This window comes from Xenopus laevis, chromosome 1S, assembly GCF_017654675.1.
Source record: "Xenopus laevis strain J_2021 chromosome 1S, Xenopus_laevis_v10.1, whole genome shotgun sequence".
In the NCBI taxonomy this organism is placed as follows: Eukaryota; Metazoa; Chordata; class Amphibia; order Anura; family Pipidae; genus Xenopus; species Xenopus laevis.
In genome coordinates this window covers 172,099,144-172,171,232 of record NC_054372.1, presented here as the reverse complement: position 1 = coordinate 172,171,232, position 72,089 = coordinate 172,099,144, and the positions used below count along the sequence as shown (strand labels likewise).

General features: G+C 40.4%; 2 protein-coding genes across 2 annotated transcripts; both read left to right on the top strand.

Moving 5' to 3' along the window:
* Positions 1–23,783: 23,783 nt before the first annotated feature.
* On the top strand, positions 23,784–39,819 carry enc1.S (ectodermal-neural cortex 1 (with BTB domain) S homeolog). Its single transcript, XM_018244426.2, has 3 exons — positions 23,784–24,118; positions 34,623–36,419; positions 39,152–39,819. Exon 2 carries the CDS (start codon positions 34,633–34,635, stop codon positions 36,400–36,402), a length of 1,770 nt encoding a protein of 589 aa, XP_018099915.1. The 5' UTR covers positions 23,784–24,118; positions 34,623–34,632; the 3' UTR covers positions 36,403–36,419; positions 39,152–39,819.
* On the top strand, positions 31,110–34,602 carry LOC121399512 (ectoderm-neural cortex protein 1-like). Its single transcript, XM_041580501.1, has one exon. It carries the CDS (start codon positions 31,568–31,570, stop codon positions 32,336–32,338), a length of 771 nt encoding a protein of 256 aa, XP_041436435.1. The 5' UTR covers positions 31,110–31,567; the 3' UTR covers positions 32,339–34,602.
* Positions 39,820–72,089: the final 32,270 nt, after the last annotated feature.

Here is a 72,089-nt window from a genome sequence, read left to right as displayed (position 1 = left end):
AAAAAAAACACAAATAAAATTAGTTTCCAGCTGCCAATAGAGAAGTCGATTCCAATCAGCATTACTTTTACTATGGAAAAACTGCAGTGGTGAAACTCTGTGATTCACTTCATATTGTGAGGAATAGTTGCAGTGATTGAAACACTATGGGGAAAAATGTGAGATTAGAGCTCACCACAGGGGAAAAAAATTGCTTATTAATCAAATCGTGAAATCCCATAGGAATGAATAGAAAGTGGGTGACTTTTTCTGTGGTGAGCTCTAATCTCACATTTTGATACATTTGCCCCATAGTGTGCTGTATCCCATAACTTCTGAATCAAAATATACATAAAGAACAATGTAGTGCATGTATATATTTATAATTTCATAAAGAGGTGTTTAATGGAATCCAGGCTGTAATGTGAAGTTGGCCATGTAGTTAACCATTTTAGATGGTAGTAATGTGTTGCACTGTGCTAGCCATTGAAAAATTATGAGGTTAGGTGATACCTTTTATTGTCTGAGTACTGTATGTAAAAAATGAAAGCTTTCGAAATGATAGTATTACATCCATCCTTTAGATTAAGGATGTTACATTGTACGAAACTGTACTGGAAGACATATACAGTGTCAGACTGGCCCACCGGTATACCAGGAAAACTCCCAGTGGGCCCAGGTGTCAGTGGACCCTGCTTCTTCTAAACATTTGGCCTATTTCATGGCCATTCCCTATTTCTATTTGAACAAAGAGGCTAAATAGATAGAATAATAGATTATAGTATGTAAACAAAACAGACTGGGAGAATCAGCACCTTCTAATATTGTCAGGTATCAGGGCGAGTCTGAAGGTATAAGCCTCCCCCACGCTTCCCACTGAGCTGCGCCCTGAGGGTTGGTACAGGACGGTCCCAGATAAGGAATAGCAGGAGTGCCGATTGAGCACGCAGAAATAAGTTTGTGAATAAGGACTCAGCACTTATCTGCAAATGAAGAGACAAAGTCAGGAACAAGCGGGTCATACACGGAAGACAATCAGGAAGCTGGAGCCGATTTGGGAATAGACGAGCAGAGTAGTCAGGAGAAGCCAAGTATCAATCACGAAGATCCAGGGATAATCAGAAGAATAGTCAGGAACAAGCTGTAGTCGTAATCAGAAGAATCATCAAAGTCAAAACGCTTAGTGTCAGTAGAGACTATCACCTCACATTGAGCCTAGGCCTGAGCGTCCTTTTAACCTCAGGACGCATGCTTGCATCAGGACGCGCGCCTGCGTCATGGCGCGCGCCTGCGTCAGAACGCGCGCATCAGAACACGCAGGCGCAGAGACACCGGCCGATTCGCGTTGTGACGTCAGCTCAACCCGGAGCTGTTCTGCTGAGCCCTGACAAATATAGTAACGTGTAGAATAGAAACATTCTACTATGTTACTACTGACGCAGGGGCTTGCACCAAAATATTACATCGCTTGCGCTAAATAAATATGCAAGGTTCATCCCTCTCGTAATAGCCTCATTGTGCCGACTTCCATTCTACACGTTGTACATGTACAGACCATTGGCTCTGCTTATACATATGTGTGTGGTTCCTAGTCTGAGATAAAAAAGATTTGCTTCAAACTTTTTTAAGAAACATGAGACTGTCCCTTCACCATTTCCAATGTAGATTATCACAAATTCAGTTTAGAAAAATTATAAACTGTTATAAATATATCACCTGTGAACTGCATTTTGGTTGATCAACTTGTGTCTTAGAAGTGTGCTTTGGTAGTACAGCCGCCAGAGGGCAACCTTAGCTCATGGACCAGACATCATTTTCAGAGTTCTCACTGAATATGCTATACTTGTGTATACGTATATATGTAATTAGCTAGTGCTACTTGTAGCAGAACAATACATTAATAGAACAAACAGGAACCCATCTAATAAGGAGATAAAAGACAACCTCAAAATATAGCATCATTCAGGTGATATTCCTATTGGTACAGCTCTTCTAAGATACCTACAGTAATTAGGTTAGAAAACACAGGCCTTTGCGTTAGGGTCTCCAGTATTTTTAATGGGAGACATGGAAAATGTACAGTATTTCGTTGACAGATAACAATTGCTGGAACACTTAAGTGTACCTGCTAAATTGACATCACACCTGGAGGCCCCATATTCACTAGTGAAGTTTTCTGACTGATCTGCACCAGCACCCATAAGTGATTTTCTGTAAATATGCTCTCACCACTTTTGAAGGGGGTAGAGATTGTCCTACATAGTATACATGCATTATACATTATTGTTGGTATATAATCACAAAACCCTTCAAAGGAGAAGAAAAGTTAGGAACCCCCTAGTGATTGCATTTACTTACCTGACACCCGTTGCTTCTATCAGCAGAAACCTGCACCGGCCTGGGGTTATTCCAGTGAGCACCACGAAGCAATCCTCTTCCTGCTTTTTCTGTCTTCTCGCAACTGTGCATACGGAGTTGGGTGAAAGGCCGAACTTTAATGAAAAAACAGGTATTTCTTTCTACTGAGCACGAGTCTGCCCCGGGAAAATCAAAAGAGAAGAAGTTGTTGATCATTCCGTAGTGCTTGATGGCATAACCCCCGGGCCGGTGCAGTTTTCTGCTGATAGGAGCAGTGGCCTTTGCATTTATATTATTTCTGCCAAAGTGCATAACTATATTCAACATTGAACCTCATTTTCCATTTTGCTGCCCTGTTTTCCAATGTAGTCAAGTCACTTTGCAAAGTGGCAGCATCCTGCATAGAACTTATAGTTCTGCACAATTTAGTATCCTCAGCAAAAACAGAATGCAAAGTCTATGTAGATTACATCCACTGCCATCACCTTCTCATAAAAAGAAATTAAATTAGTCTGGCAAGATCTATACTCGTAAAACAATTCTGGCACAAACTCATAGTATTATTATTTGTGTTGAAGTCTAGTATGTTATCCCTTAATACCCCTTCAATAAGCTTTCTGTAAGTGGTGCAGCGGGGATGCCTGCCGCAATATTGACAGGGACGCCCGCCACGCCGCACCTCTTCAGCCGCCATCTTGGGTTCGTAGGGCAAAATGCGCACAATGGCGTGAAAATGGAACACTATAAAAGACCCATTTGGGCTTTCAGACCTTGCCCATTATAGGTTTTACCTGTGGTGTTTTGAGCTTATTCTGATCCTGTTCCTAATTCTGATTCTCTGTTGTGACCCTGCCTGGCTTTTGATGATTCTACCTTCTGTATCCTGACCCTTGCCTGATAACCGACTTCGATTCTGCTTAACCCTTCTGATTGACTTCCTGGTTTGACCCTTGCCTGCCTGACTACGTTTATTCTCTGCCTGCCCAGACCCGGCCTGATCGGACTACTCTATTACCCAACGCCCTGTACCACAACCTTCTGCCAAATGACTTTGCCTACTGTTGTGCCCCTCTGCCTGTCTAGAACCCGTCACCTTGCACCTCTCGTTTTAAGACCTGGCGGCATCTGAGTAGCTGAGAGCTCCTACCAAGGCCAAAGATGGCTGCTACAGGCAGAAGCACGATCCGAGACCAGGGTGCTTGGCATCGATTCTAGATTTAGGGCGCCATCGGTTACACTTTCATACCACTGAAGTCAGACTAACCGGCCTATAGTTCTGAGGCTGAGAACGGGATCCCTTTTTGAATAGCTACACCACATTAGCAATTCACCAGTTTCTCTGCAACATGCCAGACCTCAGTGAATTGTGAATTTTTAAAAAAAGAGGTTTGACAATCATAAAGCCAAGCTTGTTTAGTACCCTGAAATAAATACCATCCAGTGCTGAACCTTTGTTTATCTTAACATGTTCAAGCCCCTTTTGATTTCCTCTTGTGCAAACCATGAATCATTTGTTGTATTACTAGAACTGGGATTAATAACAAGGAAACCTTCAGTAGCTGGTTCCTCGTTCATGGAAACAGACGAAAGATAACAGAATCAGAAACAGAGATCAGAATCTCTGCTTTTTCTTTGTACTCATCAACCAGCTGACCCTCCTCTGATGTTAAGGGTCCCACTCCTTCCTGCTTCATTTTTTTTTACTATTAACATTTAAAAATAGTAAAATTTAAAAATAAATTTGGATTATTTTTATTGCTTGCTGCAATACCCTTTTCCATCTTATTTTTAACTTGTCTGATAGCTTTTTGGCATGACGTATTATCCTCGTTATACATGACATTTTGGCTGTCCCAGCTAATTTAAAAGCCTTAAAAGCACATCTTTTCTTACCCACTCAACACAAACATTTTTATCAAACCACAAAGGTTTTGTTTTGCGATTATGTTCCTTTCTCACAAGGGGAATATACTGACATGTATATATATTAAAGGGCATGTAAAGTCTAAAATGGAATAAGACTAGAAATGCTGTATTTTGTATACTAAATATAAACATGAACTTACTGCACCACAATCCTAATCAAACATAATTTTTGCTTTCAAAGTTGGCTACAAGGCTGCTTCTGTTTGTAAAAGTAGCTGGTCTTCATTCTCATCATCACTTACACAAGGTGACTTTTAGCATACACCAATAATAATTTGGTTGTCATGCCAATGAACATCAACAATTTAATTTAGTAGAAAAGTCACTTTTTGCTTTATACCAAAAAGCCCACAATATACTGTACCAGCAGCCACCAGCACTGCTTTTTGTATAATGGACATTATTTGCAGAAAGTATTCATTGAAATTCTCATGACCACGCCTGCTCCATTGCTGACCATGCCCATTCCCATGTAGTGCAAGATGGCGACTCTGTGTGTTTATGATTCTCCCACCCACTGACAATGGGCTTTATTAAGACATATACTTTGTGTATTTTTAGTGATTATTTTGGAGACTGCAAATATCATCAGCTCTAAATTAAGTAAATGTGAAAGAATGTACTGGTGCCCAGAGCTATAGGGCTGTAAGAAACTTTAATTCTGATGATCCAGTGCTAGGGTAAATGAACTTCCGACAAAAATTCAAAGCATCCATCAGTCAGCAACACACTGAGTGCCAAAAACCCTAAGGTGCATTCTGTTCCTTCTGCCAATCTGGATGATTTACCGTCTGATGTATATTTTCTGCTTGTATAACTCAGTTTTATCCTCATCCTTGTCTGCCTCTGGCTCTGCTGTTGGGTTAATGCTCAGTTGAGACAAACAGTCTTCAACTTTTGGCTGCCACCTCAGGGGCCCCCGCCCCAGTCGTGGGCTCCACCAGACACCATTCTTGCAACTGCAACCCTCATCCCCGCTGCAGGTACCCTTTGCTTCCTTATTTTGCGGTCGTGATTGGAGGAGTTCAGGGGGAGTGCCCAGAGTTCCCAACAGGGAGTAGGTCTGGGTCAGTAGGGCCGACGCGGGTTTTTGTTGGTGTCCCATCGGCCCAGCCTGACCCTGCTTTTGTTAATGCCCTTTCCATATCCTTTCAATGTTGTAGTCCCTGACCCTTCAATCAGTTCTACAGAAGACTCAAGACTCAAACAGCAATACACACCTGAATCATGGGTCCAGTAAGTAGGACAGGGGTCCCCAACCTTTTTTTACCCAACAGCCACTTTCAAATATAAAGAGAGTTGGGGAGCAACACAAGCATGAAAACAGTTCCTGAGGTGCCAAATAAGGGCTGTGACTGACTATTTGGTAGCCCCTATGTGGACTGACAGACTACAGGAGGCTCTGTTTAGCAGTACACCTAATTTTTATGCAACTAAAAAAATGCCTCCATACAAGGAATTAAAGCATCTGGTTTGAAGCCACTGGGAGCAATGTCCAAGTAGTTAGTGAGCAACATGTTGCACGTGAGCTTGTGGTTGGAGATCACTTAAGTAGGGTGTATGTTGCACATATATTCTTCATGTGGTTTCAGTCTATGGTTCTTCCTAGTGTTGTACCAAACTTGCAGAACAACAACAACTACAGTGCCTCCTGCTGTTCATTTCAGACATTGTATACCTCCCAACTGTCCAGTTTTCTGCAGGACAGTCGCGACTTGTACAGCTCAGCTCACAGATTTTTATTAAAAAGTTCAGAGTTTCTCTTTCATCTCCGGCACTAACTCCAGAAAAAGATGTTCATACTTTCACAACCTACCAAATTTTGTAAAATATTCATGGTAATTAGGAGCTATGGTCAGAAAACGGGCATGGTCAGATCTTTTTATCCCTCTTACCATTTTTCAAGTGTTGGGAGGTATGCCATCTGGACACAGGCAGGTAGAAGTTACATAAAAAAGGAAAGTGTTGTAATGTTGCTATTCTCAGAAAATTAAGTTAGTGAGCAGAGAAGAGTTATCAGAGGTTTCTCTGGACAGATTTAAGCAGAGTAACATTGTTTATCGTTAATTTATATTGTACTGAGGGGTTTCAGTCTGCCAAAACAGCATGTGGCACTGTTTCCATCATTGAATTAGTAGTGTAAAAAGTGCTCATACCTTAAAAACTAGAAATAATAATGAATGTAAACTGTAAAAATGGTAAAGCTTAATTATGTGACCTCAAATTATGTATTTGGATGAAGCTAACTCATCAGAGCAATTATGGCTTCACCCACTAATATTAATAAGCACAAACAGGCAGAAAAATAAGGCAATATGCTTAATTATTCTTAGCCCTTCTTAACAACTTAATATGCTTAACTGATCATGCCCTACTTATAAAAAGGTCAATATTGTCGTTTGTAGTGAATTGTTTGACACATAAGAATATGTAGCATGTAAAGGTTTATATTATATAGGGGTGGCATATTTCATCTATTTGTTGAAAGCTAAACAGTTGTTGCCATCAGGTTAAGGTTGGGTCCTCTAGATCATTTTTAAAGGAACGCTAAGTGGCATGAGATGGCATCTGCCAAACCCATTGTGCACTGTAGTGACTGACTGGTGGTGTTAGGAGGGGTGGTGGTTTTGTTCTTCTTTAATATAGCAAAAATTACCTTTAATAAAGAAAGAAAAGAGACAGAATATATTTAGAAAAATCACAAAAGAAGAAAAAGTGTCCTAAAAACCAGTGATGGGAAATAATATGGGACTAACTCGGATAAAACCAAATCCTGGAAAAAGCTAAGAGCAGCATATTGGAAGTTGAAATAGTACATAGTGTGGGGAGAATTTAATATATCAACTAAATCAAAAGTCAAGACCTGGAGCAATTATTTTAAAACTGCTGAACTATACGGGAAAAAATAAAACTCTTTCAAGCTCACAGAAAGCTGAGTACACAAAACTGCTCTGCTTCATTCCAACAGTTATCTACAATGGAGAAATATGGACAAGGTATAAAACTGTTTGATTCAACCATCCAGAGTAATGACTGAATATTGTATAGTGAACAGTGAGATAGAGTTGCAACCCTTATCACTACCACTTCTGTTTCTGTCTCTGCTCACTGCTAAGATGAGGCCTCAACTGATGAAGTAGCGGATGAAGTAGCCATGCACAGATCTTTATGCAGTCTGATTTGGCCATACTCGTTGGCATTGCCTTTATGACTGGAGGAGACATTAACCTAGAACCTAAAATGGCTAATAACTAGAAGCTTGTGCTCATGTAGAAAAAGTACAAGATATTCTGGGTTCTGTTTGGCAAAATCTTGGTTTCTTGGCAACATTCTTGGTTTAAACCTTATCATGGCAACAAACAATAAATAGCTGCAGAGCAGTTTCCCATCATTCCATTAATCATTTGAAGCCTCTGGAACCAAATACAGATGGGTCCTTATGGTGGTGATTCCTGTGGCTGATCTTGCTTCATTCAGTCTGCAAACTGAATCACGGTATCTGATCTGACTTTTATCAAAAGACTGCTGGCTACTTTGTGTACCTATATCATTCTGGCTGCATGGTGTCTGGTAAAAACTGGTTTAAATGTATTTACATTCATTTCATTGCTATTTTAGTGAAAAGGTACATATATGTAATAATTACAAACCATGTTGGACTCAAACAGTAGGAGAACCCCACGACCTGCAAAAACTGCAAATACCAATGGCAACATTCTTTTTAAAAAGTAAAAAAGGAGCGTGATAAGAGTATCCATTTAAATGCACTACATCTTAACAGTTTGGGCCCTGGTACAGCCCCAAAAAGGCAGGCAGAGAGGCAAAATGTTGAGGTTTTCCTGCTCATGTCACTAAATGAAAGAGAAGCAGTGTGTAAAAACTGCTAAAAAATATAAATAAAGTCCTACATAGCAAGGTACAGAGCAGTGCAGATTATTCTGCACTGAAATCTGTTTTTTCAAAAGAGTAAACAGATTTTTTTTTATATATTTAATTTTGAAATTTGACATGGGGCTATGCATATTGTCAGTTGCCCAGGTGCCCCCAGTCATGTGACAGTCACACTTTACTGCTGCACTGCAAGTTGGCGTGATGTCACCCCCCCCAGCAGCCTAACAATAGAACATTGGGAAGGTAACCAGATAACAGCTCCCAGCTACCTGTTATCCCATTCTTCTTTATCTTCTCTGTTCATGTTCAAGTTCTGGGTGTTATAGGTCCACACTGTGGACATCGCTGATAATTATTGATATTGGCATTTTCTCCAAAGAAGGGTGCAAATGATTGAAGGATATGCACTGATACTAAGATAAAGGAGATTTCACCATCAACATGGGGGTTTGGGTAATGTAAGGATACTACCGAGGAAAGCAGACCCCTGCCGGAACCCCTGTACCCCCCCCAGCTTCCTCAGTAGTTACGCTACTGCCTGGAAATCAATGCATCCCCCTATTTAACATCTCTGGAGCATAAGTAGCATGCAATGTGGGAATCTAGGGAAATCTGTCAGCCACCCAGGCTGTGCTTCTGTACTCATTAGTCCATCTCATTTCACACTTACAATAACTCATAATTACAGTAGCTGTGAAAGTGAGTTTGGGGTGAATAAGTCACTATGTTCTCATAAGCTGGTGCAATGGGACGAGGCTTCACTAAATGTAATTTGTACTTCAAACATGGAAACATTAATATTGGATATGTTCTGGCTTTGACCCAGTACACCCAGTTATCTGTTTTCACTTGCCCACTTGGTAGCATTGAACTGGTTTATTCATGAAGGAGCCCAGATCATGGGAGAAATGTTGTTTTCCCATAAGCCAATTTTTTAGTACTGGAAATGGTAAGTATTTATAAAGATACTCTTGATATTATAATTAACATGTATTTATATAGCGCCAACATAATTTGCAGCGCTGTAGGCAGGTATCACAACATATTAGTTTATTTTAAATTTACCCAGGTTAGGGCTGCTAATTTCCCTTTGTTGTTCAGCTCAGTTGGTAATTTTCTGTCCGTCTCCTGAACCTTTACATGTTATTGTATAGTACTGGATCAATAAATAAATAAATATATGATGATGATGATGATGGCTGTCTAAAAAGAAGAGAGTGTGAGATAAAAAAAGATTTTTTTCTAGACAAATATTTATATAAAATAATATTTAATTATATATATATATATTTAAAGTTTAAGGGACACATTTACTAAGGGTAAATTTGATACTTCGATAGTCAAAGTATTTTTTCGATAGAAAATGACCGTTTTCAATCGGAGTAAAAATCGTTCGATAACGATTTTACAAAAAAATATTCTAACTACTTAAAACTTAGCCAAACACAAGGTTATAGGAGGTCCCCCATAGGCTAAACAGCAATTCGTCAGGTTTAAGATGGCGAAGTGTCAAATTCAACGTTTTTTTAAAGAGACAGAAAACGGTAGTTTTCGATCGAAAAAATTCTTTGACTATTGAAGTATCAAATTCGACAGTCGAATTTCGAATTTTTTTAACTTCGAAATTCGACCCTTAGTAAATGTGCCCCCAAGTGTGCTACATAAATCTTTGCACTCACCACCTTGAGCTTTCATAACTGACCACTAGAGGGCATCAGGTGCCTTCTCCAGTGACAATTCCATCATGTTTCTAGGTTTCCTGTTCTGGATGTAAGGTCCTCCTGAAGTTAGCAATGCTATATGCAATGTATGTGTGTATGTATATATACATATATTATATATATTATATATATTTATTTATTTTATATATATATATATATATATATATATATATATATATATATATATATATATATATATATATATATATATATAATTCAGTGAATGGACCCGCACTCATTCTTAAAGGTGAAATAAATGTGCTTTTATTCACAGGTTCATTTGTGAATAAAAGCACATTTATTTCACCTTTAAGAATGAGTGCGGGTCCATTCACTGAATTGTAACATGAAATTTTGACCAACGCACCACCATCAACAGAATTTGAACCGGGAGGAGTGCGTTCACTGTACAAACTTTGTATATATATATATATATATATATATTCTTCCATGGTTTTTCCATTTAAATGTAGTTTTGTACAGTATGGGGCAGATTTATAAAAATCTATATTTATTCCTAAAGAATTTTTTGAGACGTTTTTCTAAATGGGGGAAAGTTAGGATTCACCATTTGGTCAATACGCTTCTAAAAATTCTATAGTAATAAATAGAAAGTGGGTTTATCCTGTGGAGAGCTCTAATTTCACACGTCTATAAATCTGCCCCTAAATTTCCATGCAGGGTGCACTAGGCCCCTGTGTAATTGGAATGCCACGGCCTGTGTTGAATCCTAATCTAGATTTGCTTGTGTGGATTAAATCCAGCAATCACAATAGCCCATGTTCTGGTTGGTGGGACATCTCAAAGACTAAAGCAAATCATGGCCAGCTCTACTTTGTTTTTAGTTTATGGGTCCCCTTGTTTCCCAGGCTGTGGAAATGTTTCCAGATGTTAGTAGAGAATGCAGAAGAGACAGTACATTTAATATAAAACAGTGCGAGTTTGGACACACAAAATATTGCTGCCATTGGTATTGAGAATGAAATCCATACATATTTGCTCAGTGGGGAATAATTGCATGCTGAAAATATTACTCCCAGTAGGCTCTCATTTGTGAATCAATAGGAGGTCATTCCAAGACCTCAGTGCTAAGTAGTCTTCATTGCAGAAAAATGGCATTTAAATGAGCTTCGATTGCCACGGAAATGACCGTGAGGTTTCCGGCCTCTTATCCAGGAGCTAAATGGTACTTGGCTCTGCCGCCATTACCTGATACTGTATCATCGGGGGCCACGCTCCTCTGAGACCATAAACAGAGTTGCTATATGTGCAGTGGAAAGCACCCACGCCATTCAGAAGCATGAGGGTGTAAGGGACACCTTAAACTGAAACCTCTGGAGGCTGCTTTGGTGTTCGCATTAAACATGTCCCAACATGCCCGGTGGATAGATCTTTCCCTTACACAGACTGTACAGAGAAAGTTCTCATTATTTAAAAGGAACATGAAAAAGCCTTTTATTCTGCCTTAAATATACTGTAAGTAAAGCTGGTCAGACATGCTCACGTGTGGCCAATATTGACCATCCTGCAGACCTATTGGACTATAGGGGGCATGTCCAACCCAAATTTTGCCGGTGCACCTTGTTGATGTGCATATCAGTCAATAGAATGGTGGGGCAACTCTTCACTTCCTGCCAGGGGCGTAACTACAGAGGAAGCAGACCCTGCGGCTGCAGGGGGGCCCAGGAGGTACAGGGGGCCCCATGAGGCTCTCATTGATGAGCAATTTGAACATATATTGGTAAAACAGGACAAACACTGGATATGTTGGGGGCCCTAAAATTAATTTGCTGTGGGGCCCAGCAACATCTAGTTATGCCACTGCTTCCTGCAGTTCCGACTGCTTAAAATAACTGAACAATAGATTATGTGCCTATGAATGTATATGGTAAAATCATACAGTATCTGTTTGTTAATCTCACAGGACAATGGGTCAGAAACCGAGGAAGGTTGGCTATTGTATGGTCACCTTGAGACATGTCAGGACTCATTTATTTAATCTAACCACAAGTGCAGATGTCAGGGCTGGATTTCGAGTGCAAAAATGACGGCAACCGGACTTAGAGAGTTTGTGCTGCAACTGGGGGCCTACTGTCTGAAGTGTCTAGAGATGGCCCACGGGTTGACTATCAGTTGGGCAGGTTGGAAATTGGCCAAGCATTGTGGGTCAGACTGGGGAAGTACAGTCCTCCACTGCTCCCAAAGATTCCCTTTCTTAGAACCAGAGACACGCACAGGGACAATATATAGTGAATAAAGTACCCCCTAAAATATAAGGATATTATAGGTCACTGAGGAGTTCCATGACCATATAAAAGTATGAGGCTAAAGGCCGAGTGTTTTTATACAGGGCATGGAACTCCGAAGTTACTTCTAATATCCTCATATATTCCAACAAGGGGTACTTTATTTATTATACTGTAATACACAAATTTTAGTGAGTCATGTGACAAAAATAACATCACTACTCGCCGTTTATAACTGATTACAACACTAGTCACCGTTTATATAGTGAATAAAGTACACCCTCTTGTAAAATATGAGGATATTATAAGTTACTGAGGAGTTTCTGATGTCATTTCTGTCACATGACTCACTGAAACTTGTGTATTATAATTAATAAAGTACCCCCAGTTGTAAATTATGAGGATATTAGAAGTTACCTTGGAGTTCCATGACCTCGTGTTTTTATATGGTAATGAAACTCCTCGGTAACTTATAATATCCTTATTATTATTCCTTTATTCATTATATAATTTACAAGATATTCATGGCTTTTGTGTATTATAAGGATATCATTTACAAATCTTGTAAATTATAGGTTAGAAGTAACCATAGGTCATGGAACTCCTCTGTGACTTATAATATAGTGAATAAAGTACCCCCTCTTGTAAAATATAAGGATATTATAAGTTACCGAGGAGTTTCATGACCATATAAAAACACGAGGCCGAAGGCCGAGTGTTTTTATACAGGTCATGGAACTCCGAGGTAACTTATAATATCCTCATATTTTTCAACTGGGGGTACTTTATTAATTATAATACACAAATTTTAGTGAGTCATGTGACAGAAATTACATCACTACTCACCGTTTATAACTGATGACATCACTACTCACCGTTTATAAGGATATAATTTACAATGGCTTTTGTGTATTATATGCTTATATTTTACAATAGGGGTACTTTATTCACTATATATATTATGCATTTGCTTTGCAATTAGAGGATACTCTTTATAAACAAGGTGAAGCTTGTCTTTGTACCCCAGGAAGGGATCAGCACTGGGCAAGTGGGAAGAGTATTCTTTCTTTGGGCAAGTGGGCAGAGTATTCGTTCTTTGGGCAAGTGGGCAGAGTATTGTTTCTTTGGCAAGTGGGCAGAGTATTGTTTATTTGGGCAAGTGGGCAGAGTATTGTTTCTTTGGCAAGTGGGGAGAGTATTGTTTTTTTGGCAAGTGGGGAGAGTATTGTTTATTTGGGCAAGTGGGTAGAGTATTCGTTCTTTGGGCAAGTGGGCAGAGTATTCTTTCTTTGGGCAAGTGGGCAGAGTATTCTTTCTTTGGGCAAGTGGGCAGAGTATTCATTCTTTGGGCAAGTGGGCAGAGTATTCTTTCTTTGTGCAAGTGGGCAGAGTATTCATTCTTTGGGCAAGTGGACAGAGTATTTTTTCTTTGGGCAAGTGGGCAGAGTACTCTTTCTTTGGGCAAGTGGGCAGAGTTTTCATTCTTTGGGCAAGTGGACGGAGTATCCTTTCTTTGGGCAAGTGGACAGAGTATTCTTTCTTTGGGCAAGTGGGCAGAGTATTGTTTCTTTGGGCAAGTGGGCAGAGTATTGTTTCTTTGGCAAGTGGGCAAAGTATTCTTTCTTTGGGTAAGTGGGCAGAGTATTCTTTCTTTGGGCAAGTGAGCAGAGTATTCTTTCTTTGGGCAAGTGAGCAGACTATTCATTCTTTGGCCAAGTGGACAGAGTATCCTTTCTTTGGGCAAGTGGACAGAGTATTCTTTCTTTGGGCAAGTGGACAGAGTATTCTTTCTTTGGGCAAGTGGGCAGAGTATTCTTTCTTTGGGCAAGCGGGCAGAGTATTCTTTCTTTGGGCAAGTGGGCAGAGTATTCATTCTTGGGCAAGTGGACAGAGTATTCTTTCTTTTGGCAAGTGGACAGAGTATTCTTTCTTTGGGCAAGTGGGCAGAGTATTCTTTCTTTTGGCAAGTGGACAGAGTATTCTTTCTTTGGGCAAGTGGACAGAGTATTCTTTCTTTGGGCAAGTGGGCAGAGTATTCATTCTTGGGCAAGTGGACAGAGTATCCTTTCTTTTGGCAAGTGGACAGAGTATTCTTTCTTTGGGCAAGTGGGCAGAGTATTCTTTCTTTGGAAGACAAAACGAAAAGGCACTAAGACTGCCATAGATAAGGGATCCGTAAGCAAGAAAATATTAAAAAATGTAAATTTTATTCAAAATGTTGCATTAAAAACATAGTGCAAACAAAAATAGATTGCAGGCAGGGTGAGAGCATGGCTCGACGCGTTTCGTGACTCAAAACTGGTCACTTCCTCAAGAAGCCAATGCGCCTTCTGCCAAATACCCATATATGTAGCTGCCCCCCCTATTGTTCAATTAGGGAACTGATGTTAAGTAACATAAGTAATATAAAAGTGATGTAAACATATAATTAAAGTTAAACGCTACATATAGAAGTACTAAGAAAAGTACTTAAAATCACAGTCACTACTTTCGCTCATAACGAATAAGTATATAAATTAATAAATGTGAATATAAACAACCAGACCTTACAATCAGAGAATATTCTGAACTTTTAGAAACTCATAAACATTTGAAAATATTATTTGAAAAGTAAGGACCCTATATATGCAAAAAATTGCTAGTACGTGCTGTTATATAGTATAGTACAGTATGGCATAGAGCAGTATTAGTAGAGATAGTAATGGTGTGGAAGAACGTTGTCAAAACAATCAAATATGTAAATAAACAATTGATAATAATTATAAAAGAAAACTGTATAGAGTTATAATAATATGAGCAATACACTTCCACACAAAATACGATCTCAAGGAGAGAGGAAGAGAGGAAGAAAGTGATTAATAGGGGGAGGAAAAAAGGATATGGATACACCTTCATGGGAAATAGCTATACTATAGTTCAATCTACAAAGAGGCTGACTTCCCACTCTCTGTTCAGGCCGTTTGGCATGATTGTATCTAAAGTGTAGATCCAAAATGCCTCTCTCTTGAGAAGTCGTTTTTCCATATCCCCCTTTCTGACACCCGGGTTCACTAGATCAATTATTTGGAATGAAATACATGTATTTCCCTCGTGTTTCTCCAAAAGATGCTTCGCCACTGCTGAGCTCTTATCGCTTTTGGAAACACATCGTATATGTTCAGAGATTCGTTTCCTAACAGGTCTAATAGTCTTACCAACATATTGTACACCACATTTACATGTGATGAGATATATCACAATCATGTGATTAGAGGGATACCCACTGGGCAGTTTCTGCGTCTGAGACGTATTTGTACTACATGGGACTCCTTTAACAAGGAGGCTATGTCCCTCTGGGATCGTTTCCTGGAGAGGGGTTATGCCCAGGTCAATATTAAAAAAGCGTACGATAGAGCTGTAGGTGCGAACCGTGTGGACCTTTTGAATAGCAAACCCAGACGTGCCAGCTCATATACCAAAACGGGACAGCGTACAGCTACCCATGATAGATTTAAATACCCTCGTGTGATTACAACCTTCTCATCTGATACCCCACGCTTCCAGAAAATTATACGTAAATATTGGCGTGTCTTGAAACAAGATCCAGTTTTGAAAAAAACCCTACCTGCCCAACCAGGCTTTATATTTAGAAAAGGCAATAGTCTAGGCTCACAACTGTCGCCTAGTCTATTTGTGGAGTCAAAGGACACTGCCAATTCTAATTGGCTTAGTGTCAAAGGATGCTATAGGTGCGGTAGACCAAGATGTAACTCATGTGGCTTCATGAAACCCTCTAAGGAATTTACCTCCAGGACAGGCACCCGACCTTACAAATTAAATTTTTTTGCAAATTGCGGTTCCAAATTTGTGATTTATCTCATCACATGTAAATGTGGTGTACAATATGTTGGTAAGACTATTAGACCTGTTAGGAAACGAATCTCTGAACATATACGATGTGTTTCCAAAAGCGATAAGAGCTCAGCAGTGGCGAAGCATCTTTTGGAGAAACACGAGGGAAATACATGTATTTCATTCCAAATAATTGATCTAGTGAACCCGGGTGTCAGAAAGGGGGATATGGAAAAACGACTTCTCAAGAGAGAGGCATTTTGGATCTACACTTTAGATACAATCATGCCAAACGGCCTGAACAGAGAGTGGGAAGTCAGCCTCTTTGTAGATTGAACTATAGTATAGCTATTTCCCATGAAGGTGTATCCATATCCTTTTTTCCTCCCCCTATTAATCACTTTCTTCCTCTCTTCCTCTCTCCTTGAGATCGTATTTTGTGTGGAAGTGTATTGCTCATATTATTATAACTCTATACAGTTTTCTTTTATAATTATTATCAATTGTTTATTTACATATTTGATTGTTTTGACAACGTTCTTCCACACCATTACTATCTCTACTAATACTGCTCTATGCCATACTGTACTATACTATATAACAGCACGTACTAGCAATTTTTTGCATATATAGGGTCCTTACTTTTCAAATAATATTTTCAAATGTTTATGAGTTTCTAAAAGTTCAGAATATTCTCTGATTGTAAGGTCTGGTTGTTTATATTCACATTTATTAATTTATATACTTATTCGTTATGAGCGAAAGTAGTGACTGTGATTTTAAGTACTTTTCTTAGTACTTCTATATGTAGCGTTTAACTTTAATTATATGTTTACATCACTTTTATATTACTTATGTTACTTAACATCAGTTCCCTAATTGAACAATAGGGGGGGCAGCTACATATATGGGTATTTGGCAGAAGGCGCATTGGCTTCTTGAGGAAGTGACCAGTTTTGAGTCACGAAACGCGTCGAGCCATGCTCTCACCCTGCCTGCAATCTATTTTTGTTTGCACTATGTTTTTAATGCAACATTTTGAATAAAATTTACATTTTTTAATATTTTCTTGCTTACGGATCCCTTATCTATGGCAGTCTTAGTGCCTTTTCGTTTTGTCTTCTGGAACACCACGTGACTGGAGTGGAATGGCTGCCTAATAGATGCAACAGGATCACCGCTCTACTTTCCCGAGATCGTCCCTTTCGGCGCATTTTCCTTGTATACGGCACAACTTCCGGTCTTACTGCACCGAGGACTCGCGGGGTATGGTGAGTGGAACTACGGCATTCTGTGTCTATCCGCACCGGCATGTACGGGTTTATGCTTTCTAAGCGAGCGGAACTGTGTTTGTAACGCTTGGATACTGTTTGACACTAACCGGCTACTATTGCAACATTTTGTTGCGCTTCGCTGAAGGAACTTGTTACGAAAATATACAGCGCATACGCGCCGACTGTGAGTACTTTTCATTTAATCGTTTGTTCCTGAGTTTTGAATATGCCATAAGTTTGCCTTCATTTACCGGATTGTTAGTGTCCTTTTCCTCGCGGCTTTACACATATGTCTACATATATTGTCCTTTTACGGCTGTGATCACTAGAGTGCCTACATAATTGGATTTATATAATGGAGGACAATGCTTTACTTATACAGGCAGGCAGGGTTGATTGCATGAGCGCTGAATTAAGCAGTATGGATTTGAGAGAGAGGCAGGCTGCTGACATATTTTCGGACACGAATGAGGGTATTTTTCCATGTTTTTTGACATCTGAGGACCCACTAGATTTATGTAAACAGCTTGAACGCAACATGATCAAGGAGATGCGTCTGTGGTGGGATATTTCCACATTAGAAAACTACATAAAAGTTGGCCGCATACCCAGGGGCCTCCGTATTAAGAAATTTCCAGCGTTTTCTGATGTATCACGCCAGTTTGTTGACTCATGGAATGATGTTTTATCCTCATGTTCCTATAAATTGATGGAACTAATCATTGATTTCCACTCTAAACAACACAAGTTGGTCCAATCTAACATTAAAGATATACAATCGAATCTTCTCCAACGGGAAGCTAATGTTGAAACAGCGGGCCGCTTGGAGAGTATCACTAAACATGTCAACAAACTAGAAACAGAGTTAAAACACATCAAGAGAGAGAAGTTCCTTCGAGATAAGAAGGATTATGAGCTCAATCGCATATATGATTGGAACTATCGCAATCCCTACCAGTCTTCCTTTAACAAATATCGCCCAAGGAATGCTAACCGCAACAATAAGAAAATGGAGAAGAAAGTTCGTTTTAAGGATGCTGATCCCCAAACATCGGATAGCGAGGCATCATCCTCGTCTTTTTTATACACAGAGGGGGACTCTTCCCAGGGCGACATGGAGGGGGCCACGGGGGGGAAAACCCAGAAACGGTCCCAATTCAACAGAGAACGGGTAAAAACGAGGAGCCAACTGGACGTCGACGACTCACGGGATGTGGAGTGGATACGAAAAGAAAATGCGAACAAGGAAAACACCAGACGGGTTTAGTCCACAAGGGAGCAGGGGTGGCTGCGAGTGAGGGTTCCATGCATGGGAATAATGTTATTAATTTGTCTAGTTACGAACTTACAGAGACTGAACTAAGAGTATTGAATCTTGGCTTGAATTTTGTTCCTGACAGAGGCATGCAAATATTTGACACCATCATTGATATTAACAAATTTATTCGTAAACTTACCCTTATGAGACATTTTGAATCTCAGCCCCATGAGACGGACATGGCAGTAGACATGGATGGTAGTCATGAAGCCACAGATTCACATAGTGAACATGACTCTAATATCACTGAATCTGAGGAAGGGTGTCCTTTATCTTCTATGTATGATGTATCTATGTTTACTTTTGAGGACATATGTGCCATCACTATGTTACAAGATTTACAGGAAGAACACTTCAGTGGGGGGGAATTGTTTCAGCCTATTAAACATACAGGTCTCAAGGACAAATCGGATTTTTATCCCATAGAGAGCAGGGGTCCCCATCTAGATCTATTCCAAAAATTGGTTACCGCAGACATATGTAGGTTAAAAACCACTGATCAGAGTGATAGGGCCAAGAATAATCTTAATAAACAGGAACGACAGGCATTGCTTGATTTGGCCGCTAACAAGTCCATAGTCATTAAAAATGCGGACAAGGGGGGCTCGGTGGTAGTATTGGACGCTGACTATTATTTGTCAGAATCCCTACGACAACTACGTGATGACACAACCTATCGTGTTCTGGATCGTGATCCCACTAGGGAATTTCAGAACTTACTTACCAATTTATTGGATTGGGCTAGGTTTCATCACATCATTGATGAGAACGAGTTTACATACTTAAACAGATTGAGTCCCCGCATACCCATTTTTCATTGGCTACCTAAAGTCCATAAGAGCTTAGTGGATGTACGGGGCAGACCAATTGTATCAGGTATTGGTTCTCTCAATGAACCCCTCTCTGAATATGTGGACCGTCTGTTACTACCCATTGTTACCTCATTACCCAGTTATCTGAGAGACAGCACAGACTGTATCAACAAGATACAAGGGATAACTTGGCTTAACACCTTTATTTGGGTTACCTTAGATGTGACCGCGTTATATTCTTCTATTGATCATGATAAGGGGATGTCGGCCATCATGTTTTGGCTTAAGCAATCCCGTCTTTATGGTGACCTGCAGAATGAGTTTTTGATTCAAGCATTGGAATATTTGCTCAATACCAATTACTTCATGTTCAATTCCACTTTTCATCTACAGAAGCGGGGGGCGGCTATGGGGGCGCGGTTTGCACCCTCATATGCCAACCTCTTTATGGGCTTATGGGAACGCATGCATATATATGATGTCAAAAATCCTTTTCGCATGCATATTGTCAAATATTTCAGGTATATTGACGATCTCATCCTGGTGTGGGATGGAGATCCCAGTACCGTGCAGGACTTTGTCGTCTACTGTAATGACACAGGCTGGGGTATCAAATTCACAATGGAGATGGATCCACTATCGATCCCCTACCTGGATATCATTTTTACGGCCAAAAGCAATAACGTATACACTGAGTTATACCGCAAACCCATTACTAGGAACACCCTCCTTCATGCAAACAGTAGTCACCCCAATCATGTGATTAGAGGGATACCCACTGGGCAGTTTCTGCGTCTGAGACGTATTTGTACTACATGGGACTCCTTTAACAAGGAGGCTATGTCCCTCTGGGATCGTTTCCTGGAGAGGGGTTATGCCCAGGTCAATATTAAAAAAGCGTACGATAGAGCTGTAGGTGCGAACCGTGTGGACCTTTTGAATAGCAAACCCAGACGTGCCAGCTCATATACCAAAACGGGACAGCGTACAGCTACCCATGATAGATTTAAATACCCTCGTGTGATTACAACCTTCTCATCTGATACCCCACGCTTCCAGAAAATTATACGTAAATATTGGCGTGTCTTGAAACAAGATCCAGTTTTGAAAAAAACCCTACCTGCCCAACCAGGCTTTATATTTAGAAAAGGCAATAGTCTAGGCTCACAACTGTCGCCTAGTCTATTTGTGGAGTCAAAGGACACTGCCAATTCTAATTGGCTTAGTGTCAAAGGATGCTATAGGTGCGGTAGACCAAGATGTAACTCATGTGGCTTCATGAAACCCTCTAAGGAATTTACCTCCAGGACAGGCACCCGACCTTACAAATTAAATTTTTTTGCAAATTGCGGTTCCAAATTTGTGATTTATCTCATCACATGTAAATGTGGTGTACAATATGTTGGTAAGACTATTAGACCTGTTAGGAAACGAATCTCTGAACATATACGATGTGTTTCCAAAAGCGATAAGAGCTCAGCAGTGGCGAAGCATCTTTTGGAGAAACACGAGGGAAATACATGTATTTCATTCCAAATAATTGATCTAGTGAACCCGGGTGTCAGAAAGGGGGATATGGAAAAACGACTTCTCAAGAGAGAGGCATTTTGGATCTACACTTTAGATACAATCATGCCAAACGGCCTGAACAGAGAGTGGGAAGTCAGCCTCTTTGTAGATTGAACTATAGTATAGCTATTTCCCATGAAGGTGTATCCATATCCTTTTTTCCTCCCCCTATTAATCACTTTCTTCCTCTCTTCCTCTCTCCTTGAGATCGTATTTTGTGTGGAAGTGTATTGCTCATATTATTATAACTCTATACAGTTTTCTTTTATAATTATTATCAATTGTTTATTTACATATTTGATTGTTTTGACAACGTTCTTCCACACCATTACTATCTCTACTAATACTGCTCTATGCCATACTGTACTATACTATATAACAGCACGTACTAGCAATTTTTTGCATATATAGGGTCCTTACTTTTCAAATAATATTTTCAAATGTTTATGAGTTTCTAAAAGTTCAGAATATTCTCTGATTGTAAGGTCTGGTTGTTTATATTCACATTTATTAATTTATATACTTATTCGTTATGAGCGAAAGTAGTGACTGTGATTTTAAGTACTTTTCTTAGTACTTCTATATGTAGCGTTTAACTTTAATTATATGTTTACATCACTTTTATATTACTTATGTTACTTAACATCAGTTCCCTAATTGAACAATAGGGGGGGCAGCTACATATATGGGTATTTGGCAGAAGGCGCATTGGCTTCTTGAGGAAGTGACCAGTTTTGAGTCACGAAACGCGTCGAGCCATGCTCTCACCCTGCCTGCAATCTATTTTTGTTTGCACTATGTTTTTAATGCAACATTTTGAATAAAATTTACATTTTTTAATATTTTCTTGCTTACGGATCCCTTATCTATGGCAGTCTTAGTGCCTTTTCGTTTTGTCTTCTGGAACACCACGTGACTGGAGTGGAATGGCTGCCTAATAGATGCAACAGGATCACCGCTCTACTTTCCCGAGATCGTCCCTTTCGGCGCATTTTCCTTGTATTCTTTCTTTGGGCAAGTGGGCAGAGTATTCATTCTTTGGGCAAGTGGATAGAGTATTCTTTCTTTGGGCAAGTGGGCAGAGTACTCTCTCTTTGGGCAAGTGGGCAGAGTTTTCATTCTTTGGGCAAGTGGATAGAGTATTGTTTCTTTGGACAAGTGGGCAGAGTATTGTTTCTTTGGCAAGTGGGCAAAGTATTGTTTATTTGGGCAAGTGGGCAGAGTATTCATTCTTTGGGCAAGTGGGCAGAGTATTCTTTCTTTGGGCATGTGGGCAGAGTACTCTTTCTTTGGGCAAGTGGGCAGAGTATTCATTTTATGGGCAAGTGGGCAGAGTATTCTTTCTTTGGGCAAGTGGGCAGAGTATTCTTTCTTTGGGCAAGTGGGCAGAGTATTCTTTTTTTGGGCAAGTGGGCAGAGTATTCTTTCTTTGGGCAAGTGGGCAGAGTATTCATTCTTTGGGCAAGTGAGCAGAGTATTCATTTTATGGGCAAGTGGGCAGAGTATTCTTTCTTTGGGCAAGTGGGCAGAGTATTCTTTCTTTGGGCAAGTGGGCAGAGTATTCTTTCTTTGGGCAAGTGGGCAGAGTACTCTTTCTTTGGGCAAGTGGGCAGAGTATTCATTTTATGGGCAAGTGGGCAGAGTATTCTTTCTTTGGGCAAGTGGGCAGAGTATTCTTTCTTTGGGCAAGTGGGCAGAGTATTCTTTCTTTGGGCAAGTGGGCAGAGTATTCATTCTTTGGGCAAGTGGGCAGAGTATTCATTTTATGGGCAAGTGGGCAGAGTATTCTTTCTTTGGGCAAGTCGGCAGAGTATTCTTTCTTTGGGCAAGTGGGCAGAGTATTCTTTCTTTGGGCAAGTGGGCAGAGTACTCTTTCTTTGGGCAAGTGGGCAGAGTATTCATTTTATGGGCAAGTGGGCAGAGTATTCTTTCTTTGGGCAAGTGGGCAGAGTATTCTTTCTTTGGGCAAGTGGGCAGAGTATTCTTTCTTTGGGCAAGTGGGCAGAGTATTCATTCTTTGGGCAAGTGGCACAGACCTAGCACTAGGTGTCGCTGTTGAGCTGGAGAGTGAGCCGTGTAAGTATCACTAGTGATTGCTAAAGAGCAGGGAGCGCAGACGAAAAGGCTCATTTAGTGAAGACAAAAGCTAAACACCGTTACATTCAGGAGAGTCTGAGTTTCGTTCGTATCAGGCCTCTCTCTCCATCCCCAGGTCCGTTTTAGAGTGAAAGCTCTGTGGCACACGAATTCCCTGGATCTGTGCGTTTTCTGCACAAGGATAATGATGGGGGTCAGTGTTTGGCACATCCCACGTTTCACTTCGTACAGGGCCAACTCGTTATTAGTCAAATAAAGAGAAATCGCCCCAATAATCCTGAGTATATTTATACAGAGAGAAGCGCTGCCATTTGTTTTGGCCTAACCGAATCCTATAGCAATAATCAATCATAAATAATCAATCATAAATAATCAATCACAGGGTTCCACACAGTTCTTCAGCTGAGCTTCAAATGAGCCGCCCGCTATTGGCTGAGCTCACCTATTACCTGTGTGTGGGCAGCTGCAAGTCACGTGCTTATCAATGGACTGTACTAATGAGAGGGGTTGGGGGGCAGGCTGGGAATGAAGCTCTAGAGAAGCAAATGAACGGCTCTGTGTGAGTAATATCGGCATATAGAGCCCAGGCGCAATTATCTTTGCAAGGGATCTTATCTCCATCCCCTCCCCCACCCACATAGTGCAAGTAACACTTACATATTTACATATCCCCGCCCCCTGGGAGCAGAACACAGAGGCCTCAGTGATTTAGTTACGGGAGTGAGGAAGGTTTGTATCCACTGAAGCTCTGCCCCTCCCCCTCCCTCAGCCCCGCCCCGTTCCTCTCTCTCACACCTCCGTGTGAATGAAGCTACTGAGCTGCACTGAGCTACAGACTCTCACACTCAGCGCTGCTCGCTCTCCGTGTGTATGGCAACTCCTCCTCCCGCAGCCCATGTGTCCTCCTGGAGCCTGAGCAAAACCTGCCGACCCTCAGTCTGACATTACAGCGCAGCAGCTGCCTCCCCTCCCTGTGCAGATCCCCGGGTGACCTCACAACAGTTAGGCGATTGTTCCCAGGATCTGCTGCAGCCTGAGACGCTAGCGAGGACTGTCGTGCGCTTCTTCCACTGTGATGCTTCCCAGTGAGCTGGAGGTGAGTCTTGCGCGACTTTGCGCCGTGTTTCTTTCTGATCGGACAGGGGGACAGCTTTCCTAAAGTGCTCTCTCTAGTCTACTCTCCGGGATACACTGTGATACTTGACTGTGATAGCAACTTCCACCTCTGCAAGAAGAAGAAGAAGCCGGGAGCTCTCTAGTTGTAGCAGTGTCCCTTTAATTCCGCACAGCATATTAACTAAACTCTATGTAGCATGGCATATGCCAATAACTAGACTCTATGTAGCATGGCATGTGCTAATAACTAGTCTCTATATAGCATGGCATGTGCTAATATCTAGACTGTGTAGCATGGCATGTGCCAATAACTAGACTCTATGTAGCATGGCATGTGCTAATAACTAGTCTCTTTGTAGCATGGCATGTGCTAATAACTAGACTCTATGTAGCATGGCATGTGCCAATAACTAGACTTTATGTAGCATGTCATGTGCCAATAACTAAACTCTATGTAGCATGGCATGTGCCAATAACTAAACTCTATGTAGCATGGCATGTGCCAATAACTAAACTCTATGTAGCATGGCATGTGCCAATAACTAGACTGTGTAGCATGGCATGTGCTAATAACTAGACTGTGTAGCATGGCATGTGCTAATAACTAGTCTCTATATAGCATGGCATGTGCTAATAACTAGATTCTATGTAGCATGGCATGTGCCAGTTACTAGATTCTATGTAGCATGGCATGTGCCAATAACTAGACTCTGTGTAGCATGGCATGTGCCAGTAACTAGACTCTGTGTAGCATGGCATGTGCCAGTAACTAGACTCCGTGTAGCATGGCATGTGCCAATAACTGGACTCCGTGTAGCATGGCATGTGCCAGTAACAAGAATCTGTGTAGCATGGCATGTGCCAATAACTAGAATCTGTGTAGCATGGCATGTGCCAATATCTAGACTCTGTGTAGCATGGCATGTGCCAGTAACTAGATTCTGTATGGCATGTGCCAATAACTAGACTCTGTGTAGCATGGCATGTGCCAGTAACTAGACTCTGTGTAGCATGGCATGTGCCAATAACTAGACTCTGTGTAGCATGGCATGTGCCAGTAACTAGACTCTGTATGGCATGTGCCAGTAACTAGACTCTGTGTAGCATGGTATGTGCCAATAACTAGACTCCGTGTAGCATGGCATGTGCCAATAACTAGACTCCGTGTAGCATGGCATGTGCCAGTAACTAGACTCTGTATGGCATGTGCCAATAACTAGTCTCCGTGTAGCATGGCATGTGCCATTAACTAGACTCTGTGTAGCATGGCATGTGCCAAAGTTGTGACTGTAGCTGTAATGGGAACCGAATGTGATTGGATGAACTGATCATGCTGGGTATCTGTGTATGCTATATGCACATAGCTTGCATGTTGTGCTGCCCCTGTGGCTGTAATTTTTCTTTAATACTGTGTCTCCTGGTTTCAGTAGAGAAGCAGCAGGAGGGCTGCCGGCTGGGCATCTATTGAGTGATACAATGAGTATCTGCCAGTTATTGCAAAATATAACTTTATTTATACTTCTGTTTCTGTCCCCAAATGGTACCTCTAATGGTTGGCGTCCCTATGCAAGTGCCCTACTCTAAAACCAGCCCTTTCCACATCTGACTCATTTCTTACAACACAGCCGTATTGCTTGAATGGCACTCTCTAACATTGTGTTACTATTACAGCTCTGACTCATTCCCTTCCAAATCACCAGTGCTACACTGTATCCCCAGCTAAATACAGTTTGCATTAAAATCACTGTACAAAGTAGCACAGGGGTAGAGATGTGACTTCTTTCTAATGGCTTTGTTGCTTTAGTATGTGTTTGCTTTGTAAAGTGTCATTTCCCCTGACAGTTTAAGGATTAAGAATCCTTGCCAAGGTTTGATTTGGCTTGTTATACCTGCCCAGGAGATGGATGAAACACTTGGCCCGAGGGGTTAATGATTGTGTTATTCAAGCAGAAAGCGATTCGCAGGGAACAGCCCAATGTGTGAGAGCTCAGTTTTCGAGGTTGGTCACTTCAGAAACATGGGCTTAGCCTCACACGTGCTGCACACGCAGCTGTCATGTTGTGTTAGGATGAACACCGGTACCTCGTTCAGAAGAGTAGCATCTCCGCTAATGCTCCTGGACTAGGCTGAGTATAGGGGTAATTCATTAAATTTGAATCCTGTTGGCTCTTCAGGTTCAGGTTGTTCAATTTGATTTGCTTCACTCTCCATTGACAAGATGCATTTGTGATGTTGGTTGGAATGAATATCAGTAAATGTATGTTTTTGGGTTTTCTATAAAGAATCAGAAGTACCACCTGCAACTGGACTATTTGTGGGTTGTGTATGTGTTAGTATTTTGGCACTCAAGCCCCATACACTTATTGAACTGCGTGTGAGTTGCGATTGAACAATCAGACACTAAAAATTCGGTGGCACTGGTTAGATCAAATAATGAATGACCGCTAAAGTGCTGGCATTTGCATCTGACAGTAGTGGTGAATGGGTGTGAATGCCAATCTGCAAAGTTCTGGGTAACTGTCCAAAAATCCTTTGGCACTCAGTATAAGTGCAACATTAGAGGTCTGTTGTATCATACAGAACCATACGAAGTACTGCAGACATGGTAAAATAGCACAATTGTACTGCCTGAAAAACCCTAGGTCCCTTGCATTCTGGATAACAGGTCCCATACCTGTATTGTGGAATTCTTCCAATTGAAGGAATCACCACCACTTGCCCTGAAACAGGGTGTGTTTGTATTGCTGCCTCTTGCAATACCACTCAGAACATCCGCAGTCTACAACTTATCTTTTCCTATTAATAATGAGGGAAAGCCATACACAGGTCGCCCTGGATTAGTTCTTGCTGTCCTAAAAAAAAACACCTTGGTTTTAATCCACTGTTTCAGGGCAAGTGGTGGTGATTCCTTCAATTGGAAGAATTCCACAATACAGGTATGGGACCTGTTATCCAGAATGCAAGGGACCTAGGGTTTTCTGGATAACGTATCTTTCCGTAATTTGGAACTTCATACCTAAAGTCTACTAGAAAATCATGTAAACATTCACCCAATAGGCTGGTTTTGCTTCCAATAAGGATTGATTTTATCTTAGTTTGGATCAGGTACAAGTTACTGATTTATCAGGAAATCATCTTTAAAAATGTGGATTATTTGTATAAAATGGAGTCTATGGGAGACAACCTTTCCGAAATTCAGAGCCTTCTGGATAACGGGAATTCCAGATAATGAATCCTAAACCTGTAGTAGCATTTGTAGCAACAATCAAAATGCTACATGTGTTGTAACTCCAAGTTTCCAGCAACCTATTGTTTATAGATGATGCTGAACTGCAATGCTCTTGTCCCATAAACAGCTTGGGATGCTGCTGAAATGTGTAGTTTAGTAAAGTCTTTATGGCCACAGGATATTCCATACCAATAGAAATCATATAAATCTTCCTATGTCTCCTTCCTAGCGGGGAAATAATTGTATCTGCACTTATGTGTCTGCTATCCCAGCAATGTTACAGTGTCACCCATCACGGCTGTCTCTGTGCTCTTGTTGCAAGTTGTATCTCTGTAATGATTTGCAAGCACAGTGTCTATTGGTACATGTGTTAGATAATTAAATAAAGGCTTATATTTCAAAAAGCAGCTCAGGACATTCATTGTCTGTGGCTCTCGGCTCTGCCCCTGACAGGTCAGGGAAAATTGCTGGCTGGAAGAAATTGTTCTCTAATAGAGTTATGGATTATGTAATATATGGCAACGCCTATCAGGTGGCAGTATGTTTCTATAACCCTTCTATAGGAATGCCATGGCATGTCCTTTTCATCTGTGTGCATTTTATTTTTAATCACCACTGTCTTAAACTCAGTGAGAACTTGACCTAGATGCTTAATAATAACTATTGAAATTAGGGTTGCGCATAAGGTGACCCTCCTTGACTATTAACCGATCATGATACAATGATTGCATTGCACTGTATGTTCATCGTAGTCTAAGGGCACAGGGTGCAAGTGCAATCTATAATAATGTTTAGTTGAGCAGATTTGAGGCACGCTTTCTAAGTGCTGTAGCTTAATGAATCCTGGCAGCCGGCTAATCTCCAGTACGGGGTATTATGTCATAGCTCTAGTTCATTTAGTGGTGTTGTATCCATAGAACTAGTCTGGACTGTCCTTTTTATGCAGAATACTGCTATTTACACATGTAATCCATTTATATCGTAAATGGATTAAATACCCAAAGTGGTTAACAATAGGTTATAGAGCAATTGACGGATGCGTTGTCTCTCTGGCAGCCAAGGCTGCATAGAGTGTTGTCACTTTGTTCTGGAAGTGTTGGATGAACTTCCTACGTATGTGCTGCACTTTCATGTTCCTACGTATGACTTTATGTGCTGCACTTTCATGTTTCTACGTATGATTTTATGTGCTGCACTTTCATGTTCCTACGTATGACTTTATGTGCTGCACTTTCATGTTTTCCTGTTGTTGTCAATGTGACTGTATTGGCAGGCTGAGGTTTTATTCAGCGAGAGATTTAAGGACCTTCCCCGAACTCTCTCCCTCTCCTGCTGTTGTGGACAGTTCACAGCATGGGCGGTTTTAAAGTGCGGCAGAGCTGTATTTGTAATTCTGAGATTTGTAGTCCAACAACAGCTGTAGACTACAGGTTGGATATTCCTGAATTATACAATTATTTTCTCCCCTCAGATGAGGTCACTGGGGAGCAAGTTCTCCTGCATTGCCACGCCATCTTCTTTAGTCCTGATTCCCAAAATTCTCAATTAGCTATCGTTGTAGCTCTACTTAGGAGACGGCAAGAGTTTCAGACTGGCCAGCTACTGTATCATGTTGGTTACAATGGGTATAATAATTGAGTGCAATATATATTTTTTTAAGTGGGACTTGACTTAAACACAGTTTCCTTTATCTGCTAGTGCTATACAGAAACCACTGGTTATGCATTTTGTATAACCATTTGTCAGCCCAAGTAATCACAGAGAGCCACATAATGCACCACTACCAACGCACTTGACTCTCCATTGCTCATTACATACAGACAAATAGAAGGCATTGCTGCATTCACAAAATATGCATGAGCTGCTGTGCACTTCTGCCATACAGCTCAGAGTAAACCATTCTGCATCATGTGCCCAATAGGGATGGGAAAACTTTGCCTCTACTCAAATAAATGTTTTCTACTGTCAACTGATACAGACAAAGACAACAATATTGCTTTAAAAGCTTGCAGGATAATCCTAATTAACCAGTCATTCATTAAAGGGATTATATGTGCTATAATATTGTGTGGTTGATAGAGATGCACCAAATCCGCAAGTTTAGAATCCAAATGCACACACCAACCCTTGCTTGCATAGGCAAATTAACAAAAATTTCACTTTGATTATGTTTAGTTATCAAATTCTATGTGTGATAATAAAGATTCAGATTTGGTTTGGCCAGCACAAGGCCTAACCAGCCAAATGGTCAACAAGGTATATATCTACATGCATGAGGTTTGACCCATGAGCAAGTGTTTGAGTGATTTTCAAGTCCAAAATAGAAATGTGGCAGATCAAATAGACCAACGCGTGGGGAGAAATTAGTTTAGTCTATCTAGTTGCAATGTCTGTAATTTGGCAAATTCTGAACACACATATTGGTATATTTGTTTACCAGGTTTTCTTGAATAGTGACAGATATGACTGTGACTTGGCAGTGGATGTGATTTACTTAGACTTTGCTAAAGCATTTGATACAGTGCCACACAAAAGGTTACTGGTTAAATTAAGGAATGTTGGCCTGGAACATAGTATTTGTACCTGGATAGCGAACTGGCTAAAAGATAGACTACAAAGAGTGGTGGTAAATGGAACATTTTCTAATTGGACCAGTGTTGTTAGTGGAGTACCGCAGGGCTCTGTACTAGGTCCCTTGCTTTTCAACTTGTTTATTAATGACCTGGAGGTGGGCATTGAAAGTACTGTTTCTATTTTTGCAGATGATACTAAATTGTGCAGAACTATAGGTTCCATGCAGGATGCTGCCACTTTGCAAAGTGATCTGTCTAAACTGGAAAACTGGGCAGCAAACTGGAAAATGAGGTTCAATGTTGATAAATGCAAGGTTATGCACTTTGGCAAAAATAATATAAATGCAAGTTATACACTAAATGGCAATGTGTTGGGAGTTTCCTTAAATGAAAAGGATCTAGGGGTCTTTGTAGATAACACGTTGTCTAATTCTGGGCAGTGTCATTCTGTGGCTACTAAAGCAAATAAAGTTCTGTCTTGCATAAAAAAGGGCATTAACTCAAGGGATGAAAACATAATTATGCCTCTTTATAGGTCCCTGGTAAGGCCTCATCTGGAGTATGCAGTGCAGTTTTGGACTCCAGTCCTTAAGAGGGATATAAATGAGCTGGAGAGAGTGCAGAGACGTGCAACTAAATTGGTTAGAGGGACGGAAGACTTAAATTATGAGGGTAGACTGTCAAGGTTGGGGTTGTTTTCTCTGGAAAAAAGGCGCTTGCGAGGGGACATGATTACACTTTACAAGTACATTAGAGGACATTATAGACAAATGGCAGGGGACCTTTTTACCCATAAAGTGGATCACCGTACCAGAGGCCACCCCTTTAGACTAGAAGAAAAGAACTTTCATTTGAAGCAACGTAGAGGGTTCTTCACAGTCAGGACAGTGAGGTTGTGGAATGCACTGCCGGGTGATGTTGTGATGGCTGATTCAGTTAATGCCTTTAAGAATGGCTTGGATGATTTTTTGGACAGACATAATATTAAAGGCTATTGTGATACTAAACTCTATAGTTAATATAGGTATGGGTATATAGAATTTTAATTAAAAGTAGGGAGGGGTGTGTGTATGGATGCTGGGTTTTCATTTGGAGGGGTTGAACTTGATGGACTTTGTCTTTTTTCAACCCAATTTAACTATGTATGTAACTATGTATGTGACTTCCTTGTGGAATCTGGTCATTCAAGCTGTCAATGAAAGGCTCTATCTGGCCACACGAGCAGCCTAAATGCTGAGTGACCCGCACATTTGCCCACAAGACATTTAATTAAATAACAAAAAAAGCCATAAGCCAGTCTAGGGCAACTGTATTGTGGTGCTTTAAGAGTTGTCATTAAACAGTTAATTATGATGATAAATAACAAAGCATGCATATGAAATATGTCCCCATGGCACTCGCCTAAGGCTGGGCTCAGATGGGTGAATGTCTTGTGAATTTTAGGTCTATGCTGCATTAACATGACTGTCACAATTGCTGGGAATGTTTGTAATAACAAACATGTATTTCCCTATTGGCACTTGCCCAAATGTAAGTCTGTTGAGGCTTTAAGGCAGTGTAATCTAAGAGGAGCTCAACTGAACTGCTACAGACTGTGCGATTAGCTCTGTTACCAGCAATTTATCTCATGGAGAATGTTGCAATGGAAGAGCTTATAATCAAACAGAAGAAAAGTAAAGAGCTGGTAGAAGAAGCTATCCGGTGCAAGTTAAAAATATTACAAAATGATGGTGTAGTCACAAGTTTGTGTGCCAACCCGAGAAAAACCGGCCATGCTTTGTTTCTCTTGGGTGGACAGACTTTCATGTGTGATAAACTATATCTGGTAGATCAAAAGGCTAAAGAAATCATCCCCAAGGCTAACATTCCGAGTCCTCGCAAGGAGTTTAGTGCATGTGCAATTGGTTGCAAAGTGTACATCACTGGTGGCAGGGGTTCAGAGAATGGTGTTTCAAAGGACGTTTGGGTTTATGATACACTCCACGAAGAGTGGTCAAAAGCTGCACCTATGCTAGTGGCACGGTTTGGGCATGGCTCTGCTGAACTGAAGCACTGTTTGTACGTAGTAGGAGGTCACACTGCGGCAACAGGTTGTCTCCCTGCATCTCCATCTGTCTCCTTAAAACAAGTTGAGCAGTATGACCCGGTAACCAACAAATGGACAATGGTTGCTCCACTGAGAGAAGGGGTGAGCAATGCTGCCGTGGTTAGTGCAAAGCTCAAGCTTTTTGCTTTTGGAGGAACTAGTGTAAGCCATGACAAGTTGCCCAAAGTTCAGTGCTATGACCCCTCTGAAAACCGTTGGTCTGTGCCAGCTACTTGCCCTCAGCCATGGCGCTACACAGCTGCTGCAGTACTGGGAACGCAGATATTCATCATGGGGGGTGACACCGAATAACAAAAAAAGCCATAAGCCAGTCTAGGGCAACTGTATTGTGGTGCTTTAAGAGTTGTCATTAAACAGTTAATTATGATGATAAATAACAAAGCATGCATATGAAATATGTCCCCATGGCACTCGCCTAAGGCTGGGCTCGGATGGGTGAATGTCTTGTGAATTTTAGGTCTATGCTGCATTAACATGACTGTCACAATTGCTGGGAATGTTTGTAATAACAAACATGTATTTCCCTATTGGCACTTGCCCAAATGTAAGTCTGTTGAGGCTTTAAGGCAGTGTTGAAGATAGTCCATTTGTTTTTCATCTAACTGACTCGATAGAGCCTAACTGGGATATAGTAAAAGTGATCTCCAGGAGACCCACCTGCTACTCTTCTAAACTAGGCTGTTCCTCACCCAAGCATATGGCATCATACAGGTCAACATGTGTTTGTTTCTTTGTATGTACAAAAGTATATTTTGCTCAAGCCATGTTAGAATTTTCTCTCCCTGCAGTGCTACCAAGCCGAAAGGAACTCGTGACTGAGATATGCTGAGCACTTGTAATTTAGCTGCTTGGCCTTTTGCACTGTTAGTAAAGTACATCTAGTGTTAAATTAGGCGTTGAAAAGTTATCTTGGTAGTGCAACATGAGGAGAGTATATCAGTTTCACTGCTCCTGTACTTCATCTGGGAACCAGTCCGAAGTGTTCCTTACTTATAGATGGCAATGAAGTACAAAGATGACACACATTACTCATGTTTAATTACACATTTAATGGTCTGAAAGGATATCAAGTCCTGTAAGCTGGTCCTTCTACTCACTGTCTTTTAGGTATGGGACCTGTTATCCAGAATATTTGGGACCTTGAGTTTTCCCGGATAAGGGCTCTTTTCATAATTTGGAACTTCATACCTAAAAAAATAATTTAAACATTAAATGAACCCAATAGGATTGTTTTTCTACCAAAATGGATTAATTGGGATACATCTGAAGGTATTGTTTTGTTATTAGAGAGAAAATATGTTTTAAACTTTTGAATTATTTTATTAAAATGGGGTCTATGGGAGATAACCTTCCCATAATTCGGAGCTATCTGGATTAACGGTTTCCGGATTATGGATCCTATACGTGTAATAAACACCTGTTCTTATGGGTTGCACATGGGACCTGGTGTCTGGCACTAATGTAATGAAAGGGTTGCAAGGATATTGGTCTCAACTAGCTCATGCCCCATATCCATGCAATATGACTGAGCTGCTTCTACTTTCTGACCAGTAAAATAATGGTCAAAAACAGTTTTAAGGTACCCAAGCAAAACCAAAAAGCAGATTAATACACCTTAAAAGATTGATTGTGGTTTTATTGTTTTGCAGGCAGTAAGCACTTGTTGGGGGAGAGGTGTAAGACCCGTGCGTATATGCTACCATGTTGTTAGGGACTGTTATTCAGTTGCTCCAACTAAAATTTGGTTGCATTTTTCTCTCTGAGGCTGTTCACACTGAAGCAGTAGCAAATGTGTTATCTTTCCAGGCAACAGTTTACAACCCAACCCCCTACAACAGTGAAGTTACATTGAAACTGCTCCACTTCTGTAGCTTTTTCTCTCTTTTTGGACTGGTCAGTCCAAAAACTTGTGCTACTTTTTCAAAACAACATTGCATGAAAGTTGTAATTGTGAATTAGCATGATCTGTATAGTTCAGGTTGATAGTATATAGCGCTATGCCTTTTTCCCCATTGTTTTCATATGGCACGGCACTACTGGCCTTTATACTAAATGAAACGGGCATATCATTTTCCTATCATATTTCAGGCGTATCAAGTGTAATTCCTGTGGTATTTGTATTTGGCCACATGCAAAGTAGCTAAGGTGAAAGTCAGGGGGATGGTAGGGGTGGCAGACTACTTGAAGGATTTTGCTGAGCCGGGTCTTTTATGTACCGTATCCGAAGAGCCAGATGAACTGGTTTTCCATCACATTATTTATTGAGCAATACGTTTTTGCAAAAAATTCACATGCTTGTTGTAGTAGGAAATGAACTGTTATAGAAAATAAACAGAGGAAAATATAGAACTGTTATGGAATAAACAGTTTTGATTTGTACTGAGGGATCAAACTTCATTTAATTTCTTCTTATTGATAGGCACCCAAGTCAAGTTAACATAGATTGTGGTTTGCTTAATAAGAGGCAGAGTAAATGGTGATGATATTGATTGAATTAACAAATGTCGAATAAATGTATTTTTCATTATTAGCATGGAGGAATGATCAGAAACCTATTCTGTTTTTGTAATTACAGGAGTGATAAAATGTCAGTCGGCATTCATGAAAACCGAAAGTCAAGGGCCAGCACTGGCTCCATCAACATCTACTTGTTCCACAAATCTTCATATGCTGACAGTGTCCTCACGCATTTGAATCTACTGCGGAAGCAATGTCTCTTCACCGATGTCCTGTTGCTGGCAGGAAACCGGTCTTTCCCCTGCCACCGGGCTGTCCTTGCCGCTTGCAGCCGCTACTTTGAGGCTATGTTTAGTGGTGGACTGAAAGAAAGCCAAGCCAACGAGGTGAACTTCCACAGCGCTATTCACCCAGAAGTCCTTGAGCTCCTCTTAGATTATGCCTACTCCTCCAGAGTCATTATTAATGAAGAAAATGCGGAGTCTCTTCTTGAAGCTGGAGATATGCTGGAGTTTCAGGATATCCGAGATGCATGTGCAGAGTTTTTGGAGAATAACCTTCACCCGACCAACTGTCTGGGCATGCTGCTCCTCTCAGATGCCCATCAGTGCACTAAATTGTATGAGTTGTCTTGGAGAATGTGCCTTAACAACTTCCAGACCATCTGCAAAACTGAAGACTTTCTTCAGTTACCTAGAGACTTTGTAGTACAGCTATTATCCAATGAAGAACTGGAAACAGAGGATGAGAGGATGGTTTATGAGTCCGCCATGAACTGGATTCATTATGATCTCAATAAGCGACATTGTTACCTTTCTGAACTGCTACAGACTGTGCGATTAGCTCTGTTACCAGCAATTTATCTCATGGAGAATGTTGCAATGGAAGAGCTTATAATCAAACAGAAGAAAAGTAAAGAGCTGGTAGAAGAAGCTATCCGGTGCAAGTTAAAAATATTACAAAATGATGGTGTAGTCACAAGTTTGTGTGCCAAGCCTAGAAAAACTGGCCATGCTTTGTTTCTCTTGGGTGGACAGACTTTCATGTGTGATAAACTATATCTGGTAGATCAAAAGGCTAAAGAAATCATCCCCAAGGCTGACATTCCGAGTCCTCGCAAGGAGTTTAGTGCATGTGCAATTGGTTGCAAAGTGTACATCACTGGTGGCAGGGGTTCAGAGAATGGTGTTTCAAAGGACGTTTGGGTTTATGATACACTCCATGAAGAGTGGTCAAAAGCTGCACCTATGCTAGTGGCACGGTTTGGGCATGGCTCTGCTGAACTGAAGCACTGTTTGTACGTAGTAGGAGGTCACACTGCCGCAACAGGTTGTCTTCCTGCATCTCCATCTGTCTCCTTAAAACAAGTTGAGCAGTATGACCCGGTAACCAACAAATGGACAATGGTTGCTCCACTGAGAGAAGGGGTGAGCAATGCTGCCGTGGTTAGTGCAAAGCTCAAGCTTTTTGCTTTTGGAGGAACTAGTGTAAGCCATGACAAGTTGCCCAAAGTTCAGTGCTATGACCCCTCTGAAAACCGTTGGTCTGTGCCAGCTACTTGCCCTCAGCCTTGGCGCTACACAGCTGCTGCAGTACTGGGAACACAGATATTCATCATGGGGGGTGACACCGAATTCTCTGCCTGCTCCGCTTACAAATTCAACAGTGAAACTTACCAGTGGACTAAGGCAGGGGATGTGACTGCTAAACGAATGAGCTGTCATGCAGTGGCATCTGGTAATAAACTTTTTGTAGTTGGAGGCTATTTTGGGATCCAGAGATGCAAAACACTGGACTGCTATGACCCCACACTTGATGTATGGAACAGTATCACGACTGTACCTTATTCGCTTATTCCAACGGCATTTGTCAGCACATGGAAACATTTTCCTTCTTAAAGCACTATACTGTCATGGTAAGGATATATATCCATTTGTCATTGTTTTTAATTGTCAAAAACATTCTCTGTAATGGTGCATTTAACTTCATTACTTAAAACCTATCCACTGACATGTGGAATGTAGACAGATTTTGTTTTACAGATTTTGTTTTATAGATTTTCTATTTGTTTGTAAAATGGATTAAGCCCATGATCTATCAATTTGGCAGGTGATCTCGGCATGCGCCCATCATTGCACAGGCTAGAAAATTGGCAAAATCTTAAAACTGCCTGCATTCTGTATACCCCATCTGGAGTTGTTCTGTGTACAGGTATGGGACCTGTTATCCAGAATGCTCGGGACCTGGGGCTTCCCAGATAACAGATCTTTCCATAATTTGGATCTTCATGCCCTAAGTCTACTAGAATGTAAACATTAAATAAACCCAATAGGTTGATTTTGCTTCCAATAAGGATTAATTATATGTTAATGTAAGTACAAGCTACTGTTTTATTATTACAGAGAAAACGGAAATCACTTTTAAAAATGTGGATTATTTGGATAAAATGGAGCCTATGGGAGACAGTCATTCCATAATTCTGAACTTTCTGGATAATGGGTTTCCGGATAACGGATCCTATGCCTGTATAAATAAACTTGTACACACCTTAACTTACCACATGCTAAAAAAAAGTTTTCAAAATTCAAAGCTTCAGCTATTTTCCCATGAAAGTAAATGTTATCAGATGCATCCACAAAACCATAGTTTCTGCCCATTGACAGGACCTATTCTACTCTTAAAAAGGCCTTTGCAGGTGTACATGAAACCCTACAAAATGAATATTTATTGGAGTGTTAAAAGTCATTTGAGGACAGTTGACCCAACTAGCTAGACTGCTTTTGTGGGTAGTGTGACTTGCCCAAGGACAGGTCAAGTGGAGATAAGGTTCTTGAGAACATAGTGTCCCTTTATTTCTATTTGGCTTACAGTTAGGAGCAGCTGCCTCGCTTTCTTCTTTTCTTAGCAAACACTTCATAAGTACAAGTGCTTAAACCAGCTACACTCATTTCCGATTCTTTGTGGATAGTGTAAATAAAAATAGAGGCCCCGTCCTCTTCCTCTTTCAGTTGGTATTTCTGACAGTTGACCTGGGCCACTGACTAAAGTTTCTCTCTAGCGTGACTCTTCTATTAGTCACTTTCTGATGTTTGCTGTGACCTTTTAGTAAACAGGTTGGTTTGTAATGAAACCTACTCCAAAGCCCCAGTACCAACACTGTGTGAAACTGGCACATCTTTACTTTTTCTTTGCTTTTTGACCTTAGGGTAAAGGTGTGGCTATGGGCTTGCGAGGTTAGTGCCAGACCTAGGAATGTAGACTTGAAATCCCTGTTTTACTTCTCTATTAAAGGTGACCTGAAACTTCTGTGTAGTTCTAAAAGCTTCCATCTGAGTAAAGAAATGTAGGTATATTATGTGCTTGTGTGTTTCAGCAGAAAAGTGAGCACTATATTCATTAAATAATTTTCAAAGAATCTAATTTTTTTGGTTGGCAAGTCCTAGTTGGGAATTGCAGAATTCTCTGCCCTATCCCTTGGCAGTGTCATTGCCTGATGGAAATGACCTGTTTAGGGGATCAAGAAATCGTAGTGCACAGATTTTCCTCAAATGGAAAAACAAGTTTGCCCAGTTTGGCACTTAAACATAAATGGCTGAGAAATAATACATTGCTAATGCATTGCTATCCATAAAGCCTAAGCGGTGCCCATCTAATCTGTTTAAGAAAAGTATTCATAGAAAATACCACCATACCAATGAGCGCTGCTGCTCCCTCTTAAATGTAGAAATTCACATATACAAAGGTTCTCTGCAGGAGCTTTTAGGCAAGGGCCACACAACATAGATTCTCTGCAGGTAGAGAATCTGCTGCCCCACTGCTCGCCTTCCCTTTTTCAGGCACTGCGGATTTTGGAGTGAAATTCAAAATATCATGTTTCAAAATCTCCCACGTCTGACTGCATCCAAGCAGAGTTAATGATTTCAGGTGCAGGCAGTGCAACAGAAGAGGATCCATGTTGTGTGGCTCTAGTCTTACTTTTGATTTCATGGCAGTGGCACATGTAGTGATTTGTTTTTTTATCATCTGATCAGTTAGAAGCACTGTAGGGTGGGGTGCACAACAGGACAACAGGTGTCTCATATGCAAGTGCACCTGCAACTGGCATACAAGTGAACGGCAGGCAAATTAAAGTGTTTTGTCCCCAACCATGGATCTAATCACTGCAGGGGAAATGTTCTGGATAGCCCCACGTGCCATTCTCCTAAATATTTATTGCAGGTTCATACATAGAGCTGTGATTTTAACCAATGTAAATGTGGTCTTACCTTGGTAGCAAAATGAACAGCATGTAGCATATTTTGCCAAGAGGCAACATTTAAACATTTACATATTAAATATTACAATAACCTTTGTGTTAATACTAAGTAATTTTGGTGATATCCTTTTAAAAATGCAACCCTCTCTAAATATGAAGAGGTAAGCCTAGGGGAGTTTCTGTTTTCATGTCCAGATGGGATAAGCCTAATCTCAATAAGGACCGTGTAATACAATTGTGGTAACATTTTGTGGCTCTGAGGTTACCCTTGGTATCTATCGTTTGTTGCAAGTTGTCTTTGTGCATGTGAAATGCACATCTGTCTTTACTATTAGGGAGATTAAAGTCTTCTATTGTTTCTTTCCCTAATTTTTTTTTTGTCTTCTCTGCAGACACAGGACCTCAGCTGTGAAGACTGGAGGAGAGCTAATAGACGAAGACAGCAATGACTTTCTTGCTTGAAAGAGCTTGGTTGCATCTTAGTAGAAGGAACTGCTGACCCCTCTGGCATGAATGTTTATTGCCTCCACGGTCATAAAGGAACTTTTCATTTGTAATATTGCCTTGTACGTGCTAAATATCAGTGTTAACCCTGTTGGAGACTGCAAGTAAGGACAGTGTTATGCAACAGCATGCTCTCATTTTCATGGGATTTGTCACCCCCAAACAAGAACTTCTTTGCAAAGCACAGAAGCTTTGGGACCCAAATGAGTCATGTGGGGAAAATAGTCAGCCAATTCCACAAAAACTAATTTCCGGCTATTGGGTATGCTAGCAGGCACCGAACAGCTGAAGTGTCACATTGAGTATGGAATTGGCATCATACAGCTTAATACAAGACTGCTCCAATGGGGCCGTACCTCTGCTTACTGAAGGGGTCTCCTGCTAACATCTACAGGATGGAATAAACTCTTACATTGCATTTTGGAAAAACCGCATCCGGCTCTCCTCAATTGTGGAAGATGAACCTGTGAAGAACTATTGGATGTCTTACTCCCGGAACACAAGCCCATTTTGTTTTCCCTGATAAAACTTGGACTGACTTTCCTTCATTACATTCCATGTTGTCTCTTTATTGTTCAGTGCCGTCTGCATGCCGATATAATGCCTGTAACTGCATTCACAAATAGGAGGCCAGACCCATGTTTGTATATTTGGGTGTAAGCAACCATAAAGGGCACCGATTACCTGTATGCAGAATTTTTATAATAATAATAACTCACAGAGGGATTTTTGCAGTCATGGGGGGGTGGCAACATAGTTGCAGAAACCTTTCTGGTCAGATGGATTAATAGATGCATCCCAGTTATTCTTTTGATAGAGGAATTATATTTTGGTTACATGTTCAGCTTAATGTTGTGGGTCACAGTTATGGATTTGCTATCAATATAGCCGAAAAGGCTCCTGCATGTATCTAAACCCTACAGATGGAGGCATAGCATGTTCCCCGGAAGTGTAGATTCCCAAGAGACAACTTCTGTCTTCCCATGGTCAAAGGGGAAAGTCTTCGCTTATGAGGAAATATATACCTGGCCAAAACAGCAGTCTGTCTTTTTATTTATTCCTCCATCCGGTGTAGTATATATGCACTGCAGGAAGCACACAGTCACCTAACTTCCATGACATAAAAGAATAAAACAAGCACAAAGTCTTATTCCTATAGGAACAGCTTGTTTAGAGCTGTATATTTAATTTGTTCCTACTACACTAGGCTGCACCTACAAACCCATCCTGAATGTCACTATTCACTTCCAGCTGCCTATGACTGAAATGATAAGATCATTCCCATGGCTAATGCCTCTAATCCCCACTGTCATCTCCTGACCAAAACGGAGATACCGTCCATAAGCCAACACCTCACAATGATTTTGTTGGCTAAGGGATGACAGACTGGTGATACTGTGACTGTACACTGCCATTTATACATCTATCGCAAGTGCACTAGGGTAGAACAGCAATGGCAGAACTGTACTTTCTCATGTGTGAGCAGGGTGATACTGAAGCCTTATAATGTAGCCCTGAATACATTTTACAGGGGTCATTGCTAGTTGCCTTGAATTACCCTGGTGGCTCTATGTATAGCAGGGTGTGCATTATGCTGTGCAATATAATCGTTGCTCATACAACATGAAGGATCTTTCCTTGTAGATTAAGGGCAGAGACACACGGTCAGATTCGGGGAGATTAGTCGCCCGGCAACAAATCTCCTCTTTGGGGCAACTAATCTCTCCAAACTGCCTTCCCCTCAGCTAGAATGTAAATCACCGGCAGGATGGCACTCATGAGGAAACTTCGGGCAACTTTGGAAAACAAAGTGCTCCGAGTGACATCCCGCTGGTGATTTACATTCTATCTGAGGGGAAGGCAGTTTGGGGAGATTAGCCGACCCGAAGAAGAGAGTTGTCACTGGGCGACTAATCTCCCCGAATCTGACCTTGTGTCTCTGCCCTTAAAATTTGCTGCACACGGAAGTTCATTCCAATGGCTGTAATATTTGATTTCATGAGATTTCTGTAGGAGGGGCAGCCACTAGTGCTTATGGTCAGCTGATGATGCCAACACGTGGAAATTGTGCTCATCAGATGATTTTTAGCCCCATCAGCCTTTAGGCTCCCAAACCCTGGCATAAACAATCCGTGCATGATTTTGGATCAGTGTAAGCCTTTATTGTCCTGGTATTTGGTAGCAACCTATGCCATTTGTTTGCACTGTGACAGAGGAATTATCTAAGACTGGCATGCAGGAAGTTTCTTGTAGGTGTATTTGAAGCATAAAGTCATATCTTGGCATAGGTATGAATAAACTATAACTCATGCCATCAAGTTAGGAAAAGATCTTGCATGACTGTAGGACCTGCTCTTGAATTACTCACTGGAGTAAAATAAGCTGTGGGGCTCACTTTCCTAGGTCATCAGCCATACAGGTCGTACCTTGCCCTTCTGCATAGAAATAGTTGGCGCATAACGTTCTCGTCTAGTGTGAATGTGCCCTGACCTTCTGAAGTTACAAACTAAATATACCCCATCAGCCATATTTGCTGCATTTCCCATACTTGGATATCGCTTTCAAAATCGTCATTGTCTGCTTGTCGCCTTGTTCCGACTACATCCAAAGTTATTTATTTATTTATTTATGTTCAATAGCAAAAGTTTATTTTTTTGTCAAAGCCTCATTTGTGTGATTGTTTTTTGTTGCATTTCTTTTGTTCATAGTGGATTTGTGATAAAAAACAAATAAACTTGCACTGTTTGAATTTTTCTAACTGCTTTGCCTTTTTTTTAATTTAAACTAAAAATTAAATTGTTAAATGCAGTCCCCAATCATTTACCCATATTTGGTTACAGAACTTACTAGTGTTGTGTATCATTTACAGATGGGTAGAGGTTTCACCTATGGAGCATTGGCTTGAACAGGGATGTCCTCTTCCTTGGCGCAATTTCCAGGTGATTTCTGGCCACACTCGGACAGTGCCCAATCACTGAAAATGTTAGTCCTACTCCCATCCCTTACTCCTTACTCGTACTCCTAGCAACCCTACTCGTGGCCTCATCCCTTCATAATTTGTAACAAAATGAATTGCTGACTTTTAATAATCTTAGTTTCTATAGTAGATGGTTGCAAATTCCATGTAGTAGTGGCTGCATTAACCATTAAATAGTAGTATTTGTAGATATACTATATGGCCAAAAATATTTAGACATGTCTGTCCAAGATCTCCTTCTGAAAGTAAGGCTATAAATATGAGGTTTGTTTGCTGCAAAAACACCCTCTGCTCTTGAGTAAGCTGTACTGGTAGTAAGATCCACCAATCACCAGTTGGAACTGTACAGTCCATGTTACAAGTGATGATGCTCATTTAACACACTACATTCCCTTTACGAACTCCATGTCAGTACTTACTGGGTTAGCTCCTCCCCCATGCTCCCATCAGAAGGACCCTCCCCAAGTCTTTAAAGACCGGCCACACCCACCTACCGGCGTCTTTTTTTCCTTCTCATTTTGCTCTCATCGGAAGCAAAAATGGTTTTCTTTTAACCTTGGGAAAGCATAGGCCTGCCCATAAGGTGTCCTAGGGACAGGGGTTTTTGGTCCATGGGACCTTTTGTTCCCCAGCACTCGGCCTCATATCCTGGAGTCTTCTGTGCTTCAGCTTCTGGATCAGGTAAGGCACTGGTGTGCAATGTTTGCTACTCCTGGTCTGCCTGTGTTTCAGTTGCGTTTCTGTATTGCTGTCAGAGCATTCGACGGCAAGTGCTTGTCCCCCCATCCGGTGTGCCCTCCTGACCTGCCCAAAAGGCGTCCAGGGGCAGTGGTGTATGTGGCCCCTACACACCCTTTATTTTTACGGATGGGCGAGGGAGGCGGCAGTTAAAGGGTCAGCCAATTATTAGGCAAAATTAGTTAGGGGCCTGAGCCTTACTGCCTCCTGTTTTTCTTTTTGTTTTTCTTGTCTTTTATATGGAGGACAGGTTCCATGGCCAGCTGCCTCCCTCAGCAGACTTTCCTAAGGTGGAGGTCATTTAAAAAAAAAAAAAAAAAAAAAAATGCCTGCCTTATAGGTTTCAGCTAGAAACGGTGCATGGCTCTGTTAGGCAATACCAATTATCCAATTTGCCTCTGTGTAACCACAGCAGTTGCTTTTGGTTACCCGCTTCTGCAGACAGCACCTGAGTTTAATCAGCGGGTTCCACTGGTAAAGTGACCCCCCATTGAGCACAATTATGGGATTCCTCTGTATGTGCAGACACCAGCTGAGTATAATCAGGTGATTCCTGTGCAACTGCCAGCTATAGCAAGTGGAGATGGCCCCGCCCACTCTCTAACTCTGCAGACTGGAAATTCTGTCCAGCAGCCTCTGGTAAGTACTGCTATCAGTAAACTTGTGAGGCCTGTTAACTATGAACCTGGTGTCCTGCAATATGTGGCATTAGAGACCTACTTACAGCCTGGCATTAGGAGCTACAGGTAAGGAACATGTTCATATTCTGTTCTGAAGTATATCGAGCTAATCCTTTGCTGATCTGCACTGTGCAAGGCTCTGACCTTTTGCTCACCTGAAACCAGCAGTGTATGCTGAGTTCTGGCTAATTGCTCACCTTATTCCAATAGTTCTAGTGGCTAACACTATCCTATGCAAAACTACAGTGTACTGAGTCCTGTATATTTGCATACCTGACAACAATAGCCCTAATGAATGCTGCTATTTGTTCTGTGAGGTGATGTGCTGAGGTTTTTGCTATTTCTGGAATCAGTATTGCTCTCCAGTATTGCTCTCCTGGAACCAGTAGCCCTTATGAATGCATCCCTGGGCTGGCGGCTAGGCTCTGATATACTGTATGCTTGCTCTAAACAGCAGCTAATTCAAACTATGTATAACATGTTGCTGTGATTGTATCTTTGCTTTGCAGGATCTAATACACTTACATCTGAATGTCTTATAATACAATGCATTCTTCTATGTTAAGGTATTATTTAATTCAATTAAACACGGAATTGTATCAGGTTAATGTTCTCCCTGTGCTAGGTGAGTTTACATATTATTTCTGATATACACAGCAGGAGCGACTCAAGCCTGTCTGCTATATGGATTACAGGTATTAATTGTACAACACAATGTTTGGGGCCCTTCTCTGCAAGTTTTTCCCTGTTTTGTGTTGCAATTCACTGTCGGCATTACTGGAGGGCCAAGGCAGTTTGCTCCTTATTCCGCTGTGCCCCAAAAGGTCAAATAGGCAGTATTATTCAATATCCATAGCTGGAGCTCTGGGGTTGGTCAGTATACTCTCCCAGAGAGCAGTATCTCTAGGTCCTCAACAGAGGCCTATGTAATAATCTGCCATTATAATACATGTGGATTAATACATGCTAGCACCATGGCTCTACACCCTGTTGGTGGTCTCTAAAGGATCACTTATGGTGGCTTTATATAAGACTAAGTCGTCTAATCATCCGAGGAGTATGCTTATCCTAAGAAAGCCAATACCTTCAGAATGAATGCTTAACCAATGGTTAACTGTAGCGTGTAAGTGTTCTGCATAAGAGTCTTACATGTGTGCGTATCATGCGTGTGTGTGTGTATATATGTCAGTATATATGTATACATATATGTATATGTGTATGGGCCATCTGCATATATGTGCATGGCTAATGCATGTTGAGATAAAGCATTATTTTGGCCTCATGGGGCCCCAATGCCTCCTGGGCTCCCTGCAGCCGCGGGTTCTGCTTCTTCAGTAGTTACGTCCATGTCTGTACCTGGAGGTCCAGACCCGATTGTGCCCTTAGCTGGATAGCTCCTTAGTCCCTCCTAAGGGCCGTAGGTGGTGACTGCCACACAGAATTATGCATTGGCACATACTACTAATAAACCTACTGTCATAACACACACATCACACTCCTCGGAGATGACCTTTGTTCAGTCACTAGGGTTGCATAACTAAGTTTAATTGTTATTAAATCTTACCTATGTAAGCTCTCCTGGCAGTTAGATTGCCTTGGTATAAAATATGATACAGGCTGAACATTGCTGTCGTGGTTTAAGTCATACTACCAGCAAAGCAGAACATCTCTGTGCCCCAAAAGCCAGGTTTCTGCTCTGTGTCTAGAAGACAGACTTAGTCAGTTGTCCATTTGTTTGTCTAGTCTCCTAGATTAAGAAGAAAAAAAAAAAAAAAATGGAGTATCCATGTTTTGAGGCTAGCTGTTCTGCATACCATATGGGTACTGATTTAGACTGCAAATGATGGAAGCATCTAGTGAGTGTTGATTCTTCCCTCTCTTTATATCGGTGTCCTCCTGAACCACCAGTATGGAATCTGCATCGTCACGGTTACATACCTACGGGTTCTACCCATTTTATTGCCTCACAAGAGAACATCTTAAAGATTGTCTTAAAGATTATATCAGTTTTGCATTTCTTGAGGTGTGTGCACTTCTCTTACTTCTATTTCATTGGTTCATAACTGGGGAAATTAAGTCATCGGTACCAAATTGTCTCAGTTCAGCGTGTATAGTTCACCTGACCCAGTGTGCATAGTTCACAGTCTGCATGTTTCAACTTTCCCGGTAGGATGGTTCACCATTCCCGGTAGGATGGTTCACCATTCCCGGTAGGATGGTTCACCATTCCCGGTAGGATGGTTCACCTTTCCCGGTAGGATGGTTCACCTTTCCCGGTAGGATGGTTCACCTTTCCCGGTAGGATGGTTCACCTTTCCCGGTAGGATGGTTCACCTTTCCCGGTAGGATGGTTCACCTATCCCATTAGGTCTAGTTTACTGGACCTAGTATCTGACCCGGCAAGTCTCGGTCATCTGACCAGGAGGTTCATTCATTCATCTAACACAGTAGGTCTAGTCTGGTGGATTGGAAGCCTTCTGATGTTACTCAAACATCCTTATGATCAGTCCAGTCCTAAGTACTTGAGCAATTGATGCCTACGCACATCCTCTGCATGCCCAATGGTGGGCAGCCTGGTACTCAATTTAAGAGGATTCAGCTACCTCAAATATAGTCAATGTGAGGAACACACTGACACAAAAGATATATGGCTGCAGGGCTAACCCCTGCCATTTTAATAATGCAGAATATTGAGGAAGTTCGCATGATATAGGATGGTTGAATTTCCTACATGTACACATGTTCCTTTGCTGGAAGGAGGAAATCTGATTGGTCTCATGAGACTCTAAGCATCTCTCCAGGTTACTCTACAACCTGCCTATGTGAGTCTTGTGGCTATCATAGTATTGCTTGGGTTATTTTATTCTGACTCCGAAATCCTCTAGGGGTTACCAGTTCTATTTCTCACAAGGCTATGCTCTGCCATCCAACCAGGGTTTTATTCTTCAGGTAATTGCCCTGTCTCCAACTGGCATTATCTTCTAGAGGTTGGTACCAGTGTTTCCTTCGTAAGGATCATACACGGAGTAAGTAATTCTCACCCCAGATAAGTTTCAGGTTCCCATGTCCCTGTTCTCTGGGTTTGCTTTCCAGTTAGAGCAGATCTAATTGCTAGCCAATCAGATAGTTAGGCATTATAGTACATGCCTCAAGTATGCCTCATTGTGCATTTTATGCCCGGCACTTTTGTTTATATTCTAAACAGGCCACACATACAAAGGGGTCTGTTTGGGATTCTAACTCCTACCAAGTGTTTCTTACAGGTGCTTTACAAATCTGCACTGAAACTAAGCATACATGTGATGGATGCTTTCTGGTGAGTAGGAGAGTAAGTACATGCCTCAAGTACATCAAGTACATGCCTCAAGTATGCCTCATTGTGCATTTTATGCCCGGCACTTTTGTTTATATTCTAAACAGGCCACACATACAAAGGGGTCTGTTTGGCATTCTAACTCCTACCAAGTGTTTTTTACAGGTGCTTTACAAATCTGCACTGAAACTAAGCATACATGTGATGGATGCTTTCTGGTGAGTAGGAGAGTAAGTATTTTAAACTGTTGAGTTTGCCAGGTGAAGGGAGGTCTTCATCCCTCTCTCTCTTTTTCTTCTGGAAGAGTCAAGCTGTTATGGAATTCATCTTTTCCTCACACTGACGCTGGGCTAACGTCTCTTTTTCTGGGGTATAGAGCCTATGATATAAGACTATTCTTATACCTGTCACTTATTCTGGAGCTTTCACCGGGAATTTTAACATTCACTTATAGAAGTTGCATGATTGGTCTCTTCAAAGTCTTGCCATCTATGGCTACAGATTCTTGTTAAGAGCCTATTACCCTCCCACTGGGAAAATACTAGCTTGCTATGTCCCACTAAGTACTGACATGGAGTTCGTAAAGGGAATAGGGAAGATTGTAACATACTTACCGTGATCTTCCTTTCCTGTACGAACTCCATGTCAGTACGGCCCGCCCTTTTTCAAGTGATTTTAGAAGCTTGTTACAAAGACGCCGGTAGGTGGGTGTGGCCGGTCTTTAAAGACTTGGGGAGGGTCCTTCTGATGGGAGCATGGGGGAGGAGCTAACCCAGTAAGTACTGACATGGAGTTCGTACAGGAAAGGAAGATCACGGTAAGTATGTTACAATCTTCCCTATTCTTCGGCACTCATCAGTTTGTGTGGCAACTCCACATGGATTGCTCGTGCTGGGCAGACATTTTGAGAACTGATGAGCTCTTCAGTGAGACTTATTGTACTGTCATTATTTGTCTCATGGCCATTTACTTAATTATACACCAATGTGGGCTTAAATAGTCATCTCCACTAATTGATGGGGGTGTCTTAATACTTTGGCACATCTAGTCTTTACTGGGGGGCCCCCAACCATTTTTTTACCCGTGAGTCACATTCAAGCATAAAAAAAGAGTTGGGCAGCAGCACAAGCCGGCAAACAGTTCCAGAGGGTACTACATAAGTGCTGTGATTGGCTACTTGGTAGCCCCTATGTGGGCTGGGAGCCCACTGGAGGCTCTATTTGGCAGTACACCTGGTTTTCTATGCAACCAAAACTTGCCTCCAAACCAGAATTTCAAAAATAAGCACCTGCTTTGAGGCTGCTGGGAGAAACATCCAAGGGATTGGTGAGCATCATGTTACTAACAAGCCACTGATTGTGGATCACTGTTTTATACTTTATCTATCCTGTTAATAATCTAGCGGCATAGAGTGAAAATGTTAACAAATATAGATATAGAGGATTATTTACAAATACAGAAAATGTGACTAACGTAAAGGACTTGCTGGCCTTGTCTATTATCTTTAAAGTAGTTACAATGTCTATGAGAAGATGTCCCTGGACTGCAAAAAGCTTATGAAGGTTCAGCTCATTAAACAATGTAGTAGCTTAACCAACTCTACTTCAGTTTAGCACATAAACATAAATGGTCCACTGGAGAGCAAATTTGTAAAGAATAGTTTTTTGTTTTATTTGAGATGCATAGCACAGTACATAGTACATGTTTCGGACCACATAGGACCTACGTTGTTCCGAAACATGTAGTACTATGCATCTCAAATAAAACAAAAAACTATTCTTTACAAATTTTCTCTCCAGTGGACCATTTATGTTTATATCTTTAACATAGGTTTGCGTGGGAATTACCCATGTTTCAAACCCCACCCAGGCAAAAACAACCAGGGGCTTTTATATTTATTGGTATTGCTATTTCCCATGCTCAACAGGCCATTTCTTTGATGGCTCTTATTGGACAATTACCTCTATGCTGCTCTTCAAACAGGATTATCCAGTCACAGTGAGTCCTTGCCCTGTACTTTTGGTGCTTGAGGAAGAAAATGGTTAAGGGACTTGCCCGAGGCCACAGTTATCTGAAAAGGCAAAAGTTTATGAAAATGTAACTGCTGTGATTGGCTACTTGATAGTCTCTATGTGGGCTAGGAGCTCCATTTGGCAGTACAGCTGGTTTAATGGGCAAAAGTTGCTCATTATTACAGCCCAGGGTCTATATTTCCAAAAGTTTAGGAGCCAACTGCAATTCCAAGGAGGGAGATGACCCTGTCAAAACTTGAATCCAATTTGCACAGAAGCAAACAATGTACATTCTAATGAACCAATCAATGTATTTAGAAAAAGAAGAAAAGATGGTAAACCCCCCACTCTCCTCCCACCATCCAATTCTGTGCACTTTGGTTTGTGAACCGGTGAACTAGAATTGGATGGTGGCCGGAGATTGGGGGGTTTGCCATCTTTTCTTCTTTTTATAAATAAAATCAACCAAGTGATTATACCTCCATTCCCTCCGATAAGTGAGTTCTTGGAATTCTACAAAGATTTTTTTTATTAACAGAACCAATCACTGTAGTTAGTACAGTATTGATTCCAGTATTATTGCATATATAAATGCTGTTCTGCCCCTGCCTGTCTGTTACCAAGCATAATGTCTCTATTTGCTATTTAGACTTTGTGTTCCCTCCTCACAGTCTTGTACGACGGCTCTAATTTGCAAGACAAATATTTCTGGCAAAAGCGTGCTGTTGAAGGCGAAAGGCTGTAATCAGCAGCATTTAGATGAATGGCTACAACTTGTTGGACTTTGAAGCAGTTGCCTTTGCGCCAGATGCATGCTGACAACACTTCATGCAACCCCATAATATTTCCTTTTATTCCAGTTTAATCCCCCAGTTACAGTATTAGAGAAGAAAAAAATTTTTTTTGTATGTGCTGCATGCAGATTCAGTGCAGCTGTACTAACTCTGTGGTATGACAATCCACTCCCTCGATTAATAGGCTGTGGGATACTGATGTCAGGGTGGGCCTCTTTCTCCACAGGGAACTTTATGGGCTCATGCTCCCTGAATTGATGTGGGAATTTCAGCTTGCTGCCCCACCACTAAAGATCAGGGGGAAAAAAAATTTCATCCCACACGCTGAAGCAAAAGAGCCATTCACAGCACAGTGAACACAAAACCCTTGGCATAAGACTTTCAGGTTCTTCTCATTCTGCGATCTGGTTGCTGTAGAAACCCATAACAAAGGGCAGCCTTCCACTTTTAGTTTCATTGTTTAGGCCTCATTCAGTTGGCCTGACACCTGTCTGAATAAGAGGGATGAATAATGTTACTCCTATGAGCCTTTAATAAATGACTTAAGTTAAAAGAAATACAATAAAATCACCAGCTAAACACTCTGCATGATAAGTGCCCTCATTTGATCTATAAAACGTTCTGCCCAGTTCTGGAGAAATATTGATATTTGAAGTTTGGGTTTGGAGAAAGTTTTGTTTTGAACCTTATGGCTTTCCATTCTGTCTGCATGTAACCAGTTAAATCAATAAGAATAAAATCACATTGAATGTTTTTCCTATAAAAGTCTGTAAGACATCTCCCATAGATCACACATTGCTCTATATGGCACAGGGTTTGTGAGTGTTGCCACTGAATGGGCCGATCTTCTTGTTTACACTGTAGCTTCTATAAATATTTATCTGTATGTATGATTCAGACCAGGGCAGCTATCAGGGGGGGCACAGGGATACAGTTGTCTTTGACTGTGTAGAGTTAGTGCTTACAGGGAGGCCCGGCTCTGCTGCACTTTCCGAATCAGGTGTGTTTTGAGTGAAAGCAACATAGCCAAAGGAGAGACGAAGATCCTAAGAGCCAAAGCCACTGAAGACCCAAAGAGCTGAAGCCGTCAAAGACCCGAACCTGGCAAAAGGTGCCAAAGTCACAAAAGAAAGGCAAAGAAGTTACCATTGCAGAGGAGAAGTGAAGAAGTTCGCACATGAACTTAAAGTAGATTCCACTAAACATCAATTTTGTTTTTCATTAAACCCCTGTTTTTTTTTAAACTTCTGGTAAGGATCCTGGTGGAGGGTGCACGGGGTCTGGGGTAGGGCCTGTGGTGGCAGTCCAGAAAATGTTGTTCTACCTCGGTACGTGATTTCTCATAGAGCTCCTGATGTGGACACACAAACTGCCACAGCAGACAAAAATAGAGTACTGATAAATAAAGCATTGCACATACATCCAAATAATAAATAACCTGCTAAAAGTGTTGGCTTTATATGAATACACTGCTGTAGCAGTGCAGTATAACTGGTAGAGGGAGCATCTACAAATATGTTACACAAAATGATTCTCTGCTTGATATCTTCTACTTTTAGTAGCTCATATGTTGAACAAAAAAACCCTAACAAGCTAGGTAAGACTTTACCACCAAGCCCAGCCAGCCCACTATTCTTAATAGGTTTGTTTTTGTACCCAGGGCTCCCTGCCTTTAAACTTTGTATATTTTGGAACTATCCTTACCAAGGCTCCCACCATTCTTTGTATAAGACTGAGTTACAGTTGATTACTCTGCTGAACATTGCTTAGACTCTACACTAGGGATCCCCAACCAGTGGCTTGTGAACTCACCAACCCCTTGGACTGAATAGGGTGCAAAGAGCAGGGTTCCCAGGAATAAGCACCAGTCTTGAGGAATTATTTCTAGGGCTATATTTGCAGTAACTTAATTGCTTCCAATGGATAGCTTGCTGATGCCATTTGCAGTGCCACATCAGAAATAACGCTATTCACTTTACTAATGGCACAAGCAAATCATGGACAGAACTCCAGTCTTTGCATTGGTAAATGACATACAAATTACAGGGCATGTTACTTTGCAGGTCCCTGTAGTTATGCTGGAATTTTGGGAAATAGTAAGGGATGCTCCAAATCTAGGATCAGTATCGGTTCAGATCAGATCAGTTCAGTATTCAGCCAAGATTCTACTTTTTTTTTTTTAGCAGGATTGGCAATCCCAAAAATAGTGCATCCCTAATAGTGTTGCATTGTGGGTAAAAATGTTTGCATGGCAGGGTTCATGCATGATTTTGTGCCCCTTAGTGTTTCTGCATATATGGCAGGACCATTGTTAAAATAGGCCCCTTATGTTTCATTGTTCCCTCTTTTACTCTTCTTGTTCCTCAATTCTTTGTGCGCTTGTCCCTCGTGTCATAAGTAGATTCATAAAGAAACTGCCATCAATCAAGTATATACTATAATACGCCTGTCAATTTATCTTTATCTTCCCCTTTCCTAGTGTCCCCTTTATCTGCCTGACCCTTTTGCCTATACATTGTAAGACAAGACACAATGGAGCTGCTTTACACAATGACAGAAGTTTCAATGTGACTGTATAAAAAAAATGGCTTATTTTGTACAACTGAAATGTGTTAAAGTAGCAAATATGAGAGCAACTTGGCTGAACCTTGCCCTTCCTGCTTTGAATCTACGTGTGATTATTTCAGTTATATTTTAATGACATTCCGGAGCCTGAAACACAAACAATAAGCGGCTTTGCTCTTTGAAACTGAAAACTACAGAAGAATGTGACAGGGACACGCTGAAGTGGAGCCATCTCGGAATCATTGTTATTTGGACTGTTACATTAATGAATGTGTTTAATCGCTTCCTGTACAGCAATAGTAATGCTGTTCTACAGGGAATTTTAATTAAGAAAATAATGATACAAAGCAGTAACATATTTTTATGACTTGGGAAAAATCATTTTGCATAGAAGAAACAATTTCTGTGATGTTCCACATTTTCTGTGGATGGCCAGTCTTATTCAAACTAGTGATTATGTTCACTAATACCAGTTCAGTTAGTTCCACTGACTGCCAGAATTCTGTAGCACTAATAACTTTAGCTTTTATGGGTGGGTGAGATAAAGAACTCTCTGCAGTTTGTACCTCCGTGCCGTAAGCCTGCTAAAAAATTTCTAAACATTAACTATACCCAATTGGATTGTTTTGCCTACAATATGGATTAATTATATCTTAGCTGAGATCAAGTACTCAGCAATGTTTCATCATTAAAGAAAAAAAAAGAAATATTTTTTAAAAAAAAAATGGAATTATTTGATTAAAATGGAATCTATGGGAGATAACCTTCCCGTAATTCAGAGCTTTCTGGATAATGGGACCTATACCTGTATCTACTCTGGCCACAAAGAGTGTACAAATCTTTATAGACTGAAGTGTTCAGATTGACATTGCGGCCACAAAAGAAGTGCAACTGTGCAGTTGGTGAATTTTAATAACCAGAGACAAATATTCAGTGGGGGCATACACATAAAAGAGATAGTATAGTCAAACCGAACACCCGAAGGACCCGAAGCCATGGAAACAGCCGAAGCCTAACTCCCGAAGTGGCGAAAAGACCCAAAGCTACGAAAATAGCCGAAGTGCCGAAGCGGCGAAAATACCCAAAGTCACGAAAGGAGGCAAAGTTGAAGTCCTGAAGCCATGAGTTCGATTCTACTGAACAACAATTTGTGTGTTTTTTTTTTTATTCCCCAGGCCACCAATGTATTTTTTTAATATTCTATAGGCCCCTGCCACCAATTTTTTTAAAAAAAATAATTTTGGGGCCCCAATTTTTTTAACTTGTAAGTGGGGCTCTGGCACCAATGTTTTTTTTTTAAACTGACCAAGGGGACCCTGAACATCAATAGTCATGCAATGGGGGCAGGATGGTGAATTTGCAGGCAGGGCAAGAGCTATCACTGGGCTGGGCTATGACATGACGATCAGCTATTGGCTGATTGCCATGTTTTTCCTTATTTGGAAAACCGCGCAGATTAAGGGTGGGAACTAGGGGTAGGCAGAGTAGGCACGTGCCTAGGGCGCAAAGCTGGGGGGGGCGACAGGCACTCACCTTATCTGCCTCTCCTACCCCCTAGTCCTGTCCCCGATTGCCGTTATGTCCGGCATGTTGCATCCTCCTTTTTGCGGCAAATCTTGTTTGTTCCAAGCGAGGGGTTTTGCGCATGTGTGCTCAGTTTCTTGTGCACGGGTGCATTTTTCTGCGCATGCGTGCGAGATTGTTGGGCGCTTTGACTGGTCAGGCTGCCTGGGGCGCCTGCCCATACTGGCCCAGCGCTGCATACTGTATTTACCCGGGCAGACCTTCTGAAAACTGGACAATTGGCAACCCTAGTTGGGGGTCAGTGTCGAATACCTAAATGCTTTCATCTACCTGCCACTTATAAATACAATGTGCAGAGTGCAGATAACTGTGTCAATTCAGGAAAGGGCAAGGGAGAGTGCTAAGTGTGTGGTTTACGCAAGTTTATTTTTCACTTTGTTCCATGCTTTCTCTTCAGTGAATAAATAAATAACCCCTACTAACCCCGCCTTGGGTCATCCTATGAACAGCAGTCAGCAAGTTTCATGTTTCCTCTCAGTACTATGCAGTGCCCAGCACTAGTAAAGGGTTAATAGGCTCCCAGCTGTCCCTGCTCAGTATCTATTCCATAGTCATGAGAAAGATGTAAAGAGAAAAAAAAAACATGGAGAGGCAGCAAACATTGCCATCTGGCCTTGCATTTATTTGCTTTTCAACTGATATTAAGGGGTATGGATGCTACAGTTACCGTGTTTCTTTTCGAAAGTATAATAAAACATCCCAAGTGCTTTTCATCCCTTTGTAGAGCTTTAGTGCAAGAAGAGACTGCGCTGCTGTATGTGAAACAGGTCAGACATAAAGACAAAATTGTCCCTTTAAACTTAAAGGCTGAAGGAGTTATGCAATTAATGGATGGTGCAGACTGCCGTAGCTATACGTGTTTTTTTCCATTATATGATATTTCCATTTCCCCTCAGTATGATCCCACCACTGTGCCAGTCTGCCTCTAGGCTGCCTTCAAGGTGCTTCTCCCACTACTACAGAGAAGGATAATGGAGTTTTATGAAGGTAGACTGAAATTGGAGCAGAGCCAGCAACACTTTCCTGAGCCTGACTTTCCTGAAGAGATAAAATTAAGCAATTAAATATATTTAGACATTTACTTCTTAATTAAAGCGAAAAGAGAATTTATAAAGGAAATTCTAAAGAGTCTGTCTTTATTTAGTATGATATAGACATGATACAGACAAAACTCAATAAGTCTTCACTTTTTTTATTTCGGGATACAATTAATCCAGTAACCAGGCAGCAATTATAATGTCTGAATAGAAATCTAAGCTGTAAGACATAACCATAACATTGACACCTCAGACAGTCTGTCTTGGCTGTGTGCATTCAGTCGCGGGCCAGAAAGAAGCAGAATAGGAAGACAATACATTGAAAAGTGTAAAAAAGGTTTTAAAACCCTATAACTTCGGCTTTGACTTCGGAAAACTAAGCGTTCCCAGTGCCATCCCGCCAGCGATTTACATTCTAGCTGGTGGGAAGGCAGTTCGGGGAGATTATTCACCTAAAGAAGAAGCGATATGCCGCTGGGCCACTAATCTCACAAAATAGCAGCGTGTCTCTGCTCTTAAGGTATTAAGGGGCCAAATTACAGAAAGATCCCTTATCCAGAAAGCCTCAGGTCCCGATGAAAACAGGTTCCATACCTGTAATAATTGCATTGTACTTGATGGTAACTTAGCTACATGAATCCGTATTTATGAAAAATCAATCCTATTGGCATTATTTAATGTTTAAATGATTTTTAGCAGACAGGTATAGCAATAATGGAAAGGTGCAGGTCCCAAGCATTCTATATAATAGATCCCATACCTGTGGTAACAGTTTATTTCAAGGAGAATACCTCTTTAAGTAATTGCTCCGTACTAGCAATTACATATTTGAGTAATGTCCTTGGCAGCCTGGCATCTTGTTACAAGGCAACATATTTAAGGGTCTGCCCTTTAACGCTGGCTCCTCAGCACCTAGTTGTTAAATCTTAATGTGCCTTTGTGCTTTCTTCAAAAATATTTCCTGTTATTGTGCAGATAACAGTCCCTAATTATCACTTTGTCCTTTAGATTTCCTGTTTTCTTGGCTACAGTGCAACGAGTCTGTATAAATAAATACTCAGCAGGCATGTATCTTGCAGGAAAATTACACATCTTGTTTGTATATATATATATATATATATATATATATATATATATATATATATATATATATATATATATATATATACACATACATACACACATATATATTTATATATATATATATATACATCCATCCAAAGAAGATCAGCACTCTCAGGGCTTAAAAATACCTGCAGGCATGTATCTTGCAGGAAAATTACACATCTTGTTTGTATATATATATATATATATATATATATATATATATATATATATATATATATATATATATATATATATATATATATATATATACACATACATACACACATATATATTTATATATATATATATATACATCCATCCAAAGAAGATCAGCACTCTCAGGGCTTAAAAATATGAAAAAGGTTTTATTGAAAATAACACAGCATAGGACTAACTTTTTGACCCTGTCCTGGTTGGTCATATATATATATATATATATGTAATATTTATGTTGCTTCAGTATAAAATACAATATTGTTTCACTTAACCAGAGAGAGGGAAATTGTGTCAAATTACAACACACTATTCATAGCTGATGAGAACCTATTAGAATTACTGTTAGAAATAGGCAATCGATATATATATATATACCTATAGCCTGCGGTCCCATTATATTTGGGGAGTTCGCTGTTCTGGCACTGAATGTGTAATGACAGACATCTTCTAATCAGATCTCTGCAACTGGCTCGGCCTGGGGGGTCTCTTGAGTGACTTAGGAAACAAAGTAAGACAAAAGTTTCCATTTTATTTCCAGTCTCCTTGGTAACCATAATCTGTATCTCTGCAGAGATGAGGGCTTGTGGGGGTGGAAGCAAGCAGAAACTTCACAGACAAATTAGGTGAGCCGTTCCAGTGGGATTGTTAGCTCTACTGATAACATGAACATGACCCTTGCCTGATTCATTTCAGTTTAAGCTATTTCATTATCTTGTGTCTTAATGACTTATCATTAAAATAAACTACATTTTTTAACGAAGAACAGGAAGACTGTAAAATTCTGGTTGTTTACATTGATATCTGTAGTTTTAATTTTTTTTTACCATTTTTGAATCAGGGCAGAGACACACGTGGATATTCGGGGAGATTTAGTCGCCCGTCAACAAATCGCCTCTTCTTCGGGTGACTAATCTCCCCAAACTACCTACCCGCTGGCTAGAATCTAAATTGCCATCGGGATGGCACTTGGAGTGATTCGTTTTCCGAAGTTTCCCAAAGTTGCATCATGCTAAAACTTCGGGCGACTTTAGAAAATGAAGCGCTCCCAGTGCCATCCTGCCAAAGGCGTTGCGGGTAGATTAGTCACCCGAAGCAGAGACAATTTGTTGCTGGACGAATCTCCACATGTGTCTCTGCCCTTAAGCTCTATGTTCAGCAACTCCCCAGTTTGGAATTTCAGTGGTTATTTAGTTGCTAGGCTCCACTCTATCCGAGCAACCACACAGTAGTTGAAATGAGAGAATGAAATATGACCACGGAAGAGTCTGACTAAAAATATAAAAAGTAAAAGTAAAGAAAAAGAATAAAGGAACAATTTCAAAATTAAAGGAGTTGTTCACCTTCCAAACACTTTTTTTTTCAGTTCAATTGTTTTCAGATTGTTTCCCAGAAATAAAGCCTTTTTTTCAATTACTTTATTTTTAATCAAAATCAAAGTTTACATTTGAATGCTCTTCTGGTATTCGAGTCTGGCAGCTCAGTAATTCAGGTGCAGATTCTGAACTGTTATAATTTTGCAACATTGAGTTGATACATTTCTCAGCAGCATCTCTGGAGTATTAGCAACTATTGTATCAATTCTAACTGCTGCCTGTAATGAAACTCAGGGATTCTGCTCAGCAGGGACAAAGATAAGAAATGTATCAACTAAATGTATCAGTTTAGAACAGTTTACAGGGTCAGCGACCCCCATTCCCAGAGCTGCTTTAGAAGGTGAAAATTTTAACTTTACACTTCAAAATTATAAAAACATAGAAAATAGGAAGTAATTGGAAAAAGTCTTTATTTCTAGTGAACGGTCTGAAACCAACTAAACGGAAGTGTTAGAAGGTGAACAGCTCATTTAAGACCAGTTGAACAGTTGCTAAAAATTAGGTATTTTATGACATTTTCCCTTTAAGGTCCCTCCCCAAATCCATAATACAAAATAACCTAATATTAACACGTTCCCATGGGGAGCTGTTTTTTTGCAGAGTGGCAAGGTTTCTTTGGCCTGTGAGTGTCCATTAATGGATATTTGGGCTCCCTTAGTGATCCTAGGAGTGTGTGAATTTTCACGGTGGCAGGGGTTGTATCACATGCATGTGCACAAAGCAAACCAATGAACCTGAAAATATGATGCAGCTCCTAGAAAATCACTGTTAGAAGTAAATGGGCAGCACTGTAGTTCTGTAGATGTAAGATGGAAAGTGTCTTGTCAAACCTGTGATTATCTTTTATATTGCAATTATTGCTGTGCTGGGTGCTGCCCTTGCTGCTTACCATTCATTTCAATTGGAACTGACCAATGGCTAACAAGCAATTTGATTGCAACAAAAATTTATCAGAATACTACTTTTCTCTTAATTCTTAGCCTTGCTGTGCTGATATTTAAGGTGTGGATGATATTAAGGAACCAATTATATAAAAGGCTAATACACAAGAAACATGGACATTATAAGAATTTCATATTTTCTAATGACTTTTCCGTAAATCAGGGCAGGCTTATGGCTGGATGAAGCCTGAGCAGTAACTTAGATTCATCTCAGGAACAAGTCCCTTCCGAGCTTGATGGCACAACCTGAAATGCTTATGGCATATACTGCTGGAACACTATTGTAATCATCTGTCCTCTCATACAAGTCCCTGCAAGTGTGGCTTACATTTTCCAGACCCTTTTATCCAGTATAGGCCAATATAACAGGGAAATGCATTAATCATAGGCAACTTTATTTAAACAAATGCAAAATACTAATGAGGATTCTTGAATGGTTATGTGTATAGTTGCCTATTAACAGTTACTTCATGTTAAATGGTAATTATAGTACGTATTTTTGTTTTAAAACCATCGCTTTTAAAGTCATTTTACAAAGGAAGTAAGATGGATTTGAATCCTTAGACATTTTCTTCATTGGTGGTATCCACAAGTAGATAAGATTAAATAAAACAATGGTCCCTTATAATGGTCAGCTTCTCCGAAAAGATCTTCATGGGTCTAATGAGTTGCATTGCAGTGACTGTTACATGTGTAATGCGGATAGCACTGAAGCCAACTCAGAACTACTTATCTCCTATGACTGGGCCCTAGACAAGAGCCTTGGGTGCTTATGGATTTACTCAATCAATAGTGTCCAAATTAAACTCGGTATTACTGCAAGGTCAATGCCTTTAACTGTTTCCTAGATTGGCTTGTTGACTGTAAAGATGAGCTGAAACTCAATGGGAAACAATTAGATCCTTGCAGTGAGGAAACAGAACACTGTATTTTTGTCCTGCAGTCATAAGAGCCAAAATCCATCCCTTTTCCCAACTCACACTTTCTGTAATGGCTGTGCAGAACTGTGCACCCTGACAGCTAAATCAGAACGGGGACCAAGATGACTCTGCACACATGCTCTGCTGCACTGTGATTGCCACCTGTTAAAAAACTATTACTTGCTCAGATTTCAAAGGACATGTTGTTGCCTTCACACTTCCCAACATTCTCTGAATTCTATTCTGTAATGTTTACCCAAGTCTGCTGAAAAATAGCACAAACACACTTCTGTGTATCAGATTGTGTCCACTCATAAAAAATGTTTACTTATATCTATCTGTCAGTGAACATCTGTTTAAGCAATGGTCTTGATTAAATTATTTCATTATTTTATGCCCCCTACTTCACATGCTGGTAACTGGTATTTAAGGCTATCATTAATATATTATAACATCTAATTCATTATTTCATGATATTCTAATATACATGCAGGCAGCAACAGATTATTTGTCTGAATCAAGGCATTTGTCACTTATTCCTCTGAATGCTAAGCCATCCTCAAGTGATTTGCAGCCCATCAATTATTCTATAGGTCTGACAACAATAATTATTACATTTGCTCTGTTGAAAGCAAACAGGCATTACAGTTACTACTAAGTAAAATGATCTGATATACATTATCAGTATCAAGATGGATCTTTGAGGCCCACAGCCCTCTATATTTTTTACTTTCCTCAAACTTGCTCATGATTGGTAGGTCTGGTGCAACTGTTGCTATTTTAGAAGTCCCCATGTGACACTGCACTTCTGCTTGATGACTGATCCATGTGTTGCAGGAAAAGGGGATGCTAATTATTCTCCAAAGATTGCAGCTCAACAAATCAGCAACAACAGGGCAGAACAATACTGTAGCAGCCAGACACTCTGCCTTGACAAACATCCTGCAGCTTGGCAGAACATCCTTGCAGGAACAGGAACATACACATGACTGACCATCACCCATGTCTGAGAAAAGGTACATGGAGATAACACCCCAGTTTAGGTCCTTTACCACTTCTAGCTCAGTCCTACAGTGCTGGACTGGCCCACCAGGATTTTAGGAAAAATCCAGGTGGGCCCAGGTGTCAGTGGGCCTTCCTTCTCTTAACCTATTTCATGGTCATTCCCTTCTTCTGTAGCAGAACAAAGAGGAGGAATAGATGGAACGATAAATTATAGAGTAAAAAAAAAAAACGACTAGTAGAATAGACGTTGAATGAGAAGTGGAGTAAATGTAGTTTAGTGGGTCTGTCTATAGTCTAGGGCTTTCTGATGGGCCCCTGGTATGCCAATCCAAAACTACAGTTCCCTAAGTTTGCTTAGATCACATGTAAGTATTTATTAGTTATGTTGGTGAAGTTGCTGGAAGTGGCCACTTATTACAATAAAAAAGCCCAAGAAAGCAAAATAAAGACAAAAGAGATTCTCTATTATCCTAAGAATGAGCCCATCCTAAAACAAATGTGGCATGAACTTCAAATGGTTCAAAAAGTGTAAATATTTATTTAATTTTTTGAATACAAAATATGGTGTCACTGACATAGTAATGTTGATGATGTAGCTTCAGCTTAACTATTTGCCAGGTAGAATGAGGCAAAGTAGACTTTGGTGAAAAGGGTAACGCATTAGAAAGTTTACACTTTGATAAATATGTGGGTTAAAGGGGAACTCTGGCTTTCAAACGAAAATTTGATAAAGAGGCCCACATAACATAGAAACCCCTAATATATCCATCACATAGTTACATAGTTAAATTGGGTTGAAAAAAGACAAAGTCCATCAAGTTCAACCCCTCAAAATGAAAACCCAGCATCCATACATACACCCCTCCCTACTTTTAATTAAATTCTATATACCCATACCTATACTAACTATAGAGCTTAGTATCACAATAGCCTTTGATATTATGTCTGTCCAAAAAATCATCCAAGCCATTCTTAAAGGCATTAACTGAATCAGCATCACAACATCACCCGGCAGTGCATTCCACAACCTCACTGTCCTGACTGTGAAGAACCCCCTACGTTGCTTCAAATGAAAGTTCTTTTCTTCTAGTCTGAAGGGGTGGCCTCTGGTACGGTGATCCTCTTTATGGGTAAAAAGGTCCCCTGCTATTTGTCTATAATGTCCTCTAATGTACTTGTAAAGTGTAATCATGTCCCCTCGCAAGCGCCTTTTTTCCAGAGAAAACAACCCCAACCTTGACAGTCTACCCTCATAATTTAAGTCTTCCATCCCTCTAACCAATTTAGTTGCACTTCTCTGCACTCTCTCCAGCTCATTTATATCCCTCTTAAGGACTGGAGTCCAAAACTGCACTGCATACTCCAGATGAGGCCTTGCCAGGGACCTATAAAGAGGCAGAATTATGTTTTCATCCCTTGAGTTAATGCCCTTTTTTATGCAAGACAGAACTTTATTTGCTTTAGTAGCCACAGAATGACACTGCCCAGAATTAGACAACGTGTTATCTACAAAGACCCCTAGATCCTTCTCATTTAAGGAAACTCCCAACATACTGCCATTTAGTGTATAACTTGCATTTATATTATTTTTGCCAAACTGCATAACCTTGCATTTATCAACATTGAACCTCATTTTCCAGTTTGCTGCCCAGTTTTCCAGTTTAGACAAATCACTCTGCAAAGGGGCAGCATCCTGCATGGAACCTACAGTTCTGCACAATTTAGTATCATCTGCAAAAATAGAAACAGTACTTTCAATGCCCACCTCCAGGTCATTAATAAACAAGTTGAAAAGCAAGGGACCTAGTACAGAGCCCTGTGGTACTCCACTAACAACACTGGTCCAATTAGAAAATGTTCCATTTACCACCACTCTTTGTAGTCTATCTTTTAGCCAGTTCTCTATCCAGGTACAAATACTATGTTCCAGGCCAACATTCCTTAATTTAACCAGTAACCTTTTGTGTGGCACTGTATCTAATGCTTTAGCAAAGTCTAAGTAAATCACATCCACTGCCATCCCAGAATCGAGGTCTCTACTTACATTCTCATAAAAAGAAATTAAGTTAGTCTGGCAAGATCTATTACGCATAAAACCATGCTGGCACAAACTCATAGTATTATGATTTGCTATGAAGTCTAGTATCTTATCCTTTATTAACCCTTCGATAAGCTTTCCTACCACTGATGTCAGACTAACTGGCCTATAGTTTTGAGACTGAGAACTGGATCCTTTTTTGAATAGAGGCACCACATTAGCAATTCGCCAGTCTCTCGGCACTATGCCAGATCTCAATGAATCCTGAAAAATTAAGTAAAGAGGTTTGGCAATCACAGAGCTAAGCTCGCTAATTACCCTGGGATGAATACCATCTGGCCCTGGACCTTTATTAATCTTAACATGTTCTAGTCTCTTTTGAATTTCTTCATGTGTGAACCATGCATCATTAGTTTTATTACTAGAATTGGGCCTGTTAAGAAGGAAACCTTCACTTACTGGTTCCTCATTTGTGTAGACAGATGAAAAATATGAGTTCAGAATCTGCGCTTTTATTTTGTTTTCATCAACCAGCTGACCCCCCTCTGATAGTAAGGGTCCCACCTCTTCCTGCTTCATTTTTTTAGTATTAACATATTTAAAAAATAGTTACCTGTTTCTTTAAAAAGTATGAATAAATGCCATTTTCTATGCTGAAATCCAGCTGTTTAACAGTTCTTCTCTTTCTGCATCATTTGAAATCCTGGCAGGGAAGGAGGGACTAAACACTGATAACAACTTCTACAGTTGCAGACAGCATGCAGGAACTACATAGCCCAAAATGCATTGCACTGTGATGTTCCTTTCCTTATTGAAATCACGAGTGCAGGGAATTGTGGGGTTTAGAGGATGCAGGATAAGGACAAATGGCTGTTGATACAAAGTAACAGTAGTCACCCAGCTCAGCAAATTAGTCAGACAAATCAGCAGGAGAGCAGGGGGCTAGGCTTAGGGAACTGTTAGAAACCATTAAAATTCATGAAAAGTCTGCATATTTTTTAAATGATGTATATTGCAAAGTTGCTTGAAATTATGTTTACTTTACAAAATCTTAAGTTATGTTTTTGCCAGTTGAAAAGGCAGAAGAGTTCTCCAGCACTGAGGTTTTTCACTACCGGATTGTTCACTTCGACATTTAGTAAATAGGTCGATGTTGTGGCGAATTGCCTTTTTGGCATATTTCGCTAAACATCCACTTTTGGCACTTTAGTAAATGTGTCCCTTAGACTGAGACTGTACATAAGCTTCCTTTATTAATCAAAAGGATATATAAAGCTATACAATGCCACAAACACCATCTTGCATCCAATCATGGACCTATCAAATACATATAGTTGTGCTAAGCGCCATTACATCCGTCCAGTCTGCTCAAGTGCACATTGGGAAACCCTGAAGCTAATTCCAGGGTTCTCACAGCAGGTTTGGTCAATAGCTGCAACAGACTTGTGCCAAATAAACCAAACGCTAAGGGGTTTTAAAACCAAGCAGCAGAAGAAAATGCTAGGAACAGCTTGCACCCAGTTCACACACAATAAAACACACTTGTATCTGTTTTCATCTTGATGCATTAAGCGCAATTGTAGTGAGCATGGATAACCACTGGTTGTCAGAAACACTATAACATAAGCGAGGCACAAGAGATCGGAAATGGGAAAATAACTACACATTGTCATGGACAATATAAATGATCCTATTTACATTTCTTACACAGTTATATTGTGTTGTTTATTATTATAATAAAGATCCCAGTTCTATCTCCTCTTTCTACTCTAACAGAAGGGTATTTGAGCCTCAGCTAGATCCTAATATATATCTAAAATGTAGCACAATATTTTCATGATTAAAACATTTTGACAAACTATTAAGGCCACTGGCCAGCACACAGAATAATGAAGCAATTATTATTGTTGTTCCCCTTAAAGGGCACCTGTTGGGCAAGGATGTTATCCCCAACCAAAAATGCAGCCTAATAGAGTCCGTACTTCGGTTGGGGGTAACAATAGCTATTTTTTTTAAAGAAAAATTGATCCCCACCAGCGCTAGGACACTCGCACCAGGGAGGAAGCTGAATTTTAAAAAAAAAACTACTGTTACCCCCAACTGGAGTGCAGGCTCTATTATCCCACACCTTTGGTTGGGGATATCATTTTAGCCCAACTGGTGCCCTTTATGTGCTGATTAAAAGAGAGGAAAAGGGTGTTAGTGACTCATGCACAGTCAAACAAATGAAGCTGGTATATTGATTACATTTCTGGTGCCAGCATTCTTTAATAAACCCTTATGGGTTTGCAAACAATGAAGCAAAATAAACTTTCATCATTTGTTCAAACAACTGACATTTTGGTAATATTGGCAAAGTATCATAAGAAATGTTTAATATAATAATCAAAAACAAAAGCCATATTACTTGCTCACTGTCAGGGAATCAGATGACTTGAGCCTTCCTGCTCACATTGGACACCATGTTCCTGCATAAAACCTGATCATTAGCATTTAACATACATCTGTCCTTAGCTCAGAAGTACCTTTCCAATACCTTTTATTTGTTTGTAGCAGCTAAGAACTCTGGCTGATTTCTTATACAAAGACATTTATTTAGCCATTTAGACTTTTTATACCATTTAAATGTTGAAATGAATGCAGTACATACAAAGCATCTTCAGATGCACTCAAACTGTCCTGGTGTCTTCTTTTCTGCAACAAAACATACCGGTCTCATATATTATTCTTTTGTTCCCCGGCATTGGCCATCATTTTTTTTACCAGCCAGGTCAGGTAGCAACCCTAGTGGTTTATGGCTGACAGGACCATATAAAGCTTCTTTATTTTGATATGTCTTTTATTTTGTATTGAAATACAAAATTTCAGAACTTCGCCAATTTACTAATGAGCGCTAGCGTAAATTCGGTAGTGAAGAAGATAGACTCTAGCGCTACTTCGCACACTAACGCCAGTTGAATTTTCGCTCTGGCGAATGGACGTAAATGCGCAAATTCACTAAGATGCAGATTTTACTGAACGTTACCTTTTGCGTCAGACTTGCCTTCACCACCTCAGACCAGGCGAAGTGCAATAAAGTAGATAGGACTTCCTCAAAAGTCCCAAAAACCGTTGGTATCTTTTACTTTTTACAGGGTGATAGGCTGAAAAAGATTGTCATTTTTTTTTGGTTCCCATCTTCCCCCTAAATTTCCTAACATACGGCACCTAAAACTATACTGTGAGCACATGTGTAGGGCAATATAACAACTCAATTTTATTTTATTAAGGTTCCCTGGCCTTGTGTAGTGTAATGTATTTGCTGCAACATATACGTCCATTGTACTTTAACTTCCCGCCGTATGCTAATTAGGCATCTCTAGCGTAACTTTGAACTGGTTATCGTATTATCACTAGCGCAAGTTCGCAAGCGTTTGGAACCATGGGCGCAACTTCAGATTTTCATGAATTAGCGTTGTCCTGTTGAATCTACGACTGGCGGAGTGTTGCGATGTCAGCGAAGCCATCGCTGGCGCAATTTCGGAGGTAAGTAAATTTGCCCCATGGTATGTACCAGAATGGCCAGCCATCACTCTGCTGGGGGCTAGTATGATTACAGGACTCAGTTATGACTGCAAGTGCAATGTGCAACATTGTCCCCACTATTTAAGCATTATTGTGTCCAAGCACGGCTTTGTGTTTTTCCAATAGTGTCAAACCAATGCAAAATCATTTGTTCATTAATTGTTCCACTCAAGCATGGAGAGCTCTACTTGCTGAAGAAATCCCCTTTTTGGCAAGTAGGGTGCTAAACAGTGGAAAAACCAACTACCACATCTCATATAATATCTCAAAATCAAGGTTCACTGTAGCACAATAGGTTTGGTGCTTTAAAAGTGCGTTAATGGCTTTTGTACACATATAGCTTGGTCTTCTGTTAAAGTGGCTAAACAGGACTTAAGGCTAGGATCCCAAATGACAACTATAGGTACGGAATCTGTTATCCGTAAACTCGTTATCCAGAAAGTTCCGAACTATAGAAAGGCTCCCATATACGCCATTATAATCAAATTATCGAAAACTTTAAAAATGATTTCCCAACCAGCCTATTGGGTTTATTTAATGTTTATGTGATTTTCCAGTAGAATTAAGGTATGAAAAACCAAAAATCTGTTATCAGGAAAACCCCATGTTTCAAGCATTCTGGATAAGAGGCCCCATACCTGTATTTTGTTGTTTCTATTGCCACTGTAGCCTGGAAGTTACAAGTGCAACAAATAGGAATGTTATGTTGAACATGCTATGATATTTTTAAAACATAGATGCATAAAAAACAGGTTTCTAAAAAAAAAGAAGAAAAAACAGCACTGTTTGTGTCCAAAATGAAATTGTATTATAAAAATTGGTAATTATGTTATCCCTTAAAGCTGCAAACATTTTATCATAATCCAGATTAGGCAACCTGTTCCCAACTGCCGAGGAACATGCTAAGAGCTGTCCATATACGTTTGTACAGATATCAAATATTTATCCTCATTAAGCTCCTGAGTCCTGCATGCCATGCAATTAGCATAAACAAGGCTGTTCTATGACAGCAAGGAGTACATGACTGCTAGATATTTATTTCAAGCCACAAAAATGAAACCCTCCTCAAAATGGCCAGATGGAATATCTCTATCTATGTCCCTGAAAACAATGAAGCAACAATGAACGTGTAGTATTTATAATTCTCTGCCTTTATGCTTTTGAGTATGGGAGGGAAACAGAGTATTTGGAGACAAAGAGAGAGACCATACATACTCCTTGCTAATAATGCTCAGGTTGGAATTAAGTTTAAGACCCCAAAGCTGCCAACCACTGCCAACCACTGAGTCAATTGCCTGTCCACTTAATAGTTAGTAACGAATGTGTACAGAAAACGGATCCGCACACACACTGGTTAATGCAGTGGGGGAGTATCCCCTTCCAAACATGTTTGGTGGCTGAATAAAAGGGGATACTGCCCGACTGCATTAACCAGTGTGTGTGCGGATCCGTTTATTATACATATTCGTTGCTAAGGGACCCGGCCGGGTCAACGGAAGAAACGCACCACCAGTTGCAGGACTGGTGAACTACAGGTGTGCGGTAGGAGAAATTACGTTGCACTTAATAGTTAGTGCCATTTGCTCAGGTGTTCTGTGCACAAACTTTATTTAGTTATGATTCTAGTAAACCAGTAATTAAAGGACAAGATTATATAGAATTACTTGGGTTGCTTATTTGTTAAACATTTTCCATTTTGCAAAACTGCAAACCTTTTGCCTTAGAGTGGTGCACATGTTTGGGGTGCAAGGGTGCAAATTGTAAAGTGTGATGTTCCCATTGGGGTCTATTAGCCTATGCTCCTGATTGTTATTATGATCATCCTTGCGATGCGATATATCATCGATGCAATACATGCAGACGCAGGTGCATACGAAGAGCATTGGACAACAGCTCTTTTTATAAAAACCCTAATGGTTTATATTGATACTGCAATTTAAATCTACTTACAGTAATTACTGTTTTTCATTGTTAATTTTTGTTAGTGTGCTCCATGCAAACCTTTCACTAACTGGACATGCCAAAGCACTGCAAACATAGGAGCTGCTCAAGGTGAAAGGGCTGAGCACAGAATTCACTATCAACTCTATGGAACTCCACTAACATGCACAAACTATATTAATGCATTACAAATGAGTGCAAAGGGTATATGACAAATTGACGGCCTCTAAGAAGCAGTCATCTTCATCTCTTGTGGATAAAAGATACACATAAGACCTGTGTTATAGACACAATATATGTGTCCATGTGATTTAAGATAACCCTAACAGGTTAGGTTTAAAACAAAATAGGTAAACAGACATCACACATTTTATCCTTATCCATCTATGTCAGCCGTATTTCTGTTCCAGATGTGAGGGTCTTAAAATCAAGAAATAGCCATGATCAGAAGAGAGTTTCTTGGAACAAGGGAAAAATGTGCCGAAATTGGCAGAAAACCAGCCTCTTAGAGAGATAAGGGGGAGAGGAAATTGAATAAGCATGTGAAAATGATCAGGGGGAGTCTGGGATAGTAGCACAAACATCTGCCATCATAGTAATATCATATTGCAAAAAAAAAGAACACAGGGTGTTTGGTCATCCTCAGGTCTAGCAGATTCCGACAACCTTACTGTCTGAACACTCTGCAGACTTGAATAAAGGAAAACCTCAATCACATAATCCAGGACTGACGGCTCACTCTCTCTCTCTATGTTCTTGTGTTCTGGACTGTGTAAAAGTGAAGCACCTGTCATGCAGATAAGAAATCAGTCTCAGATGTGGGCTTAATGTATTTCTGCAAGGGTGTCAGGGAAAAAATATATGCTTAAAAAACCAGACGAAACAGACAGAGTCTCACAGGCTTCCCTAGTGCATGGATATCTCTTTCAAGGACACAATGATAATTTCAAAGTTTTAATTTCTAGTTTTAGGGCAATTGTACATCGGGTGATTCAGTTTTGTCACTTGGGTGATAAGTAGCTCAGTGGGACAGAGACAATGGGGCACATTTACTAAAGTAAATGTAAAGTAATAGTAATGGAGAATTTTTGCTATAGAATATTCACCATTGAGAAAAGTAGCATGGAAAGGGCGATGATTGCGATTTAAAAGTGGCTGCTCTATCTTTATAATGGGAGTTTGCCAGCCTGAACCTGGTGAAGTACACTATGGTGAAAAATTTGGAGTTCGCTAATTTACCTGATAAATACCTGATAAATTACCTGATTTTCGCCTGGGTGAAAATTCGCCTTGTGAAATGGTACAAAAGTTCTCTAGCACTGAGGTTTTTTGGTAGTGAATTGTCTTACTTGCCTTTTAGTAAAATGTCAGCTTGAAAAAAGGCTCTGTGTAGCCTGAAACGTCGCTTATCCAGGTCCTGCCAGTGTTCCAATGAAGGCATTTTTATCTATAAGAATTTGTGGTGCTGTACTTCAATCAATATTTTAGTAAAATGGTAAATTCTCATTTTGGCAAATTTTTGCCAAAAAAACACAATTCACTATTTAGTAAATGTGCCCCAATGCCCCATGTCCTATTGTATTTAGAAGCTTTATTGCAACTTTTGTTGGTGCAAGATTTCCTTACATATTCCGAGTTCTTTGAGCTTTGTTGCATATGACTGCATGTAGGTGGCAGCTACAAAAGGCATATTAGGAATATGTTTGTAAATTTTATGCTGTACAATCCCCCATGCCTCTCATTAACTAAGGTCTCACATGCACCAGTGCAGTAACTTATACTGTTTGCTGCACTCAGTCTTGCATCACATGTGCCATCAAAGGTGCAACCGGCACAAGCGTAACTGTCCTGTCCCAGCACCCATGCAAGTGCTATGTGTGTTCTGCACCTATTGGTGCACATAGCACTTATAGTCTGTTTTTGTATCTGTTGTACATATAACCAGTGCAGTTTTCTTTATACTATTAAAATATAACTTCATGTTTTGGTCTTCATAATAAAGGAATTTTAGGGAAAAAAGAAAAACATCCTTCCCTCGGTATAGCAGTCCCTTCACTTGTGTTCAGTCAGCGCCCTACAGAGCGAGGTGAAACAGAAGGTATTGGGGCTGGGTCCAAATCCTGGCAGAAGATTTAAGGTCTCTTGGGGGTTACAGGTCTCACCCTGCAAATTCTTCCTCTAACAGAAGGTAGAAGATAGTCCTGCCAGGGTGAAACCTTTTATCAATAAATCTGCATTTAAGTAACCTGACTCTGGGAAATCTAACTCTATTCCTCAGCAATCCCTCAGAGCCGAGAGATGGTGGAGAGGTCATCAAATCTCAGACTTTAAAGTATATTATTTTGCATTATTGTATAATCACTTAATTATGGGGAATGCAGGGTAGTTGTTCTATAAACTGATACCCTGGAATGGGGTTACCTACTGAAATATAAAGATATAGTTAAATACAGATCTTCTTTCTAGATGAGAATTCCAGTCTACAGTTGCATTTGATGTATTCTCCACTGCAGAAACACATGCTATTGTGTGTCCCAATTTACCAATATATGTAATATATATATATATATATATATATATATATATATATATATATATATATATATATATATATGCAATCCTGCTACTAATTTACAAAGCGATCATTGACTTAATTCTGCCTTTATGATTTTAAAACATACTTTTCCCTAATAAATGACCCCCAGGATCTTTAAGGCACCTCAAGTATCTAATCAAATGACTCTATGAAGCAACAGTGTATGTTGAACATGCCAATTAGTTTTCTTAAATACACACTCCTGACGTAGCAAATAGGAGGGCAATTAGATATCCCATTTGAAACCACAGAACAGATGTCTTCAGCTTTGCAACGCTGTGCCAAGCCAGTCATAATAACCTAAAGTAGCCTAGTTAAATTAAACCCACTAATCCCTGAACCGATGATCTGGCTTGCTTGAGATGACTCTAAGGTGACGAGTTGTTTCTAAAAAAATAATAATAATCTTGTTACATTCACAGATTTGTCTGTTTATTTTCGTGTCATGATTGGACTTAGAATATATGTAACTAATTTGCACAGCTATTTTGGCACCCTCTTCAGACAGTATTCCCTGCAATGCTAATGTTCTGCCCATGGTATGAATTCTCCTGTGCTCAAACAGAACTATGTGTTCCCTCTAAGCCATGTGCTTTTGCAAGAACACACATTTTGAGGTTAGAGAAGTTTCTGTGAATGCACAACATGGTGTTCATAAATAATAAATACAAGGCATAATATAATATGTAAGAATGCACATTCATTTCTCTTTGTCACTAGAGGAACCCTAAGGATGAAGTTAGAGAACTAGGCCATGGACGCGATTTGCAGTGATTCTAACAGAAGGTATAGATGTAATTCAGGGCTGACATCAGGGGACACAGGGGGTACAATTGTACCGGACCCGGGCCTGAAGGGGGGCCCAGCAGTGCTGAACTTTTGAAAGACAGCATGGAAGCCGTGCCGTCTCCTTCCGAAGTCCAGAATGCGGAAGTGCCGAAAAGCCGAAGTCTCGAATACGGAATTGACGAAAAGCTGAACAGCCGAAGTCCTGAAGCGGCTAAAAGACCCAAAGTCACGAAAACCACCAAAGCCCCGAAGCGGCGAAAAGACCCGAAGTCACGAAAACAGCTAAAATTGAAGTCCTGAAGCAACGAAAAGACCCAAAGTCACGAAAGGAGGCAAAGTTGAAGTCCTGAAGCCACGAGTTCAATTCCTCTGAACACCAATGTGTGTGTGTTTTTTTTTAATCCCTTGGACACTAATGTATAATTTAAATCCTCTATAGGCCCTGCCACCAATGTTTTTTTTAAAAAAATATTCTTTGGGGCCCCAATTTTTTTTTAACTTGAAAGGGGGCCCTGGCGCCCAATGTTTTTTTAAAAAAAATATTCTTTGGGGCCCCAATTTTTTTTTTTGGCGCCAATGTTTTTTTTTTAACTTATAAGGGGGCCCTGTCACCAATAGCTTTTTATAACTTGTGTG

Coding starts and splice junctions, on each gene's coding strand:
- LOC121399512 (XM_041580501.1), top strand. CDS start 31,568: ATGGAGAATGTTGCAATGGAAGAGCTTATAATCAAACAGAAGAAAAGT.
- enc1.S (XM_018244426.2), top strand. CDS start 34,633: ATGTCAGTCGGCATTCATGAAAACCGAAAGTCAAGGGCCAGCACTGGC.